Source organism: Toxorhynchites rutilus, chromosome 2 (assembly GCF_029784135.1).
Source record: "Toxorhynchites rutilus septentrionalis strain SRP chromosome 2, ASM2978413v1, whole genome shotgun sequence".
In the NCBI taxonomy this organism is placed as follows: Eukaryota; Metazoa; Arthropoda; class Insecta; order Diptera; family Culicidae; genus Toxorhynchites; species Toxorhynchites rutilus.
Genome location: NC_073745.1, coordinates 143,083,563 through 143,155,651, shown reverse-complemented (window position 1 = coordinate 143,155,651; position 72,089 = coordinate 143,083,563). Strand labels below are relative to the sequence as shown.

General features: G+C 38.1%; 2 protein-coding genes and 1 pseudogene across 2 annotated transcripts; 2 read left to right on the top strand and 1 right to left on the bottom strand.

Moving 5' to 3' along the window:
- Nucleotides 1-6,940: 6,940 nt before the first annotated feature.
- On the top strand, nucleotides 6,941-7,063 carry LOC129772208 (U4 spliceosomal RNA; annotated as a pseudogene).
- Nucleotides 7,064-15,098: 8,035 nt separating this feature from the next.
- LOC129770322 (uncharacterized) lies at nucleotides 15,099-26,918 on the bottom strand. Its single transcript, XM_055773060.1, has 9 exons — nucleotides 26,448-26,918; nucleotides 26,217-26,388; nucleotides 26,060-26,158; nucleotides 25,807-26,000; nucleotides 25,325-25,752; nucleotides 15,955-16,068; nucleotides 15,748-15,898; nucleotides 15,501-15,687; nucleotides 15,099-15,451 (listed from the first exon to the last, which is right to left on the bottom strand). The coding sequence occupies exons 1-9, from the start codon at nucleotides 26,781-26,783 to the stop codon at nucleotides 15,117-15,119; spliced, it is 2,016 nt and encodes a 671-aa protein (XP_055629035.1). The 5' UTR covers nucleotides 26,784-26,918; the 3' UTR covers nucleotides 15,099-15,116.
- Nucleotides 26,919-28,649: 1,731 nt separating this feature from the next.
- Nucleotides 28,650-69,582, top strand: LOC129766194 (GATA zinc finger domain-containing protein 14-like). Its single transcript, XM_055766703.1, has 5 exons — nucleotides 28,650-28,658; nucleotides 31,035-32,124; nucleotides 55,539-55,766; nucleotides 62,819-62,992; nucleotides 69,368-69,582. Exons 1-5 carry the CDS (start codon nucleotides 28,650-28,652, stop codon nucleotides 69,580-69,582), a joined length of 1,716 nt encoding a protein of 571 aa, XP_055622678.1.
- Nucleotides 69,583-72,089: the final 2,507 nt, after the last annotated feature.

Here is a 72,089-nt window from a genome sequence, read left to right as displayed (position 1 = left end):
GATTAGTACAGTGTTAATCTAACACATCTACGCAGCATTAAGTCAACGTAAATGTACTCCACAACATGAACCGATTTGATCGCAAATGTAATTCAAAATCGGGAATGTTATCTCGGACCCCATTTCAAATATTTTTTTTTCACAGTGCATTCCCCGTTGTCGCCTGATGAGGGCGACATGTGTTAAGCTCAAATTACTGTGAAAAGAGTCCTAAAATGCCTGCGCATATGTCCACGTTTTTTCACCCCTCGTTCGATCCATCGCTTCTGCTTGGCTCGGTTTGATTATGGTGATAGATTCCATGAAAACCCACACAGCCCGTAACCTTCACACAAATTTTATTGATTTTTTTTTCGTTGTTGCTCTTCTTCGCCCGTTGCTATTACCTCTCGACTGCTGCTGTTTTGTTGTTTCTATTTCACGAGCTTATCGAAAATCCCCTCTGGTATTTACGATTGTTTTATGCATTTATGGTGGTCCCTTTTCCCTGCCTGCCGGGGGTGACTTTCAATGCCTCCTGCCGTAAAGTGCTTGTTCCGTTCCATACGCTGTGGAAGAGGGGAGGACTAATCCATGGTCATTCTTGTATAATTGCATATTTTTATGGACCCTCCCTGCATTTAGGGGTGAAGGTTTTTTTTCTCGAGGATGTTTATTCGGATTTTAACAAGAGCCAACATTAAGCACTTCAATATGACTTTCAGGTGAAAAGCCATTTCGGCGAGTTTATTATGGCAGTAACAAAAGTACGACGCAGGAGAATGGAAAAGTTCAGCTTTCAATTTGGGAGCGGGAATAAAAAGAAAGCAAGGAAGTCGACGACAACCGCTTCCGCAAATTGTATGCGCGACGAGGACACAAGTCGAGCTGTGCTTTGTACTTCAGTCCTCCAACTTTCATTTCATAACACTTGAGAACGGAGGAAAAAATCTTCCGAAGACCATCTACTCTGCATCACTTTGCTGGATGCGTGAAAGTACCCGAGAAATACAGAACTGAAAAGTCCTTGGCACCCTTCTCTCACCCTTCCCCTCTCTTACCATGAGGGCTTGGTGAAAGTGCATCGTGTTCCACGCTTTCGTGCTTTGCCGAGCATAGCTTGTAGAGATGCGGAGAACGGGACTTCGCAACGTTGCCTGGAGCTAAACAAAGTCTCCCCGAAAAGAGCCCCAGCCAGCTCTCGGGAGGCAAAAAGGCGTTTTTTCTGTCTTATCGCATTCGCTACTTCCTTCCTTCACTCACACTCCAGAACCCAAGTGGTTAGCCGCCTGCAAGATCCCACCTACTTTTGCGCTCCCCCAAAAGCAACACTTCCCTGACACTTGCTTATGTTTATTATAGTATCTCTGGAGGTGCGCGAGAAAACGGTAAGCAGTGCTGCCAGACAGTCGAATGTTTTGTTTTCTGCTCTCCAGCCGGCAACTCAGTTTCCGTTCCCCAACGAGGACGGAAGTGATAGATATTAAATTGTGTACTTTTCCGAAGCGAAAACGGGAGAGCGCAAAAAATAAGTAGAACTTATCTGGTTCGGTGGAAGTGGATCAGGGATCGGAGCGAAAGCGGCAGCAGCAGCAGCGGGGATTTTTTTTCCACATTTTTTTCCCCTATTTCCGATAGCATCCGAAAAAATAATTGAAATCCAACGGATGGGTGGCCAAGGATGGATGGAAGGGAGCGCAGCAAAAAAATCCATCAGCTTTGATCCCCTTTCTCCGCAAGCCACCTCAGATGCGCTATTTTTGCGGGATGCTGTGGAAAATGTGTCCTGGGAAATCGTACTGGACTGGTTCAAAAGGGATTGGGTTGTTTGAGCTTGGGTGGGTGGGTGAGAAATTGTGATGGCAAGCAGAAGTTCTTCGGGGATGCAGTCTCTTTCACGAGAGGAGAGTCGGCGGGGGTGGAGGAATAGATTAATGTGCGAGAAATTGGAGCGGAAAAAAATCAACACAGCTTCGAGTTTCGATCGGTAGGTTGGGTGGAATGTATTCGTGATGGAATAGTGGAAATGGCAATGGGGCAACCATCGGCAAATAGGTACAAACATAAATCAATAGGAATGATGAAGGAATTCGAGACTCGACTGAACCGGAAGGATGCTGGCAGCGAAAAAATGAAGCGTTGCTTCTGGGAAACGTTATCATTTCTTTCCACAAGGGATTCCTTTTTTTTATTATTCGATTGATCTACAAATATATTTCTAAGTGGTTTAATTTTCAAATTGGTTATGGTTTCGTTGGAAATGAGTAACTTTTTTCACTTGTTTGAAAGCACAATTAGAAATTAACTTCCAGTGAGAGAGTTCTGTAACACAGCATCAGCTTTAGGTGCAACTATTTATCGTATCAAATACGAACATTGAACAAACATGAAATCTCTCTGCTCACAATAAATTCGGGTATAGTACAGGTCGGACTCGATTATGTACAGACTCGATTATATACTGACTCCATTATGTATGATTCGATTATATATAATTTTGGACTCGATTATATGCAGTTTGGAATTTTTTTATATTTCAAATATGACTTATTTCAAGAAAAAATGTAACTTTTCAACATTAGGGTGAAATTTAAGTGGCTATTATAAGTTCAGTGGGGTAAAAATCGTGATTTTTGAAGATTCTGCTTAAATTTCCACCAGAGCAAATTGTAGAGCAATTAGAGAGCTTTGATTTGATTTATAGAAACAATAAAGTTTAACATGAATTTTTGGAATAAAATTAATGATAACACTTTAAAAATTACTAACTTTTAAGATGTTTCACTACTATATCCCAGAGCTGCGATTTGTCGTGAGAATCAAGTGATGGTACTCACACAAAGATAATCAACCAATTTTGTACTGCGGTTATCTTTGGTGACCATCCCAAAGTCAGTCCAATAGTGTGAGATGAGTATTATCACAACACTAACGCATGGTGAACTTCTACTTGACGGTAGAAATCCGAGCTCCTTGGTGAGTGTCCTGTCGCTGAAATGTCAGAATAGTGCGACACTCAAAAGTCTAGCTGATGGTTTGGTGTTTGGCGATATTCACAACATTCGCCTCTTTGTGTTCGTTCTTCGTGACTAGGGATGCCAGATGTGAATATACAGTTTCATTTTAAATACAATTTGAAGAATATTGTGTTTTCAGGCATGTATTTTCTTTTCAACTTTTCAGACGGCCTTAACGTTTTTAGCGGCACTTCGCCGACTCTACGTAGTAATACACGTGTCATTTGTATTAATACTTAGTTTGTGGAATAACACGCCTTGCGTATCCCCTCTATTCCGGCTCCCGATCGGGTTTGAAATTAGAAAAATGATGCATTTTGTAACCCGTTCGACTTCGATTTTTTTACCAAATTTGTTTCTCATCATTGCAAGGATACTAAATCTACAGACATGTTCGCAATTTTACTGATATTTAATGTCCTGTCTATCCTGTTGCAAACTTATATTTTCAGTTGCAGACTGTAGGGATATGGTATTTCTTCTCTTTATGACTTGATACCCTGCGCTTAAAACCCCTTTTTTCAAACATTACTTTGTTATTCTCGCGGTTACAAAAGTATCTGCATCTCAGATTTCATCAACATTTCAGATTTTTGTCGAAGATTTTCAAAAAAATCATCTGTCATCTCTGGAGGTGATGCATTTACTCTGACAAAGGCCAACACGAAAACAACAAGTCATCAAGTATTTTTGTATTATACATCAAATATTTTTGTGTACAATGGCTCTCTGAGTTGACCGCTACCGATCGCGCCAGCTGTCCAAACTGGACTACCACAAAACGCAAGTTGCGCATCTGATTATTCTTCGCTCCCAGGGAGACTTCCCGCATCTCATGTTATACGATCCTTCCGGGCCAGTAAGAAAACTCGCATCATGTATCTGCTGTGGAAACTTTACCAACCGGGCGTGGAACGGCTAGGCAATGAAATAATAAACTTCCGAACGAACCGGAAGGTGGAAATCAGTATCATCAGCAGTAATTACCACATCGAGTTGAATTCATCGGTTACCGGGATATATGACAGGGTGGTCCTGTCGGATTTGATCAATCAAATTTATCCCAGCGGGTAGAGTGAATATGACACTCGTCTTGTCCGTGGTGGATTAGCTGACCAAAGATACCCAGGATGCGCTGAGAAGAACCATTGAAAAGTATGTGTCTAGGTGCAGATTGATTTTGTGCGCCAATTCTACTTCGCGGGTTATTCCCGCGGAGAGAAGTCGTTGCTTGGGAATAAGGGGGCCGGCTCTATCTTAGGAGGATATTCTTAAAATTTTGAATGTAATATTGTGATTTGTTTGTTTGTTGAATGTAACAACACTATTTGCATTTCAGCACATTCCTCCGGAGGAAAGAATTACGCTATCCTCATGCTGGAAGCTTGCAAGGTACGACAGTAACCGTTCACGGTCAACTAAGCAGTACCGGAAATTGACTGGCAAATATTCCATCGAGAAACCACCAATCAGATTGTCCTCGAACAAAGTCCACAGAAGATGGAGGGGGTGAGCGAACGGCTATACGAGCTGCTATTTCAAGGCGTTCTATCGAATGTTATAATCTGTGGATTGGTACCGAATCTGGTTAAAAATTGCGATATGAGTCTGAAGACGCAAACATTGAATTTTGCCGGGCATTATGAACACTGGATGCAGCAGGGAAGCAAACATATATTCCATCTGGACGTGTTCGTGGCGCAGTTTGTAACACTGTATAAGAAGTTTCTCAATAAAGCCTAAATGGAAGTGGATGATTTTTGAGCGATTCTTTGAGCTTTCGTTTTATAAAAAAATGAAATTTTCGTGTTCATCTCACGTTTATTAACTAAACTTCAATAGTTCTGGTAAGGCTTAACTCTAAATAAAAAAAACGCCTTGTCGGTTTTCAATCGGATCATTTTCATGATCCGCAAATAATTATGAAATGGTATGACTGCACCATGTTTATTTGTAAATTATATTTAATTTAACTTTTAAAATTATGACACCATAATCTTTTTTATTATAAATGTTTGTTCATTTTAACTGCAAGAAATAAATACTCGAATACTGAAAGACAATTGTTCGAATGAATCGAATATTTACAAATGGCCCCACCATTAATCGATAACCGAATAAACGAAAAATTTAGACATCTCTAACAATAACAACAACTTCTACTTCAACAAACAAATCTAAACCAAGGAAAGTGAAGTGGAAGGTAAAACGTAATGTCAGAATTGCCGTTCGGACGTATCCCGTAAGTTTGAATTTATTTACATAGATGGTATCCAAACAACACTAAACATCGGCTACAGTTTCGTCGGCACAGTTGATTGCCGTTATGAACCAGCACAAAAAACAAAGCTACAAATTATGCACCATGTCGGTACCACGATCAAAGCATTCCCTGAATAAATCATATCACATTAGCCGAGCCAGCTGGCGGAAGCATATGCATAAAGGTTACTAGGTTACTATTTTCAACGACAACTGTTTATTTATTATACTGCTTCAAATACCTTCGACGAAATCAAATGTAACCATATCAACTTAAGTAATAACATAAACAAATCCAAACCTTTCGTCTTGCCATTCCTCATACGTCTTTTCTAAATAGTGTAAATTACGAGCCACCTGTTAACTCCACCTTCTTGATCTAAACAACCGTCGCGATTGTCAATAATGATTGGAACTGTCTGATCACTCACATTTCTACTACCATCATACGCCACAACCACCGCTCTCGTAACGTAAAGTTATAAACAGAGCGATCGGCAGTGAGAGGCATTGGAACCAACCGTCATTTGGTTAGGTGTCAGAAACAAAATAGTGAGTATCACTATTGAATATTTGGATCTCACGTGCCGTGAGAGGAATTGAGTGACTATGGTCAGCTTTTTTTGTGACATTGACGGTGATGGATTGCAGCTCTGCTATATCCTGTACTTAATTTTCTCATCTATCCAAATAGAAGCAACAGAATCGTCTTACTCAGCGTACTTTTTGATGTAGATCCAGATTGAGGCTACAAAGTCCGAAACAAAAAAGAAGTTCTGTAACTTTGTCATTGTTGAAATTCGAACATATGCGTAGAAGGATTTTTTTCATGAAATATGATCGTCTGAGAGATTGTGGATGAATTTTTGTTTTATGTTAGAAAGGTTTTTCTGACTTGAGAGCATGAATAATAAAATCAAATCCTTCTTTTACATTCAAAAAACTATAGATATATGCATACAAAACGAATTTTTTTTTTCTAGCGTTGACTTAATTCAAACTATTCCTAAAACTAAAACTAAAAAAAACTAAAAAACTAAAAAATTTACCACATTTTTAATAATACGGGATTGAACAGCAGAAAAATTGGATGAAAAGAGGTTTTTCAAAAAGGTGATACAAGTGGCGTAGAAGTTCATCGCTAGCGAGAGGAATGATTCAATGCTCTCAATGCCATATAAGCGAACAGAGAAGAACAAAGAGAGCGTGTGTTGGATGCTCTTTCCATCATTAACTTTTCTCTATCCATTTTACCAACACTAGCAGCCCCGTCTTGCCCCATTAGAACAATTATTTTAATCATTCACAGTTGGTCATAGGGGTAAGTTGGTCAGTGACGATATAGAAAATTAGCGATCTATGGATGAAAAATAGCGAATTGCTGATGCAATAAAATAAGCAAATTAGAAAAACTTTTCATTAAGTAGGTTAAAAAATACGAACCTAAAATCGGTTCTGAAAATGGTTAATAATTAGTGATGAAACGAATAGTGGTTTGGCCGGATACCGGATATCGGCTAGCGGCCGGATATTTGACCCTTCATTAGCAAATACAAAATTGAGAGAAACGGCATGTGACATGGTGCAAACAAAGTGTTAAATGTAAGAACGACATAAACACATTTTTGAATAAAAACTTTGAACGAATATTAAATTTTTCGCTTAGAATAAGTATCCAATTTAGCTTTGCGCGGTGGCGATATGGTATCCAATGAGGTTATACCGAGGTGCAATTATTGGTAATTGAAAAAAATCTATTTAATAGTGTATCATGTTTTCAACAAGGAATTTAGAATAGTTTTATTTTGATAATTTATATTATTATAAATAGTCTTTTGTGAGTGTATTGAGATAATTCGAATACTGGCCGAGTAAGAGGAAGAGTTACATGCAATCAGCAATCAATTATTTTCATTGAGATTGAGAACAAACTTAGAACTGTCTTCAGGGATAGTAGTTTGAGAGAGGGTACACTTACTTCACTACAAATATTATGATCGGCGGCAAATTCACTAATTTGAAGACTCAACTGTTGGGCTTGATAGAGAAGTGCGTTGGGTTTTTATAAATTCGAGTTTATTCCTCCTGTTCCTGCATCAAAAGTATTCGGATAAAGACGAGACTGCACAAAGAACACCGAACTTACTTCGTATGAGAAAATATAAAACCGCTGGAGAGATCGTTTCAACTACTTAGAAGAAGATCAAAATTATCTGATTGCAACCTTTCTAGACCCGAGGTTCAGGCCAGACCATTTAGGTGTTCTCGAAACGTAAACAAACACACAAAAAATCATTAAAATTAAAATCATCTATAAAATTTCAGTTCTTCTACCAAAACTCGACATTATAATATCAGATTATTTTCAGATACAATTCTTGTGCAAGATTTTTCATCCACTTGCAAATAACATGTTTCTCCGTTACATAGAATAAATGTTTGATACAGAAAATCGGACGATTTCTTGCTCTTATCTACACATTTTTGCTCTTATCTACACATTTGGCGATCCATTTTATTTGTATAGATAGAAGATTATATAGGAGTGCGTTTTATCACATTAAAATCCATTTCCACTTTCGAACGAAGGTCATTTTCGTTACCATAACCATCAAATGGACTAACAACGCTTGTCAATATGTAACTGTGAAACGAATTGAATTTTTCAAATTTTCCCATTTTCCTTCAGAGTTTTTCGAAAATTTTCAATTGTCATGTTTGGTTGGAATATGTTTGGTTTAAATATGTGCATTATTTTTATGGGACCCCCCCTCCTCTCCAGAGGAGGAAGGGGTGTCATACCATCATAGAATCATTTCTCGTACTCAAAAACCCTCACATCCAAATTTGGCTCTATTTGTTTGATTAGTTCTCGAATTATGCAGAAGTTTGTGTTTCATTTGTATGGCAGCCCCCCTTTAGAGAGGGGGGAAAGTGTCGAACTACCATAGAAACGTTTATCGATCCCTAAAACCGCTATATGCTAAGTTTGATTCCATTTGTTTGATTAATTCTCGAGTTGTTCAGCTACCTCGCCCTCCCCCCTTCTTTATAGAGGGGAAAGGAGTGTCAAACCACCATAGAAATATTTATTGCACCCTTAAACCTCCATATGCCTAATTTGGTTTCATTTGCTTGATTAATTCTCGAGTAATGTAGAGATTTGTGTTTCATTTGTATAGCAGCCCCCCTTAGAGAGGGGGAAGGGGTCTCGAACTACATTCCCCGACCCCCAAAACCCATGCATACCAATTTTCATGTCGATTGGTTCAGTAGTTTCCGAGTCCATAAGAATCAGACAGACAGACGGAAATCCATTTATATATACAGCCATTCCATGTCAAACCGATAGAGTAGTTTTCAGATTTTCGTAAAAAGTGGTAGTTTCGTTCTTTATCGCAAACTATTAGACTCGTATTTTTTTTTATTTTTTTGTGAGGATGCTCTTTTTTTTTTGGGTTGATTTGAAATATCGACTTTCTCCCCTTTTTTCCAAAAATTACATTTTTCAAAAAATCATGACTTGTGAACACCTGAATCGAATTAGACAGTCGATATATCCAATTAAATTGGATAAATATCTATATCCAATTAAATTCTCGGAAAAATACTACGCTTGCAAAAAAAATAACACATTTGCCTATTTATTGCATCATGATCACATACATCCAGTCTAGTCGCATAGAAATGTTGAACGAAAACTGAAAACATGTTATCTTTGAAAAATCATAACTCAAAAAGGAAAAATAACAACTCTCTGATATTCAGATATATTATGTGAAAAAAACCTCAGCTTTCAGGAAAAAATACAAAAAATAAGGCGCCCTTGGTCCCGACACGATGTAAGCTATAAAAAACAAATATAATCAATAATTACGAAAACAGAATCCATGTTTATTCAGAGTGTAAAATTTTTTCAAACAAGACTAGCTCATTGGATTTAATTTGAAATGTCGATCATCTGAATCGGTCCAGTAGATCAAAAATTATGATTTTTTGTAGTGGAAAAAATGGGAAAAAAATGATGTTTCGGACCATCGGTTAACTTTGAAAAATCATAACTCAAAAACGAAAAAAAAACGCCTCTCTGGTTTCGAGATATGCTATGTGAAAAATCCTCAGTTTTCCAGAAAAAATATAAAAAAATATAGCGCCTTTGGTCCCGAGACCATGAAAGCTATAAAAAACAAATACAATCAATAATAACGAAAACACAACTCAAATTTTCTGCAACTGTTGTATTAAGACCAGCTAATTGGCTTTAATTTAATATGTTGAATACCTGAATTGGTTCAATGGTTCGAATGTTATGAATTTTTGAAAAAAGTCATTTTTGGCAAAAATGCGAAAAAATGGATTTTTCGGACCACCCTAAAATGGAAATGGTCACCCTCACAAAAAAATTAAAAAAATACGGGTCTAATAATTTGCGATAAAGAACAAAACTACCACTTTTGAGCCGGATAGGCCGGATACTGGATAGTTACCAGATATCCGTTTCATCTCTATTAATAATCATGAAAAAAAATCAGTTCTAACGTAAAACAAAAGTTTATTGTTTATTGCATATGTTTTAATCCAGTGTATTTGAAATGAGAAAACCTGATACCAACCACCGCACCCAACCACCTGATACCAACTTGCAATAGAATTGCAATAGAATTCTTCCGTCTTGCAACAGATGGCGTAACTGGATTATTATTCCAGTGAATCAAATTTCCAGACATTCGTTGGAAAGCTAATGTCATTACGCGTCTTTTTCAGTACATGTCAAAAAGATGATGCGTAAACAACATAGTTTTTTGCCAATTCGAATATGTCGAATTTCGTACCAACGAAAGAGTTTTTTTCTGGGGAGTATTACTTCCTTACTTCAATATGAAGGAAAAGCTGCGGAAAGTCATCGCATTTTGGTGGAAGTTTATGGTGACCTTGCTCCAACTGAGCGAACGTGTCAGATGTAGTTTGTACGATTTAAAAGTGGTAATTTTGACACAGAAGACGAATAGCGTTCCGGACGCCTAAAAAGTTTGAAGATGAAGAATTGGAGGCTTCACTCGATCAAGATCTGTCACAAACACAACAAGAACGTGCAGATACACTTGGAGTAGCTCAGTAAATCATATCCGATCGTTTAAAAGCAATGGGAATGGTCCGAAAGATAGGACATTGGGTGCCGTATGAATTGAAGCCACGAGACATCGAACGCCGTTTTTTCACGTGCGAACAACTACTCCAACGACATAAAAGAAAGGCTTTTTTTGCATCGAATCGTTACTGGCGATGAAAAATACGATAGTTACGACAATATGACATTACGACAATCCTAAACGTTGGGCAACGTATGGATACCCCGGCCATGCATCAACATTGACGGCCGCGCGGAATATTCACGGCCAAAAGGTTATGATGTCTATTTGGTGTGACCAGCTGGGTGTGGTGTACTATGAGCTGCTAAAACCGAATGAAACCATTACGGGGGACCTCTATTGACTACAATTGATGCGTTTGAGCCGTGCACTGAAGGAAAAACGGCCACAATACGAGCAAAGACACGATAAAATTATTTTGCAGCACGACAATGCTCGGCCGCATGTCGTGAAACCGGTCAAAACATACTTGGAAACGCTGAAATGGGAGGTCCTATCCCACCCGCCGTATTCTCCAGACATCTATCCATTGGTTGATCAGCACTTCTCCAGTTTTGATGAAGTCAAAAATTGGATCGATTCGTGGTTAGCCGACAAACCGGTCGATTATTTCCGCAAAGGGATCCGTGAATTGCCAGAAAGATGGGAAAAAGTTGTGACTAGCGATGGGCAATACTTCGAATATTAAAGGGCCTGGCCGGGTAAGCGAGTAAAAAGTGCCCCCCAACCAAATCACCAGATGTATGGAAAATATTGTATAGGATACTAAATAAGAAATTTTGGCGGTTTATTTGAACCCCTATGTGGTTTAACATAGGATCTATAGTGAAAAACGTACTTTTTCGTTTATTTCACGCCATCCTGAAAAGCATCGAGATATTTTTTTTTTAAAATACTGAATGTGCATCTTACTACGGTGTATCAAGAAAAATTATCAAAAAAAAAAATCATAAAAAATTGAAGTACTAAAAAATATTGAGATTTTGATTTGTTTGTGATTAAGGGATTCAGTTCTACTCTAATTCATATTTAAATGTGTTTCCACGGCTTTTCTAGATATGTGTGATTTTTTTCAGTGTTACGCGGTTCAAAAAAAATTTTTTTTTATATATTTCCAAATGGTCTGGCTGGGTAAGGGAGTAAAAAGTCCCCCAAACCAAATCACCAGCCGTATGGAAAATATTGTATAGGGTACTAAATAAAACATTTTGGCAGTAGTACCATATATTTGAGTCCATACACCATAGGATCTATGGTGAAAAATGCACCTTTTCGTTTTTTTCACGCCATTCCCAATAGCTTTGAGACAAAAATATGAAAAAAATTCTCAAAATACATCTTGCTAAGGTGTATCGATAAATATCTTCAAACTATTTTTTCATCGAAAAATCTAATAATAAAAAAAAATTAAATACGCATTACAAAATAATTTTATATATTTTCTGGCATTTCGAAATTTTGAAAAAGAATAAAACTTTGAGACCCACTTCTGTTGTAATTTTTATTTAAATGCGTTCGTATGTGTGTTTCTACATGTGGCGTAAATTTTTCCTGAATTTTTAAGAGCATTTCAAAAATAATTTTCTTCATCGTCTGCATTATTATTTTTATTTTATTTAAATCGATAAACAATAAAAGTATTCATGGTTCTCAATTGTAAGATTAAAATTAAAAAAATTAAAACAATTCGGATATTTATAAGTGTTCTTCTCATTAATCCGAATGATCTTTCCGCAAGGACTTCATTCTTTTCTCACAGAGCTCTATCGTACTGCTGATTCCTATGAATTTGGTAATTCATCTAAATCCAATGTAAAAATAATCTCACATATTTTAAGATACGAAAAACAATTGCACAGCACAATACTCTAAATATACTGACAAAATTTAGACATATGAAAAACAAAATTTCAAAAATATTAGAGCAGTAATGGGTCTCTAAATTCAAAATAAATTAAAAATGTCCAAAGGCTAAAAATCCTCTTAAAAATTCAAGAAAAAATTACGCTACATGTAGAAAAAAACAACACATACGAACGCATTTAAATAAAAATTAGAGTAAAATTGGGTCTCAGAGTAATTTTTTTTTCAAAATTTCGAAATGCTCAAAAAAAATATATTGTTTTTGTACCGTGAAAAACACTCTAAAAATTCTGAAAAAAAAATCACATATACCTAAAATAGACGTAGGAAGAAATTTGAATACAAACTCGAGTAGTACTAAATCTCAAAATAAAAATAAATTAAAATCTAATTTAAAATAAAAATTAATTTAAATTTTTTTTTAGTGTTTGATTTTCTGATGAAAAAAATATTTGAAAGTATTGATCGATACACCTGAGTAAGATGTACTTTCAGTATTTTTTTTTCATATTTTTGTCTCAAAGTTATTGAGAATGGCGTGAAAAAAAACGAAAAGGTGCATTTTTCACCATAGATCCTATGGTGTACCATATAAGGACTCAAATATATGGTACTACTGCCAAAATATTTTATTTAGTACCCTTTACAATATTTTCCATACAGCCGGTGATTTGGTTTGGGGGACTTTCCACTCCCTTACCCAGCCAGACCCTTTGGAAATATAAAAAAATAATTTTTTTGTACCGCGCAACACTGAAAAAAATCTGAAAAAAATCTGTCTAAAAAAGCCGTAAAAACACATTTAAATATGAATTAGAGTAGTACTGAATCTGTAAATCCCAAAAACAATTTTTTCAAAATTTCAATATTTTTTTTAGTACTAAAATTTTTGATGAAAGTTTTTTTTGATAATTTTTTTTGATACACCGTAGTAAGATGCACATTCAGTATTTTTTTCAAATTTTTATCTCGGAGTTTTTGAGGATGGCGTGAAATAAACGAAAAAGTACGTTTTTCACTATGGATCCTATGTTAAACCACATAGGGGTTCAAATAAACCGTAAAAATGTCTTATTTGATATCCTATACAATATTTGCCATACAGCTAGCGATTTGGTTTGGGGACACTTTTTACTCCCTTACCCGGCCAGGCCCTTTCTAACCATTTTTGCAGAATAAAGGATTAATTTTTGAAAAAAACAAAGAAACTTACCGGTATTCCTATTACAAATATACATATCTGTTTAAAAAGAAAACATCTAACTGGACAACAGAACAATAACCTTCAAACTCTGATAATTTCGAGGAATCCATGAATGTATAAACGTCGGAAATATGAAAGAAAAAATGTTTTTTTCTACACTAGAATACCTTCTGAGTCCAATAGATTGAATACAAAGAAATTAAAGATAATGACATTTTAAAGAAACAGAAATTCACAAAAGTTAATGGCGTACGAAGCTTCACAATTTTAAAGTGTAAAAGAAGCGTTAAATCGTCAACCGGAAGCTTTAGGGCTGATAAAACATCAGCCTGGTGAAGCTTCCTCAAAGCATACACTCATTTGTTCAAAACAAACTATCCTCAACATAATCAACAATTGATCAGATCCTGACTGTATCTGACACAACTTGAAAGTATAAACGCAATCGTATCATCACTAGGAATCAGCCGTAAGCGGCAGACATCATGGTAAATTGTAAAACACCTCCCGTAACAGCAGCAGCAATCAAATACTCATGTGTACCCTTGTACCTGTTTGGGTAGGGATTGTAGTTCATTTGTGCTCCGTCGAACCTCCCCCTTTTGGCCCATCTGTCGGAATGTATCTTTCTATTCAGGCCATCCTTGCAACTTTCGAGATCCTTCACTTCTCTAGCCCTGGATATCTCTTTCGTTGATGAGAACACGTGATGCCCATTTACATACACACTTTGTGCAGAGATTCATATCATCAGCTCCATCATTCTCATCCACAGCATGCGGAATACGGTCGGGCAAAATGATGGAGTGACGACGATGGACGGTAGCGCAACCATAAACTAAATCCGATCTACCTCCAAAACAACTTATGCTCTACTTCCCCCGAGTCGAGTCTCGGCTGTGGTCATAACGTTCAGAAGCTGAAGATAACATCGGGTGGGGACGGGTGTTTTGTGTATGTTGTTTTTTTCGTCCTACCCTCCGCCGTCCAGCGTTTATTCAAATGATGCTTCCGATGACTCCGGTGAACTCCGACCACGGCCAGAGCTATTACCGCTCTCGCTGGTTTGGTGCATCTGCTATGGTCAGTCGTTCCAATGTTCAACATCACCATGATTTGTGGGGTGTGGGGAGCTGTTAAAACCCCACCCCACTTGGGAATGCAAAAACCGAACCCGAGATGAAGCGAGCTACACATTTATTATTAGGATAGCCCGAGAGAAAGATCCATCCGATAAACACAACCGCATCCTGACCGGCGGCAGCGTTGGCATCGGACAAAACGAACGAATTACCAACCAAAACTCTGGTATAACATGAAGAGCTGCTGAACCAGAACGAGATGAGAGTGGAATTGGTCCCCTCAGCCGGCGGTGATGATGCTGCTGATGCTGATGATAATGATGGAGCCTGATTCTGAGCGTGGTTTGTATTCTGCGGTTGCACTGTGCGGTTCACCGCAGACGAAAGTTGTTATGGAATATACATATTTTGATCAACGATTCACCTCTGTCGGAGTGAGATGAGGGTTTGACAGTAATTCGAGATAACTTTTTGGTGGAGCTGATGAAAATTGAAATGCGCAGCTAGCGTTTTTTTTACAAACAATTTTAATAAACAGCAACAATCAAATATACAATCATCATCTCAAACTTGATCCGAAACCAATTTCCAAATCGTACAACTCGAAACGCATCCCATCGGGCTTCCGATCACGAGGAAGATTGGGATATATTTTTTTGGAGAGAAAACGTCGTGTCGGTTGCTCCACCACAAGATACGTCCCAATCGATAACAGGAACGATAGCACCAAAATTCGACCGAATACTTTTGGAAATTTGTTTGCATCGAATTCCTGCCAGGGTTCTCTTAGCGACAGATAACTTCTCAACACGATGATGTGGGTGACAAATAACCCGTACCAGAGCCGGGATGGAATTACCAGATATTTCGTGTCGAAGATTCGGCGAACGATATCTGAAAAAATGCTCACAGTTATCGCAAATGAAAAACAAACCGATTCTACCTGGTAAATTCTGGAAGTTTTCAAAAATGCAAATCGCACAATAGACGGAACAGATATTCTGGAAGAGGATGGCATAACCCGAGGATAGAATTGTCGGTTCCACTAGATCTTGGGTATAAAACAGGTAAGGGATCAATCCCGTGGCCACGGTGATTGGAAATACAAATCGTTTTGTGTATTGATAAATCTAGACAAAAAATTTACGGTGTTTGATTGAAAGGCTGCTTATAACATGAGAAGAAATTACCTTAAATTTAGCGGGATTGACATCGTACACTCTGACCTGGTAGAAATAGTAACCAGCCATCATTCCAACGATGTAATTCCCGGCGTTCATGTGGGTCGGGATGTACATATGTCGGAACCATCTCTGATACATGAATTGGGAGGAAATGTCACTGGAATGGTATGTCGATTATCGAATTGACTTTAGGTCGATGCGTTTTTGTTTTACTTCAGTCTCAGGGGAGGCAAGGGTTCCGTTCCGAAAGCAAACACCCAAATTCCGGGCATGCATATCGCCAGTGCTGGAACAATCCATAGCAGGAAGATCTTCCATGTGCGATATCTGAAAGAAATGAAAAAAAATATCAAGCCAATTTGATTGACTTATATCAACCTCGCCTACAGTGTGATTGAGGTTGACATGGAGCAGAATCCCACCACGGGTATAGTAGACTTCGGATGATTTTGTGAAAACGTTAAATTTAATTTATTGGAAGAAACCCAGATTTTTTTCTATTGAAGAAACAAACAAGAAACGAGCAATATTACACACGAGCATGAAGGAAATGTACCAATTTTGATTTTAATTAACAACGAAAATAAAACGATCACAGCAAACTTTCGATTATTGAGCCTATAAAAATAAACGAATTATATAAAAAAAAGTTCGATCGAATAAGTCATTTGAGACTTCTTCGAATTAACTTAATTCCTTATAAACTAAATTGCTTCGTTAGTCCACTGCTTTCTGATTCTACAGATAATTTAACGGTTTCTGAATACAACTTTTTTTCCGTTTTTATTGATTTTATTTATCGTATTTGTTTTTCAATGTTTTCTCATTTTTGACGTAGGACTACGTCTTTCATTTCTATACCGGGGTGTAAAATCAATGTTTCGAAACCGAAAGCGTTACGCCGGAGACCGAGATTTTGAGCGTTAATAGCTCCTGAACAACTGAACGAAATGGTATGATAAACACTTCATTCGAAAGATAAAATGTCTACGCGTTATATACTTGTTACTTTTTGATCCAAAAACTTGTTTCAATAGCCTTAAAATTGTTCTCGAAACAGGCTATTGAAATCACCAATCGGTATATAAGCGAGGGCCGCTCGGAAATCCACTCAGTTCTAATTGAACAGCGATTGGAGCATGTTGTCGCTGTTGTGGTGAAGCTCTTCGTTTATCATGAAAGCGCGGATGAACGGTGTCACCAAGAGCCTGTTTGTGCACCTTAGGCCAGAAGGGAATCCATCAGGAGGAGAGTGATGCCACAAACGGTTCCCCGGGAAGACATCGCTACACACACACATACACGCGCAGAATTCTTTCCGTTTGGATGCCATTCACTATCGAGAAAGTTCCGGAAATATCTAATCATTTCTGGAAAATAATCTACCAGTTCCTCTGGGAATTTAAAAATACATTCATGTGAAAGAGTTTATTTTAATGTTTTCTAACCATATAACACAGCGATCAAATACATTTGATTTTGTAATTTTTCAACCAAGTGTAATTAGCAGGAAAGCTTCTGAAGATTATTCTTCCCCATCAGTAGGATATTTCCGTATCCAATATTGTGTGCGCACGCAATCGATTATTGCTCAGTCGCCGAAAGTTTCGAGCTCAGAGAGTTCATTCCCCTCTAGTTTGCCTTCCAAATTGCCATCGTAATCCACACCTTCTCTCGATTCAATCACACACAAAAGCATACTTAAGCGATATTCTGGTGATGAGACGCATTCATTTTTCGTGAGGACATCGACAAGACAACATCGTTGCCTAACGTGCTGGAGGAGGTGGACGGCGAAGGATCGACAAATACACGCGCAGAATTCTTTCCGTTTGGATGCCATTCAGCATCGAGAAAGTTCCGGTAAGATCTAATCATTTCTGGAAAATAATCTGCAAGTTCCTCTGGGAATTTAAAAATACATTCATGTGAAAGAGTTTATTTTAATGTTTTCTATCCATGTAACACTGTGACCAAATATTTTTCAATCAAGTGCTATTAACAGGTGGTTATCGAGTTAGTATTAACCACTGGTGGGCTTCCAGTATCGAGGAAAATGTGGAAATATCTGATCGTTGCTGGAAAATAATCTGCCAGTTCCCCTTGGAATTGAAAATTACATTCAAGCGAAAGAGTTTATTTTAATGTTTTCTATCCATAAAATATCCATATAATACATTTGGTTTTGTGATTTGTCAAGCAAGTGCAGTTAGCAGGAAAGCTTTTGAAGATTATTATTCAGAACAAGGTTTTTCGTATCCTATATTGGATGCATAAAACTTTGTGCCTCCAACGTAACGCTCTCGTTTTCGAAGTCCCCCAAATATTCATTTATTCATTCAATCAGAATGGATTTTGATTCAACTTCAAACAAATGATCTCTAAATCAACGATAGTCCTACGTTACCCTTGCGGTTATACCATAGATATAACCCACTTACTGTTTTTTTTCATAAATTCATAGGTTTTAGATAGTCTTCTTTTAAAAAAAATATCGTACTTGCAAAAAAATGTATTTTGTTTTTTAAATTATTGATTGCATTTGTATTTTATAGTTTACAAGGTTTCGGTACCAAGAGCACTGTATTTTGTATATTTTTTCTTAAAGGCTGAGCTTTTTTTACATAATAAATCTACAAATCATAGATGGGTTATTTTGTGTTCAAAGTAAATAAAAAATATTAAAAAATATAGTTAGCGCCCTTGGCCCCAAGACCATGCAAACTACAAAAAACTGATGCAATCAATAATAACGGAGAAATTTGAAAAAAAATCATTTTTTTCCTTCATATTTCTGTAGTTTAGGCATTCAAGAATATACCCTAGAAAGGACATATCGAAAATCCTATTATTTACCGAGTGAGAGCCATTTTAGTGATGCGATATCTAACCTGGTACGGCCATAACAATGAACTTCAAACGCGTTTTTCTCAAAACTAGTTTTTTTCAAACTGGTACACGATACCTCAAGTTCTACTGAACCGATTCGTGTCGAATTTATATGGATACAATCTGCAGGAATTTCTCTATCGCATAAACCTCTGAAAAATGATATTTTTCGAATTTTACTATTTTAAAAAAATCGGCCGCAATTTTGTAAAAAAAGATGTTATTGACTTGTCCGAGGTTCATGCGATAGCGGCATCTTGACTTATTTAGAATCTGCTCGATTTTTTTTGGGTTCTGATAACCAGAAGGGCTGGACGTGTACGCCATGGCACAACTTTTTTTTGAACCCTCTCACTTCATCAGCTCGTAACTATTCTAGTTATGAATATTTTTTCTTCGTTCAATTTTTGTTTTATTGTTAAAAGATACATGAACAAATGATGATATAAGGGATAGTGGAAATATTCCTTGTTTTATTTTTACGGAACTCGAAAAAACGTCCGAAATTCGTGTCTCTACACTAGAATACCTCCTTAATTTGATATGTCGATCATCTGAATCGGTCCACGCCTTGAATGCATTCTAAGTGACAAGCTCTAGAATCTGGAATCGTCTCGGAATCGGAATCGTCTGGAATCGTGTACGCCACAACTTTTTTTGAACCCTCTCACTTCATCAGCTCTTAACTATTCTGGTAATGGATGCTTTTTCTCCGTTCAATTTTTGTTTTATTGTTAAAAGATAGATGAACAAATAATGATATAATAGATAGTAAAGATATTCTTTGTTTTATTTTTACGGAGCTCGAAAAAACGTGCGAAATTCGTGTCTCTACACTAGAATACCCCCTTAACCAATATTTCTAGATTTTTGTTCAGTAAGTAACAAACATCGTTCATACACCTTTTATCTTTCGAAAGTGATTGTTATACCACTTCGTTCAGGCAGCAAATATGTATCAACACTGAAATCTTACACCTCAAACGTAACGTTCTCGTTTTCGAAATTTTAAACTTACACTCCAGTACAACAAAATGCAAAAATAAAGAAACACTCTCCGCCAGATGAAATGAAATCGACGCGGTGCCTCCACCGAACAAAGTTGCACCACTGTGTGCGATATCTATCTTCCATTCTTTCTTTGTATCGAGCAAATCAGCTGTGTCTGACATCGGTATTTAGAAAGACTGCTGTCTGCTAACTGGAGCGAAACTGTAAGTTGAATAATGATGATCATGGCTTAAATTAAAGAGACGTTAAAGCTTTAAAAAAGAAAACATTCGTATCTATACTTGAAAAAGGCCAATTCGGAAAACTAAACTAAACTCTCGGCGTTGAGAAAGGCCATTTGGAAAACCTCTCTGCTGCCTGGTCGCTAGCTGGATGACTGATTAATCGTGAGTGCTGTGAATGCCTAGTCCCCTTCTTTTCATTCTGTAGAGGAAAGTAGGTAAAGACGGACACTGCGGGTAAGATGGACACTTTTAATATTTCATTAACTAAAATTTGTTGAAATATTTTAGTTATGCAAATACTTTCAATAAAGTGTATCAATACTTTCGAGACACACTGTTGATTTCCAGCGAGCGAACTGCCAAGCTTGTAAACAAAACAAAAATTATCTTCGCGGGTGCACCACTCGATGTAATTTTTACTCCGTAGAAAATAGCAAAAAGTTCGTGATTTTTTGTTTTTTACGTGTTTCTCCAACGGATAAGTGTTTATTTAGTCCATCATTAACTATCCTGTGATTATTCAGAGGTTTTTCAACGCTTATAGGAAGAGCTACGGTCATTCGAAAAAAAAGCTGCCAGTTCGGGCAAGACGGACACATTAACGTAAGGAAAGACGGACACTAGTATTTTCCTAGGGTATTTAACAAACCTTTTTGGTTTTACTATAAAGATGCCTACAAATTACAAGCGCAAGAGTAACCGGCAGTCATGGACCGCTCAGCATTTGGATCAAGCCATTAAGGCTGTAAAAAGTGGATCGCCGGTGAAGACAGCTGCAAGAAGTTACGCAATTCCAAGATCCACACTGATACGCCACCTCACAAGTCCAACTGTATCAACTCGGCTAGGACCTCTTGATTCCGTATTCAATTCTCAACAAGAAGAGGAGCTGGTACAACATCTGTTGGATTTGGAAAAGAGGTTCTATGGAATAAGGATGACTAATGTTCGAAAGCTTGCTTTTGATCTGGCCGAAAAAAATGGATTGCCACACCCGTTCAACAAGTCTACCAAGATGGCTGGAAAAGCTTGGCTAAGCAATTTTCTGAAACGAAATCCCAAATTGTCGTTCCGTAAACCTGAAGCTACCTCTGCCGCCCGAGCCAGAGGCTTCAATAAGCCAGCAGTATCTGCGTTTTACGATTTGCTGGAAGAAGCGCTGAAAGATCCCAAATTGACGCCAGATCGTGTTTTGAACGCCGATGAGACTAGTGTTTGTACCGTTAGTATTTGTTTTGGCATTGTAGTTAGTTTGAAAATCAGTTTAATTTTTTATTCATACTTTCTTACAGGTTCCTCCGAAGAAGTCTAAGGTAGCGGCATTGAAAGGCAAAAAACAGGTTGGTGGTATTATATCTGCGGAACGCGGAGAAACAGCTACGACAGTAATGTGCATGTTCGCAACCGGACAGCACCTTCCGCCGTTCTTCATTTTTCTTCGCATACGGATGCACGAAGCTTTGAAGAAAGGGGCATCACGTGGAAGCAAATTTGCCTGTAATGCATCGGGTTACATGACGGTCGAAATATTCAATGAGTTCACTTTTTGGAGCATGTAAAACCTTCTGAAGACAGTCCTGCCTTGCTCATAATTGATGGCCACTCGTCGCACACGAAGAACCTAGCTTTTACCGAGAAAGCTAGAGCTAACTTTGTTAAGGTTCTAGTTTTACCACCTCACACTAGCAACAAACTTGAACCGCTTGATGTATCCTTTATGGCACCTTTCAAGACGTACTACGCACAGGAAGTAGAGCGTTTCCTACAACAGAATCCAGGTAAAGTCGTCAGCCAATATGACGTTGCCGAGCTCATGAAACCTGCATTCATCAAGACGGCTACTACGGAAATTACTGAGAATGGATTCGAAAAAACAGGAATTTGGCCATTTGATCGCAATATTTTTTCCGTTGATGACTTTGCCTCGGCCACGGTGACTGATCAACCCGATCCTGAGATTCTTCGTGAAGAAGAGACGTTTCGATTGCATCTTGAAGGTGCGCCTAGTTAATCGACCGTAAATCGCATTTCCTGTGAGGATAAAGAAGTTCAAGTGCTTCCCGAAGACATCATGGCTGATTTCGCAGAACCGGACAGCATCTCAACGGCCAATAATCCGGTGTTTGAAATATCTCCGTCGATCATACTTCCGTTACCGAAAATGGTCACCCCGAAGGTCACGAAGAGAAAACGCCAAGCAGAAAAGGCAGCTGACATAACGTCTGCTCAATACGCTGACACTTTGAAGAAGGCGAAAGCATCGAAAGACATTAAATCCATCAAAAAAGAACATAAACAACGCTCTTCGAAGAAGCCTAAGCAAAATAAGGGCAAAGGGGACACCTCATCTAATAATCTATGCGAGAAATGCGGAAGCCAGTTTTCTGATTCAGATTTCGGGACAGGTTGGACAATATGCTTACAATGCCTTTCATGGTTCCACGCTGAATGCTTTACTTCTGCTGCAACTATTTGTCAGAACTGCTCTTGATTCTTCTTTTTTTCTTGTTTTTTTTATTCCCACTGAAAATTGAATTAATTTAAATACTCAAATGAACTTAAACCATCGATGAATTGTTTTTAATGCTTTATAAATAAACTTTCGTTTTGAAATATTTTTAAGTGTATCATTAAACTTTACAAATGAATTATCGTCTTCCTAGGAGGTCAATTAAAATATGCGTGGACAGGTTGTTGGTTATTTCAGATCCTTTTCCTTCCTTTGCGAGGACAATGGCCCGCAAAAATCCAGAAATTTTTGCATGGAGTGTATGTATTTGACCTCTTCTGTCGTTCCCTTCCAAGGATGAAACTGTCCACGAACAACATGAGTAGCCTTTCGAATCGTAACGTAATTCAAGAACACTCCCCAATGCTGAAAACACTAAAATACGTACAAAAATTGTACAAACTTTTCCATAAGTGTCCATCTTTCCCACCTTAGTTTCCGTCTTACCCATTCCAGATGTCCGTCTTTCCCGACCATGTGAAGAAATAGTATTACGATGCATTTTTTTCAATGACCCAGAATACATCAATGTTGGAATAAATTTACTAGTATCAACGGTAATTATGATAGAAAAGGACCTGAAGTTTCAATTTGTACAACAACTGCGATCATGAAAGCTATATATGTGTAAAAATTGAGATTACACCTTAGGATGTCCGTCTTTACCTACTTTCCCCTACATTTAGCACCGACCGAATAAAGGAACCGATAATGAACATTTCATCTGGTCCATGTCACACAGTGATCCCTCAGTAACTCTAGGTGGCATTAAATAGAAAAATAAACAACAATGCCTAACCGAATGAATGGTCTAGTTTTGTTCTATAACCTTCAGGGCATCTAGTATCACATATGGGAACAGTGTCCGTGGCGAATTTCGTTGCGATAACGACGTGGCAACGTAGTGTTTGATGCAATGAACCAGTGTAGCGATAAACATGCATGTTTTTCAAAATAATTTTATGCTGATTTCGAATTTGTATTCCGTTTTTAGTTTAAAAAATTCTGAAGCTATGAAATGAGTGTTTGAAAGTAAGTACATTTTCTACATTGAATTTATACAAAAGTAGACCTACAAAAATGCCATAAATATGCTAATACCCCACACGTGTTTTTTGATTTTTTTAAAATTTTATCCCCTTCCTCTGCACCCCCTTTTAGGTTTTGGGTATAAAGAGCATTGAAAACGTTTTCAGGAAGTTTGAAACATATATTTAGACACCCCACACGTGTTTTTCCAAAAATTTAAAATGTTACCACCTCCCACAGCCCTTGCTTTGGAGTTCATAACCAAAATGACTCAAAAATAGATTCAGCACCTTCGAAAACCCCCGTACACCAAATTTCAAGACATTTCCATTCATTTTTCTATTCAATGCCACCTAGAATCTCTGAGGGATCACTGTGCGTCGGCCCCTGAGGATAGATAGTGAACATTTCTAAAATTCATTTTGTAACTCTGTTGCTGTCGTTCCCAGTGCTGATACCCATCAAACGAAAAGCCCATAGGCATTCCGATGGAGCCTGCGTTAAAAAGAAGGAAATTTAGTGTCAGTTCCAAGGGACAGACGCAGGGCTGAACATGTGAACAACATCTCCTTCGTTCTCAAACGTATCAATGTACTTGTGTATGCCGACGATTTGAAGCTTTTCGCGGAAATTGAAAATAAAATCGACATAGAAGCATTCCATAACATACATGTACTCCATGTTTGACGTAATAAAAATTTTATCAAACTGAATGCAAAAATGCAGTTCTATATCATTTAGCAAAAAAATCATGTACCAAATATTGTAATACGAAATGGGAATCGAAATGAAGAAAAATGTAAAATAGAAAACATTCATAACATTAAATCTGTAATAAATAATGTAAATAGTGTGTTAAGTTTTGTCAAACACTTTTTGCAATATTTTTTCTATCCACATTATCCGTAGAACGTATATGTGATATTTCCACATGGTCTTTCAGATTCAACGCTCACGCAACAAATTTTAATAACTTATACAAAAGTGAATCGATTTCATTAAAAAAAACGAAAATAAAACTTATTTTAGGACATTTTCGATTTGACCACCCCTTTTTTTCGATAACGCGTTTTAAACGTGAACAAAATTCTTCATGCTCAACTCTAACATAATGACTTCAATGCTGTTGCAAATCCGAGTTATTTCTGCTTTAAGTTACTCCAAATTTTGTGGCTTATTCACTTTGCAACGGTCCTTCACATAACCCCAGTGGAAGTAATCGATGACGAGAAATGTTGAAATTCTTACCATAAGAGGACAAAGTTTCATTAAGGGTTCGGTTGCTCGAGTAATACGATTTCTCGTATTAAAAACCATCCGATCAGACTCGACACTAAAAACCATCCGATCAGACTGAACGAGTAGCCGAATATTATCGTCCTGAAGTGGGGAATGCAGTGTTACAATCGATGGAGCGAAAAAAAATTATAAGAAGCTATTCGATTTTTTGCGTGAGCGTTTAATCTGAAAGACCCTGTATTTCATAAAAAACGTGACAGGTTTTCTGATTTCTAACTTCCGATGTGTGTTATATCAACAATTAAGGCTTTTCCAGGTTGGCAATCACGAAATTTTATCATCCATCGATTCACATCAACTGTATCGTCACAATAAACAGCTTGTAAACGATTATGAATCTGACTAGGATTCATTTTCTTAGCAGTTAAAAATTCCATAATAGCGCGTTGTCTAATTCTCGTTTGCATGGCGCCAGAAAACGACACCATATTTACGCTGACTGAATGATAGCAACGCCTACACAATGCGCAGGCGTGTAGATAAAAAATAGTGCTTCCACATGCCATCAGGCGTTCTTCTGAAGTTTATTTAGTTCGTCTTTCACAAACATGTATGCACGACTTATCAGTCTACTCTCGTATTTTTTTATTTATCATCTACCAAAACCAATCACAAAACTCACCTGGACGTAATCCACAGCACGGCTACAGCTCCCAGAAACAGTTGAATGGTAGCCGCAAGATACCATCCATGTACATAACACATCTCCTGGGTGACCGGATAGTTGTTCATAAACAGAAGATTCGCCCACAAGTTCTCTCGGCAACAGAGCGACTCTCTGGTTATCATAAAAAACCGTCCAACGTTTGGCTCCGTTCCCCAGATAGTATCCGTTACCGTGGAATACAGCATGGCCACAAAATACAGTGGAAATATCTCAATCATCCACAAAACGAACGCCTGTCGGAAATACCCGATGTCGACAGTCTGCTTCCTGGTCCGACTGTCCAGATAATGGACCATCATTGTGAACCCATCCATGGTGAGAAACACCGGTATGATCCAGAATAAACAGCAGAGCGTGTTGATTACTGCTGGCGATCTCATGTACTAAGAGCGCGAGAATGTTGAACCAGATCAAGGGTATCGAAGAAAAACACTCACTTCTTCCACACTTTCCGGATTGGGCACAGGGAAGGATATCACCAACAAAAAACAATTGAGGCCAACAAGCAGCACCGTTAAAATAAATCGAAGAGTATTCATACAACGAAAATCGGCATCGTATTCATCTCTTGACCAATTCAGCAAACGAACGCAGTTAGTTCGAAAAGAGCATGCTCGAATGATGAGAAAACCTGAAATAATTATGAACAGTGTAACAGCTTCGAATGACATGTGATGTGCAGAAGATTGCCTTTGAAAAAATTGGGTCCGCACAGATCCAAAACATTACTTATGGTAAAAGCGACAAAGTATGAGAAGACGACTATGAAAAAGATACATTCGTACCAATCTGAAATAAAAACAGTATAAAGAAACTGTAATAATGCAACGTTTCGGGCATTACTCACCAAATTCTGATTTCCACGGGTTAAATCTGGTTGTAATGCATGTTTCGATTATTGGGTAACCCGAGACGTTGTATATTTGCCGCAGGCGATTATTAACACAAACATGTATCTTTTCGCCAAATAGACTTTCCATCCAATCCATGTCGGGGTAGTATCGTCGTGGGATTTTGTACTAAAAACGAAAAAAAAACCATTGTAGACAAACATTCCCAATTCAGCGTGTATCCCTACAATATTCCCCAGTGGAAATCTGGCATCCCGTAGCACATCGCGCTCGTTCTTTGTAAGAAGTTCGGTTTCCTCGTCACATTCCTTCGCGCAGATACCCCATTCTAGTAAACTCTTGCGAAAATCTACTCTTATATGCTTCGAAGGCAAGTTGTCTTCCTCCCGAGGTCTCAGAACCGTTTTGGTGAAACAATACGTGCTCTTGCGCACGATACACAAGCCATAATCATCGTATTGGTACACCGGAATATCTGTCAGGTACTCATATTCTCTTTCAGCTGCGACCTTCAAACCGATCGCAGCTATTACGAGAATTAACCGACACGCATAGGGTGACATACTTGCAGTAAGCAGATGTTTTATGACCGTGACACGGGAACCAACAAAATGATAAAAACAACAACAAAAGTTCAGGAAATGTAGCCATAAAATCAAGCGATGTAGCAATCTCAAGAAAAACGAAATGACTGTCTTCCATGGGATCAATTTTGTCTACAGTTCCATCCATGTGAGGAACAATGTGATATTGTTTATTGTTTTCATTGCAAGCGTCAAACCTATTGATTTACTTGTTTGTTGAAAAACATAAAGATTGCGATCCAGTGCTGAAATCCTAACTCATTTGTTTGATTATTTAGATTTGGCAGTGCTGCAAGCATAACAGAATTTATTTCAATTTGATTTTTTCCAATCACTTTGATGATATTTTCAATTACCGATGCTACACAGGGGATTCAATTTAAGAATTATTTCGTTCGAGAACAAGTGATGAACATACTCAAGTAAAATTACTTTGCTGAGATTTTAAAAATCGTCCGTTGTATGTTTCAAGCAAAGTTGGTGATTGACGAGAGAATCGACGAAAGCATCCAACTTTTTTCAGCTTGTGAAAACAGCTTCTTCAATCAATGTGTTGGTCTCGCATCATACGATATCACTCAGAGAGTGAACGAATCCGAACATGTGGTAGACAAGTTCATTCTGTCTCGTAAGTAGAAAGAACAGCAGCTCTGTCGACCAATGATTCACTCTCCCTCGAGCGGATTTGTGTGCGGATGAGCAAGAGAAGGATCGCCAAGCGATAATTGTCCCGTGATTGCACTCATTTGAACAATTATCATACGGACAGCAAGCGTTTTAGGGGCCAATGCAGAAAATGTCTGTATATTGTGATGTATATCGTACAAATATTTATAAGCTGGGAACAAAGCGGCGATTTTTATTCGACCAGTTGTTTTGAATGTCCCCTACTTATTCTTAAAATTTATCAGGTGTAATATATATTTTAGACTAATGTGGGCTAATTGTAAATGCGATAAAAAATGTTATGTTTTGTAAATGCTTGTGGTACATTAGTTTGTTTTCGAAGAATCTAGGAATCTAGCAGGTATCTTTTAACGACAAAAAATCAGGACCACACGGCTAACGTAAAGAAGGAAACAAATAATTTGTTAATATACTTTATAAATATGATTGTTTGAACAAATTTGTACGAAGCTAGATAGAGGAGAGGGCTGGAAAAGGGGTTGGTCAATGCAACTAGTTTAGATTATCCGCAGTAGATTTATATACGTTGGAAGTTCCAAATTTAAATGAATACATCGATTAAATATTTAAACATACCTAATATGATAATTTTATGAAACATGGATGTAATTAGGATGAGCAGGGTCTATGGGGTATGTTTTAAATCGGTTATCCACAGTGCATCATATATAATATGATCTTTGGAATAATCATGTATGTAGTAAGGAAAAGGAAAAGTTGCGGTAGGAGTGTTGAGATTGTTGCAAATAATACAAAATAAGTGATAAACCTTTGAATCCGCTTGGATAGTCCTTTGATTTATTTGATTCTCAAAAGATGTCTATTTAGCATCTTCATATGTTACGATATTTTCGCAGAATAGATATTTTTTTCTTGCAAATTATTTTTTATTTCGGTTTAAAAAAAATTCATGAGTAACGAAGTGCATTAGAGTGCCAGTGAGAATGGTCATCCCAAATTTATGGATGGGACTCCCTGAAAAATATTGTTTACCTCCAAAAAATACACTACAACATTTTAGCTCATTCGGACTTTACTCACTATTGTCGTAAAGACGTCAAAGTTTGAGTCTTCTGAAAACCATAAAATAACCGTTCATGCGTTCATGCGTTCTTTTACAGCCGGCAACGGGGTATCAACATTTTCCATGACTTCACAATGGAATCAGTAGGTACCTCGTCCCAAGCCTCGGCCACCCAAAACGTAGCATCGTTATTATTATAGTTATATATAGTTACTATTTGGTAAGCAAACTGAACCCCATTGGCTTTTCTTCTAAAAGTTATTAGATGACAACTGTTAGATGCGCACATCGAAAAGTTATATTTTCATCGCATCGCATTTTTGCCTTGCGATTAAATTCTTTTTTGAGAGCGACACCACTTTATCACAAAGCGATTCGAACCAAAGCTCCGAGGCTAAGCACCCAATCGGATCAGGAAACGAAAGTAAAGCGACGGCAGAAACTAACGAACAAATCATAAAATGATACAAGCGAGCATCGATGAACATGCGCACAGATACCAAGCGATGACTCTCACGCTGTGTTCATTCAGTGTTTTCGTTGGCACGTTAGTTTTCTGTTTCATGAGTGATTCAAAACATATTATTGTGTGCGTTGAATGAATCAAATAAGAGAATGTAACGAGCGTTCGTTGATACGATTGGAACCATCCTTGGTTTCAAGTACAATACTATTTATTCAATGAAATATTATAAAACAGGAGTGCATCGATAAGCATAAGCTGAATTAGAAAGTTATAAGGCCCAGATTGTGCCAGACCGGAATGCTAAGCAGAAATTTGAAGACAAAGAAGTGCTCCATGAAACTTCTAATGGAAATTTGTTAACAAAATATAATTGCATGTTAACGGACGACGAAATGAACTGCCTGGCTATTTTAGATCAATTTCCTGGACAGGAATTGTATGCCTCGGTTGACCGGAAGAGTACCCCAGATTCCCCACACATCTTAATCGCATTCTTAATCAAGGAGAAGTGAAAATTCCCAAAAAGTTTCTCGCCTGGTAGCAATCTGCAGTTGTGGACTAAAAAGTAAAACTGTCGTTATTTCGGGGACCATTAATCAACAAATTTACCAAAAGCATTGTCCTTATTCTGGAGCAGCACGAGGTGGATTGCCTTCTCTGGTCGGACTTGGTAAGCCACCGTTGCTCAAACTCCACCAGTGATACAGCGAAAATGGCGATACAGTAGTTCCTAAAGAAATGAATCTAGCGAAAATTTCGAAACTAAGGCCAATTATGGAATACTGGTCAATTTTGAAACACAGACCGACGGGTTTGCCACATTTAATTCTGTGAAATTTTCTGGAAAAAAACTCTACAACTGTATTTTTAGCCGAAAAATCTGTATCGGAAAATCAAGGGGGAAAAATTAAAAAAAAGGTTAATTTTCACTTTGAACTTATTTTTCTTATTTATGGGTTGTTAAAGTCGTGTCAATACAACAAAATAAATCATAGAAAAGTTCTTCGCCTCTGCAGTGTATGATGTTTTACATGGTTTTGTTGAACTTTGCGTTCAAATTTTTCTTCAACTTCAACCTTGACGCTTCTCCTTCAGCCGATACATAGTTCTTCGCTCTCAAAATAAAGCCCATAATTGTGGGAGCCAACCGATTTCCGGACTTTGTTTTGTTGGCACTGTAAAGCAAACATATTCGCTCAACGCATACTGATGAATGTCATGAAAAATTTCATACGACCTTAGAATAATACCAAAATTTTCCATCACGCCTTTTGACAACAGCTGGGACCAAGTTATGTCCGAGTCACTCAGTTTTTGCCCCATATTATTCGACTTCCAAGATTTTTCTATTGCCTGTTTCAACGAATTGAGGAAATTGTTGTATCAGATCACTAAGGTTTGGTGGCTTGATGTAATTTTGAGGGTTTATCAAGGCTGCAGCTATGTTTCACCAATTCAATATAGAAGTCACGACAAATCGATTTGAAGATCAACTTCCTACCTGCATCCAATCCTTTATCAGCTTCTTCTGCATCGATACCAACGCAAACATACTCAGGCTTCTTCAGAAAGTCTTCAAAATCTTTCACATCAAGGTCAGCATCAACGAATCTTTGCACGTAGTTCTCCAAACATAGGATACCCAACTTGATCAATAGTTACCCAACAGAGATAACAGTCTTCTCTCATTATAAAGTTCGCAAAATTGTGAACTTTCTGATTGAAAGATGCGATTGACGTTATTGATGAGCGGTAGAAAAAAGTTTACGATCAGATTGGCGGATTGATTATGGTCATACATAACTTGGAACGAAAAATATAGTTTAAGCTCTTCACATCGCTCATGATTTCGCTTAATAATTGCCTCCAACGAAAGCCATCTCCTTGCGTTGCGTTCAAGTTTTTCATAAATCTATGTATGCACTGTGATAAAATCATAATTTTAAATTGAATTTAAAAAAAAACTTTAAATTCTGTATTTTTGCTGAAAATCTGTAATTCTGTATGTACAGATTCTGTATCTGAAATTTAGCGAAAAATCTGCAAAATACAGAATAATCAGAATAATCAGAATAATCAGAATAATCAGAATAATCAGAATAATCAGAATAATCAGAATAATCAGAATAATCAGAATAATCAGAATAATCAGAATAATCAGAATAATCAGAATAATCAGAATAATCAGAATAATCAGAATAATCAGAATAATCAGAATAATCGGAATAATCAGAATAATCAGAATAATCAGAATAATCAGAATATTCAGAATAATCAGAATAATCAGAATAATCGGAATAATCAGAATAATCAGAATAATCAGAATAATCAAAATAATCAGAATAATCAGAATAATCAGAATAATCAGAATAATCAAAATAATCAGAATAATCAGAATAATCAGAATAATCAGAATAATCAGAATAATCAGAATAATCGGAATAATCAGAATAATCAGAATAATCAGAATAATCAGAATATTCAGAATAATCAGAATAATCAGAATAATCGGAATAATCAGAATAATCAGAATAATCAGAATAATCAAAATAATCAGAATAATCAGAATAATCAGAATAATCAGAATAATCCGAATAATCAGAATAATCAGAATAATCCGAATAATCAGAATAATCAGAATAATCCGAATAATCCGAATAATCCGAATAATCCGAATAATCCGAATAATCCGAATAATCCGAATAATCCGAATAATCCGAATAATCCGAATAATCCGAATAATCCGAATAATCCGAATAATCCGAATAATCCGAATAATCCGAATAATCCGAATAATCCGAATAATCCGAATAATCCGATTAATCCACATAATTTGAATAATGCAAATAATCCGAATAATCCGAATAATCCGAATAATCCGAATAATCCGAATAATCCGAATAATCCGAATAATCCGAATAATCCGAATAATCCGAATAATCCGAATAATCCGAATAATCCGAATAATCCGATTAATCCACATAATTTGAATAATGCAAATAATCCGAATAATCCGAATAATCCGAATAATCCGAATAATCCGAATAATCCGAATAATCCGAATAATCCGAATAATCCGAATAATCCGAATAATCCGAATAATCCGAATAATCCGAATAATCCGAATAATCCGAATAATCCGAGTAAAATCAGAATAAGTGGAATAAGCAGCAGAAGAAAAAGAAACAGAATAGGAGAGAAGGAGAAGGAGAAGGAGAAGGAGAAGGAGAAGGAGAAGGAGAAGGAGAAGGAGAAGGAGAAGGAGAAGGAGAAGGAGAAGGAGAAGGAGAAGGAGAAGGAGAAGGAGAAGGAGAAGGAGAAGGAGAAGGAGAAGGAGAAGGAGAAGGAGAAGGAGAAGGAGAAGGAGAAGGAGAAGGAGAAGGAGAAGGAGAAGGAGAAGGAGAAGGAGAAGGAGAAGGAGAAGGAGAAGGAGAAGGAGAAGGAGAAGGAGAAGGAGAAGGAGAAGGAGAAGGAGAAGCGTTCATGTTTTGAAGCCAAGTATGAATCCAGCCAATTAATAATAACCAGTTCTGAAGTAAAGGAAAGCGTTCTGCATCGATCGAATCAAATGGTAGTCAGAAGGGGCAAGGTTTGGGCTATAAGGTGGTGTATAAAATTCCCATACATTATTTTTCAAACAGTTTTCAACTCGAACAACAACATGAGGCCGAGCGTTATCATGATGGAATATTATGCGCTAGTGTCTGGTCGCATAATCGGTCGGATCAATCGTTGCCTATAGAAGTTTTCATTGATCGTTTGACCGTGGATATTCGGCTTCGGCGTTGATGTTCCTAGCTGGCAGGGCTTTACATACGATCTTTTGGGTTTTGGATCGTCATAGGGAATCCATTTTTCGTCCCTGGTAACCATTCTCGATATCTCTCGTACTCAGTTCATATGGAACATAATTTCCTTGCTTTTGGATGTAACCTGTGGCTTTGAGCTGCTTAGAAATAGCATATCGAGCTACTCCTAACGATTCTGCAAGCTATGTTTGCGTTCGACAAGAATCTTGATCAAGTAATGTCTTCAATCCTTCGTCTTCAAACTGTTGAACGGACGCTTTTTGTCCTCTAAACTAAAATCACCACTTTTAAATCATCCGAACCATTCTCTTCAAAATCTATGCGATGATGCAAAGTTACAATAAACTTCCGCAAGCATTCGATGCGCTTCAGCTGTATTGTTTTTCTTATTTCTCTTCCAATATTTGTAATAAAAATCGACATTTCAACGCAATAAAAATCGAAATTGGTAAACTCTTGTAAACTGGTAAACAATATTTGGTTGACAGATTTTGACACTTCACGATTTAGCAACAATCAACTGTCACCGTCGAGCAGTCAAAATTAACCAGGTAAAAAAAACCAAAGAAGTTTATTTTTGCGACCGAATCTGTGCATCTGTGGAACCTCCTCACTGTGCCATGATCTCACGCATTGCACAACTTGTAGCACAGTTATAACAAACAGCAGCCCATATATATGATAGCGTACTTGTCTGCCGACTTGTGCTGTGGCTGTCTTCTATCCGACTTGGCTCGAGTCTCGTCGAGTGCACTTTGCGGATCTATCCGGCAGTAAATCTCAATTGCTACATGCTCCATACGTGTGCATCATCGTGTGCCACTTCTAAGTACTCACTTTGTAGTGTGGGAGCACAAGTGGACCGTGTTTCTGTTTCTTGAGCCGCTCCAAAGATATCCCCATCTCGAGTTCGAGTAAATAACGACTCAGCTAAGAGTGTGTCTGCTGTAGCGATGCTCAGCCAGCATATCTCTTTGTACGGTGTTATTTATTTTATCGTAAAAATCATAAAACTGTGATGAAGTACAACTGACCTTTCGCAAAACGAATCAAACAAACAACCACTCACTTGTTAATGCCATCCGATTGTCGTCGCTTCGAGCCCAACGAATGTCGACACGGCATCGCTACCGTGCGCGCCTAGACGAGCCGAAAGAGATATGAAGATAAGGAAGTCCCACTGAGACAGGTTTGCAGGGTGGTGGGGACGGGACGACGTTAGCAGCCTACCATTTGGAGACCCATTTGGAGACCTCACAGCAGGGGGCGGTGGACTGCCTTCAGCCTACAATCACACGCCATTTATTACCACGCCACCCGAGAGAGCGTGACGGAAATCGAGCCGAAGCTCAATTGAAAATGGAATATTGTAAATGAAATTACTGCTAGTTAAATATAGCAAACACGTTCCACCGTTTGCATCGTCTTTGGTCGTGGGTTTGTTAAGCCGGGTTTGGTTTTCTGTTGACTCATACCAGTGCGGGGGGTTGAGGAAAAGAGCGAGTGATGCTGGTGGGGAAGGTGGGTTAAATACAAATAATCACCGGCGGCAACCGAGGCGACGAATGCCGATAAACCAATACGGCTTGAGGTTGACTTTAATGGAAAGCGCGACCCCAACGGTAGTAGCGATGCCCCTCCCTCCACGGTTTACCACTTGGCACGTTGCTACCACTTATAATTATTACTGCTTTAGGGTACGACGGGAATGTTAATTGAGGTGAGCCACGTCTCTGGTAGTATCGGAACTGAGTAACATGTTCTCGAGAATTGAACCACATTGTCACTGTTCAAACAGGCCTTATCAATGCAGCGTGACCATTTCTAGACATTTTTAAGCCCCAACGACAATATTCACTCACGGGGGAATTAATCCATATTGGAATTACAGGTCAATTATAGGCGATTGCAAGAAAGCATAAATCAGATTCACTGAAAGTCTCGAAGCCATTCCCATCGCCAATGGCAACGATGTGAGCCACTGAGGCAGAAAGGAATGCAAGTGAAATGGAGCTGGTGGCAGTCGTGTGTGTGGTTCTTGCGGTTTTGTTGGTTGCTATGGTTGACGTAATTTCGAGAACGGTACGACGCTTTCAAGGGCTTCCAGCACTTGATGCAGCGCAACGGATCATTGTTTGGCCGTGGCCGTGTAATGCTGCATAAAACGTACTTCCCGAAGCACTCGACGAACCACTCATTATCGTGTTTTTAGTATTATACTGTTTGTCAGGGAGGTAAACCGACCGCTTGGTCTCCGGTACTCCCCGGCGGTGGTTTTTGTGGTCAGTATCACAAGTGAAACCACAACTGCCTGTGATGATAGACACGAGTATTAGTTTTGCGGTGATTGTTCACTCGTACTGAGACATGAGGGATAATATCACTAAGGTGAGGGGAAAGCGATAAAATATGGACTGCAGTTTGGTCTTAGATTTATCGAGGCCATCGTTTTTATTGTGTTTTGATCCGGCAGGAGAAAAATTTTCCTGTTTAGATTTGTTGAGATAAAGATAAACCAAGATAATCAGAGAGTAGAGGAAGCTCTTGTAATTAATCTGATTAAATTTTCAGAGTTGTGGTTGCAAAAAAATCGCTTAATCGCACCACAAGTCATATAAATAAACGTATTTTTTCAAAACGTTTATGAGTGTTGAATGTATAGTTTAGCCATACCAACTTTTACACGGTTGATTCAGTATCATCAAATCAAAATCCAACTATTTTTATTTATTGCTGCTCACAACTTAGGTATTATTTTTTCCGTATTCGGAACAATCATCAGAACAAAATGTTCGAAAAAACCGATGCGTTCGTCTGGCCCCAACTCAAAACAAACCCGTAGAAGTGTCCTGATGCTTTAGGTAGTACTATCCGTGGGCATCAGGAGATTATCGATAGTATTGATAGATATTTATTTAATTCTTATTTGAATCCTTGTTCGTGTTTGATATGACACGTGGATCGAAGCTATATTTTATTAAATAACAAGTGCTTCATCTGAATGATCTTTCAAGTTAGGGATCGACATGTCTTTCAGAAGCTCACAATAGTTGTGAATGGTCCTTTATGTGTACGTGATCATTAAATGCTAAAAAAATATTAAAAAATAGTCGAGTTATGCTTTCGAACCCGTTGCGAATGTGTCTGATCGCAGCAACTCTGTCCATGGTCAGATAAATGTGGAGCTTCATCCATCTCTTCTAGTACACACCTGAAATGTGCAAAACGAAAATGTATATGCTAAATGGCGAAGTATTCGTTCATGTAGGGATGTTTCAGAATTTTTTGAATGATTTTTTTTCCGAATCATTCTGCAAGCAATGATGTGATGCGGCTCATGTGCACAGCTTCTGGTCATGTCGAATAGGAGCCCAAGGCGACAAATAGTAGTCCCTATTGATGGGACCTGCGAAGTCCACGTTGACGTGTTGCCATGACATTGGCCAGGCGCAGGCGTAGACCAACCTGCGGTCCGCGTGCCACATGCGGCCCTCTAGCTCTGTTCATGCAGCCTGATCTGAAAACTGACTGAATTTCATTCAGTTCCCATGAATATTATTAAATTTTTTTCAGAAAACTGAGTAAAGATAATTAAAAAGAATTACTTGTTAACCATGTGTATCCAAGCTGATCTTTGTCTGTTTTCTACTCCATTTTTTTTCTATGCTGATTCAAACTTGTTCAAACACTTGTTCTTGTTAGTAGTTGTTTGGCTCCTAAACCGAGGAATCACCCAACACGCTCCGTGACACTATGTCGCTCTGACTTAAGCTGCCGCCTGTAAGAGGACGGCACAACCGAGTGCCGATCCCGAAGATAGTAACGTACCAAGTGTGTGTATACAAGGTGGGATATTTCAATATAGGATAACGTTATCGACAAGGTTATCATTATAAACTAGTAGCATCACACATCCTCCTCCTTTCCCCCATCCCCACCCAAAAAAAAGAAGGAGTCAAACGATAACCACAATAATACGTTTGACGACCTGTGTGCCCATGAGCGTCCGCGGGATAATCAGAGTACCCGACACACTTGATCGCTAAACTGACGGTGCCCGTGTTGCCAGAACTATGCATGACATACATCTTCTTTCTTATCTGAAAAAAAGGATTGATTAAAAAAAAGGTGAAAAGAGCAAATACATGTGGATTTTGTTGCAGTACTTTTTTCATTTTTGTTTCGAGCCTTAATTTTTTTGCTCTTTCTATTTATGTTTACTGTCCGGTCGTCCTGATCAGCACTTTCCCTAGAAAAAAATAAAAAAATAAATTGTGAGGTCGTTCCGGTACACATGCCCATTATTATCTTTCTGTCCTCCATGCGGTCGTTCCGAGCCGTAATTGTTTGTACGGTCGTCTCGATCCGCATTTTTTTTATTTCCTTTTTTTTAACCCATACGGTCGTCCTGAGCCGTACCCACTTATGCGGTCGTCCCGATCCGCGCTTCTTTGACCAAATCGTCATTATAATTGTTTGTGTGGTCGTCCCGATCCACGTTTTTATCGCTTTTTTCACCCATACAGTTGTCCCGAGCGGTATCCGTTTGTGCGGTCGTCCCGATCCGCATTTTTCCATCCATTCAACCTCTGCACGGTCGTCCCGATCCGCGCTTTTTTGTGTAGTCGTCCCAATCCACGTTTTATATCATTTGTTTCACCCATACGGTCGTCCCAATCCGTATCCGTTGGTGCGGTCGTCCCGATCTGTATTTTTCTTTACATTTAACCTCTGAACGGTTGTCCCGATCCGCGCTTCCATGACCAAATCATCATTATCATTTTTTGTGTGGTCGTCCCGACCCGTATCCGTTTGTGCGGTTGTCCCGATTCGCATTTTTTATCCATTCAACCTTTTCACGGTCGTCCCGATCCGCGCATATCCACTTTAATTCTACCGTTTCATCGCACGGTCTTCCCGATCAGCACTTCTTTTAAAATATTTATCATTTTTAACCATGCTTCCATTTCTATACTGGGGTGTAAGTTCAAAGTTTCGATAACGAAAGCGTTACGCCGGAAAACGAGATTTTGAGCGTTAATAGCTCCCAAACAACTGAACGAAATGGTATGATAAACACTTCTTTCGAAAGATGAAATGTCAACGCTTGTTACTTTTGACGTAGCATTACGTCTTTCGGGAACATATTGGGGTACAAATTGAAAATCGAAAATCGAGCACATCGTGAAAATAGTCCAATTTCAAACGCTTATTACTCAGTCATTTTTTTATATTGAAGAAAATAATATATGTCATGAAACTAACTATCAAACAATTGAAAGATCGCAACCCCTATTCTAACGGTAATACCCACTTCTGATTGGTCGAAATTGACGACACATGCGGCGGGTCCCTAACAGAGACATCCAAACCAAGCTACCTAGGCGAAATCGGCATTGCAAATACATGAAAGTAGGGGCAGCTTTTGTTCATACTGAAATGTGTTCCCTAACAGAGACATCAAACCAAGGTGCCCGGGGGAAATCGGCATTGCAAATATATGCAAGTCGGGGGCATTTTTATATTGCAAATAAGGTGAGTGATACGATTAATTCTAGCAAATAAAATTTTAATTTAGAACGTTAATGTTGGTTGCTTCGTGAAATTTCATATCAATGACCGATCGTGTATTGTGAAAAATTTAGCACAAGTGTAAGTGTAAAATTGTATAAGGTAGTAGTTCTGTTAAAAATGACTTGATATATGAAACGATTTATTTCAGTTTTCATAAATAAAAACCAAGGTGTTCCCCGTTCCCGAAAAGTGAAGAAATATTAGAAAAAGTGATATCCCATATGCTCTACATATAGTATTAGGTGCTGTTAGTCCAATTAAAATTCGCATTTGTGTTGAATAAACACTCAGAAAGTAAAAGTTATAAAAGAAAATTACCTTTTCCATTTCAATTATGTTTTCTCTATATTGAAGTAACATGTTTTTACTGATGAGAAAAACTGATAATTGTGTTCGGTATTAGTAATTATCTTATATTACATTGGTGAGTTTTTTTTCTTTATTTCATCCATACATAACATAGGAGACATCTCGGCTAGGACCACAGAGGGCGGTTTTCACCATATCTCGTTCCAATTCGGTATCTTTTATTTGATACGCACCATCCAACGACTGTTTACTATCCTTCTGTCATCATCACTCGGTAAACACTGGTAGAGTGAACGAACAATACCCAACAACCAAACAAAATGGCCCTTTTCAGGACCACCAAATCATTATCAAAGAGTTTAACGATGTAATTCTTTAAACATATCCAAAATCAACAGATAGCCTAACGGAATCCTTCGTCAACTATGCGGTCGAGTCTCGGACACAACCGTTTTTTGATCCAAAAACTTGTTTCAATAGCCTTAGAATTGATTTCAAAACAGGCTATTGAAATCACACCAATCGGTATAAAAGCGAGTGTCGCTCGGAAGTCCACTCAGTAATGATTATGCAACGATTGTGGTACCATCGCTGGAATGATTGGATGTTTCCCTGACACAGATTTCAAAACCATGTAGCCAAGGGAAATCGGCATTGCAAATTATATTCAAGCAGCGGGAACTTTTGTTTTCGCTTGCTTTTCTGGAAATCAGAATGTTTCACATACTTCAAAACTATGGTGCCAGGGGGAATTGGCATAGCAAATTAAATACAAGCCGCGGGTACTTTTTTATTCGCTTGCGTTTCTGCATATCGGAATGTTTCCCTAATACAGACTTCAAAACCATGGAGCCAGGGGAAATCGGCATTGCAAATTAGATGCAAGCAGCGGGTACTTTTGCACTCGTTTGCGTTTTTGCAAATCGGAATGTTTCCCTAATACAGACTTCTAAACAATGGAGCCTGAGGAAATCGGCATTGCAAAATAGATGCGAGCTGCGGGTTCTTTTGTACTCGCTTGCATTTTTGTGTTTTCCCAATACAGATTCCGAAACCAAGAAGTTGGGAAAATCGGCATTGCATACCCCTATTCATTTTTACACTCCGGAATTCGTTTTGCTAACATGGTCTACAAACGTGGGTACAAATACAACGCTTTGGCTCGATTATTCAAGACTGCATTGGAAGATATCTCTTCATGCGGCAAGTTCACTGAAATTCTACGCATACCTTTTGATGATTAGGCAAAATGTTGATAACTATTTCCTGCAATAACTACCACCATAATGCATGAATGGACTTAAATTGGGGTTTGTTTGCAATTGAATTCGTCAATAGTTTCATTCATTCACTAGTTTTATCAATAATTTAATCAATACACACAAAAGATAGCTCTGCGCAGCGGTGATATCGTACCCGATGAGGAACATCTGAGGTGGGATTATTGCTAATTGAAGAAATACAATTGATTACTAAGCCAACGGCAATCCTACGTCAACCTTGTGGTTATATCATAGGTATAACCCATCCATAGTTTTTGAAAGAAAAGTGAAACAAATTGGTGTTAACAAATTTGTTTGTTTTTCTTATGCATCTTTAGAGTAACGCTCATTAATAACAAGAATCGCAACCGAAAAATTCTTGCACGGTCAGCTGAGCCGATATAAAATACTGCACGACCGATTTAGTCTGTTGTTAACATAATTCTGCGCGATCAATGCGACCAGCTATCGATTTAGAAAAACCCGGTCACTTTAGAATAAGAAATATTAGGCTGTCAAAAAAGTCCTGCGGTATTTTTTTTGAATTTTCATTTGTTCATAAAATTAGTTACAATCATCTGTTTTAAGTCAAATATGCGCCGTTTTGTTCGATGACTTGTTCCCAACGAGATGCCAACTTCATAATACCCCTGTTATAGAAGCTCGCTTCCTTATTGGCAAAAAACTCGGATAGCCAATTTTCACAGGCCTCTTTTGTGGCTAACTTCTGACTACCTAGCTCGTTCGCCATGGACAAAAACAGGTGGTAGTCACTTGGTGCAAGGTCCGGACTATACGGCGGATGCAAAAGAACCTCCCATCCGAGCTCCCGGAGCTTCTGGCGCGTCACCAAAGAAGTGTGTGGCCTGGCGTTGTCCTGATGGAAGACAATGCGGCCTCTGTTTATCAAAGATGGCCTCTTCTTCATGAGTGCTACCTTCAAGCGGTCCAGTTGTTGGCAATACAGGTCCGAATTGAGCGTTTGGACATAGAGAAGCAGCTCATAATAGATTTTTCCTTGACAATCCCACCAAACACACAGCAGAACCTTCCTGGCCGTTAATGAGGGCTTGGCCACCGTCTGAGCCGCTTCAGCGGGCTTCGATCACGACCGTTTGCGCTTCACGTTGTCGTAGGTGACCCACTTTTCATCGCCAGTCACCATCCGCTTCAGAAACGGGTCGATTTTGTTGCGATTCAGCAGCGATTCACATGCGTCGATACGGTCAAAGATGTTTTTTTGCGTCAACGTGTGTGGCACCCATACATCGAGCTTCTTTGTGAATTCAAGCTTCTTCAAATGGTTAATAACGGTTTGATGACTTATCCCCAGCTCTTGGCCGATGCTACGGCTGCTACTATGCTACTAGCGATTTTGTCGCAATTTTCGACGATAGGCCTTCCGGAGCGTGGCGCATCTTCGACGACCTCTACACCAGAACGAAAACGTTGAAACCATCGTTGTGCGGTGGAAATAGAAACTGTATCGGGTCCATAAACTGCACAAATTTTATTGGCAGCTTGAGATGCATTTTTGCCTTTGTCATAGTAGTACTGTAAAATATGTCGAATTTTCTCTTTATTTTGCTCCATATTTGCGACACTATAACTCACGAACGACTTAACCAAACAAAACACTGTCAAGGACTATATTATAGCGCGCAAAAATACCTTTCCAACAAGCTATAGTATGACTCGATACAATGAATACAACTAGAACTACGCGCTTACAACGACACCTCGCGGAAATACCGCAGGACTTTTTCGACAGCCTAATATTTCAGGATTTTCCATATTGAAATAAAATAATAAATACTGTAATGAGTTGTTTAATAGATGATAAAACATCCAATCCGCGATACCGTCTTCATATTATGAAACAGAATGATTTCTAATTTAAATGCTGTATTGAGGCATAGAAAGAATCGGTTGAATCCGCATATTCCAAATTATTTTAATTAACAGCAGTGGTATAAATCATTGCGGCCCGCGGCTATGATGAAAATTCTGATTCGGCCAGCATTATGCCTATACCTGGCCACCACTGGCCTTGACATTGTCCAGGGTACTTACTAGTGAAGAGCTGGAAAGTGCTTTCATTCGTTGGATTGAACTCGTTGAAGCATCGTTTACGCAGATGAGATGGAGCCTATCGCCGGAAAAAAAATGCAGCCTTGTACCATGGTCAAGGACTCGTGTCGGTTGTGGGAGCCTTGGAGCATACGATCTGCAATGCTAGGGAAAACTTTTGGCCAACCAAGTTAGACGTATCGGTAGATCTTCTTGAGCACCGGTTTCAAACTTATGATTGATCTGGAGCGCTGGATTTAGTTGGGAGTGTACACTGGTACTCTCTTCTTCCATCGGAAGCATGTGCTGCAATAGCGTGTGGTCCGTTCGGACAAGAAATTTCGGTGGAATTTGTCTACGGCGAAGATTTCAGCAAAACTATCTCTACGAATTTGGCTGTAACTCGCTCAGCGGGTTCTCAGGCTCTGGACATGGACGATTTTATCGAGTAATCAGGAAAACGGTGATTGATAGCTGCCCCAAGGTCTATCGACAGTACCGTTTTGTCTCATATTTCGAACAGTCTCAAATTCCAAACACTTCATTTTCAAATGTAAATTATTTTATTAAAAGATACATTCATCTGACATAAGTCTCAATGAACTAAAGAGTTTAATATTATATGAGCCTAGATCCAGTAATACGTCGCTGGAAACGGGTTGCAGGTTCTCCAAATTCGAAAATCTCCTCAACTGAAGAAAATGTGTGGATCATGCTAGTAACAGGCTCGTGTTGTCCATAAGAAGTGCGGTGTGGGTCATGCCACAACAGGTACGGTGACCGGAGAGATCTGCTCGGTGCACGCGAGAGTAGGTAAAAGGAGCCGATTTCATTGGCCAAAATCTTTGCGACCTGAGTTTCTTGTTGAATTTTCCGTCGGCGTTCTAATGTATCCATACTCAGCAAACGACATCTTTCAGCATACCGAGGCAAATTTAAAGGATCTCTCCAAGTAAGTTACCTTAGTGCTCGACGAATGAAAGTTCTTTGGTTCTTTGGTAGTTTTTTCAACTATTTTGTTAGTTATTTTCATGTTAAGTGCTAGAAAGGGTATGAATCTACAATAAATGGATGGAAAAAAATGATATTTTATGCAGAAATCTTCATTAAAATTAGTGTGCGGAATATGAATCCAGATTCTACGCATGATTCAAATTACAAAAACTGCATTTTTAAATGTGAATTTACCTTAACTTTAATGTTATAAATAATTTAATAATCAAAACCCTGACATTCTTTGGGTTATAGACTTCATTTTAACATCATTTACAGGTATCGATCGTCCATAAGCGTCCTTGGTCCCGAAACCATGTGAACCATAAGAAATAAATACAATCAAAAAACATCCAATTTTTTTGCAAGTATAAAATTTTCCCAAAAAGCTAGTCTAGTCTAATTGACTTCAATTTAATATATCGATCATATGAATCGGTGCAGTAGTTTCAAAGTTATGATTTTTTGAAAAAATGCATTTTTGCTGTTCGGAATTTGAGACAGAAGTGTTCGGTATATGAGTCAGTGACTAAAATGGTGTTCGGAATTTGAGACAAAAGTGATTAAACATATTTTTAGTTTAAATAAATTTTATTGTAGTCAAATGAAAAAAGAAGGCTCTATTGTATCCAAAAATCAAATTAATTCCGCAAAAGAGTACCATTCTGAGTAATGATACACTGTTTCATGGCCATCAAAACTAAAGTGATTGGAACATGAGACAAAACGGTACATTAGACACATTTCAGCGTGAGATGACAACGTTTTGTCTCACTAAAAATAGTTTTTTCTCATTTTCATGCATAAATCACATAATTTCCAAATAGTAAACGATGTCAAAGTAAAATAGAGACAATTTCGCTTTTTCGCTTGTTGCCAGCCCAATACTTTTGTGACCTGACAACACCCGTCTTTTTGTGGTTTCCGACCTTCGGAATTAATATGAAAGTAATATTTTGCTCGGTACATTGCCCAGCTAGCTCACATCCTCAGGGGCGGCTTCCGATCTCGGGAGGACTCGCACTAAGACGCCTGTAATCAAGACGGACAATTGACCGTCACCGAAGTAGAAAGGGCGTGTCTTGAAAATTAATATAAATTTACTGAATTTACTGAATCGATTTTATTTTTCGAGTTAGTAATGACCATGTACTCCGTCGTGGATGGTCCTCGGGGGCTGGAAAAGAGAGAGATATCGTATCTTCTTTTTATTCTCGTGAAACATGGATGCAAGGTTGACTCGAACTTCAGCTGCGTCTTACGGCCACCACAGTCGCGTTTCCGCTAGGTCTCAGCGATAGTTGATTCCTCCAGAAAGCGGGATGACGCTGCCTCGTTTCGTGGACGAATTGTGTTTCCGAATGGCGGAAACTACTTCCCTCCAGGAAGGTTGACCAATGGTGTTCCTCTCACAATTCTGCACCGTTAATCGTGGACAGAACTCGTGCCGTCAGAGGATACCGCTGACACCCTCAAAGGTCTGTTCTAGCGCTCCTCACGTACTTTCGTTCTACAGCTGCTCGCTGTCTCATAACTTTCCTTTTCTCAACTCACGTCTATATCACTTTCTATCTTGGACCTTAATTTCCGAGCCAATCCTCATTTTCCTTCAAACTTCCTCTTCCTTCTTCGTCCTCCGTTCTTCTCCTCCTCTCCCTCTATTCCTACCATCGTTTCTGTTTCCGGTTACTGTCAGAAGCAGTGACAGTGACAGTTTAGCGGGATTGAGATTTCGCCCAAGCATTACACCGTTTTTCGGTATAGTGGGCTTGAGTTAGTGGGTACAATTTTCGTTGGCAAACAAAATTAAATCTAACTACAATCATCACAAAAAAACCAGTCAAAAAAAAAACAATTTTCTACCAAAAATAAGAACAAAGTCTACAACGGTAACATTGAATTGTTCGAAATTTCAACGGTAACAAATGATGTAGTTTCAGTTCAGTTCAAAACATACAGACAAACTTTGTTCTATAATTTGTCAACAAAATATGAATGGGATTCCTATATATCAATTTTTTTAAAAAAAACTTGCAAGAACTTTACAAAGTTGACACGTCACACATTCAATAAAGTGTATTAAATATGAATTTCACCGTATTGTACCAAACTATATATATTATTTTTCTTTATTTTCAGTTGAGTCAAATGAAAGGTGACACAACGCTGACAATTTGATAATATGATGACTTTTTTCTGGCTCTCTTCATTCTAGCGTTTCATCGCCATTTTGCGTTTTCATTTCTTCAAAAAAAGAGTGAAAATATTTTAACCTGTATGCAAAATGAATTCAATGTTTTTTTAGATTGCGAAACATTACATAACAAAGCAATCTTAATTGCTTATGGTATGTTCATCAAAATAAGCTATATAAACCTGCAATACACGGCATGTCTTTATATGGAAAAATTCGTAGATTAATTTTTTTTTCATTCTTCTTCACTCACCCGTGAATATATGCGAACACTATCAATCCCGATCATATTTTGGGATTTCATACCATTTCCGGTCTTTGAGATCCGATTTTGACGAATCGGAAGTCACCATGCACGATTCCGAAATGGCATCGCAATACGATATTTGACTTCCGCTGGCAAAAGACCTATACCCAGAGATGCCAACTTTTCTGATTTTTCCGGATTTCCCAGACTTTTTGTCACGTTCCTTGTCATCCTAAAAAAACACCTGATTTTTAAAATCGCCTGATTTTTATAAAATGATCCTGATTTTTCCTGATTTTTGCACTTTTTATTTTATCAGAAAAAAATTGTCCATAATAAATACACTAGAATTTCTATCAAAATTTTTCTGGTACAAATCTGTAACTAGCTTTTTTATATTGCCAGTTGTAAATCAACTGGATAAGCTTTTCCAGAATTCAAATCCCGAATCGTATTCACTACACTCAAAATGTTCTAAGATTTTCAAAACAGGGCAGGATAATTTCATGAAACCAGGATATTTGACGAATCTAGGGGATTATAACGAGATTATGTTTATGGCACAACATTACTTAACACATTAAGGACCGCACGTTTTGGGGCAAACTTGAACGCTTCATTTGTTCGGATTCCATAAATGAGATCGTTTCCTTCGGTGTGGATGAGACGAAGACGAGCCATCGCTAGGTCATGTTAGATGTTTGGCAAACCAAGGATTTAACCATCAAGTGTGGAAAACACGGGATATTTCGTGATCCATCCGTAACAGACGGAACCCGAAACACGAGAAAACTCGTGAGCGGTCCACAATATGTTAAGTGAGAATATTGTGTATGTAGGAGTAGCCGCAAAGTTATTGGTAGAGGAATTCGTTTCAGTGTGTGAACTAGATGAATAAACTAGGAACGGAAACATTGAAAGGAATGTCAGCCACTTACAAATATGTAGGTCCAAATAAAAAACATACAGGTTTCATCAAATTTCGCAGCAAATATCATCTAAATACATCACATACATCATTTAGAAGTAAAAATGATTAATAATATATATTAAGTTGTTTGGAAAGCTCGTGCCGCCTCAGATGATGACCAATTCGAAACGTTGATTAAGATTAATCCTCAGGAAATGACAAATGAATAAAAAGATTCTCCACTGATACCTAAAATCACCGTTCATGTGGATCTCGCGAAATATGGTCACGTTTGCGACTCGTTTCAGAAACGCTACGAAAATGCCATTTTGAAGCAAATTGTGACGGGGGATGAAAATGGATCATTCACAACAGTGTTGAGCGGCTGAAATAATTGGCTAACCCCAAAGCTGATCTTCACCCGAAGAAAGTCATACCCTGTGTCTGATGGGATTGGGAAGGAAATCTGTATTATGAGCTTCTACCAAATAACCTGTCGATACCTTCCCATAAATAATGCTTGCAATTGGACAACTTAAAGGCAGCGATCCAGAACTAAAATACATAATTAGACAATGGGATAGACGTTGTGTTCCATAAGGGAAACGGTAAACTTCATGTCTTTTTGACCACTCTACAAATTATTTTGGAGTCTGGCCAGGAAGTGCTATCCCTCCAGCTACCTACAGATTATCATAGGTTCAGGTCCATGCAAAATTCGACGACGATTCGAGGACGAAAACTTCGACTCTATGGACAGCATATAAAATTCCGTGAACAATTTTCGATGTAAAAGCAAACATATTCTGGGAGGATAGTTTTCTTATGTTATATGAAAGATGGCAAATGATTGTGGAAAAAAATTGTGCTTCTATCTGTCTATAAAAATGATTTATTTTCCCAAAAATCGTCACAAACTTTTCGAACAACCCAATATGACCTATCCTGATTTCTCCCTAATTTTTAATTTCACTTACACTCTGTCCAACTTCTATAAGACCATGATCCTGCTGCTTTGTGTCATTGTAAACAAACAATGCTTCAATCTTTAATCTAGCGTGTAGTTTTAGTTGTTTTCATCAATAAATCTGAAAAATGCCGAAGGGAAAAGTGCTCACGGAGAGTGAAGAAAGACAAATCGATGCATTTTACCAAGAAAATATTGGTACCAGAGAACGGATTCGGATTGTACGATTCCATCAAGTAGTGCTCAATTATTTGGCGAACCCTCAACTCATCAATCTTTTCCCAACGTTTTGGTAAAAAATCCTCACATAAAGAGAGCCTAAAAGGTTAAAGCAGACGTCTGAGTTTTGCCAAAGCTCACATGAACCGACAGTGGAACATGGTATGTTGTGACAAAAAATGTTTCCAAAAAATACATTTTGCTATCTACCATAACGAAAAGTTCTTCAATGTATATGTTATATTCACTGACGAAAAATAGTTCAATTTGGATGGTCCTGATGGTTTAAACGGGTATTGGCGTGATTTACGGAATTCCAGGAGGAGCAGTATTTTTCAACCAGGAATTTTGGTTGAGGCCCGTGCATGGCTTGGGCGGGATTCTGTGCAACCGGAAGATAGTTTTCACATCATTCATGGATTACATACATATTCTGAAATCCTCTCTCCTACCGTTTTTGCATGGATATAGTCACAAAAAAAAATCCTATTCCAGCAAAATAATGCTACTATTCATACCAGCAAGGAAAGTAAGCGATGGATCAAGGACCAAAACCATAATTTTTTGGAATTTGTTGGCCGGCTCGCTCTTCAGACTTGAATGCTTCTGAAAATCTTAGGGGGACTCTTGTACGCAGAATTTACACTGAGGGAAAACGGTACATCACGATTGAAGAGCTCAAGGTCATAATTTCGGAAACATGGAAAAATATCTATTTTTCTATAGAATTTGGTAAACAGTATTCCAACACGTATTTTGCAGATTATTAGCCGAAATGGCACCAGTCGATCGGTTTAAATTTTCCATTGATAATACTTATGAATTTTGAAACGGTCTTATATAAACTGGACAGCGGAAATTATCATATTTATTTTGTATTTTGATATGGGCCCTTGCCCTCTAGTCTGGTTCCTCCTGGGTTGCGATATATCCCCGATAATCGCACTTGGAATTAAATTTCGGTTTGGTGTTTCCTCCTTTGCAATCAATATAATAATTTGCGAATTCATACCACTTTATTCCTCTTAAAAGTCCCTTTTCTACAGTTCACTTTATTTTACTACTATATACAATATTTTTCTTTACAAATTCCTGGTAAATTTATCCTTTTAATCCTTTTTCCTTCTATTTCCTTTGAATTCCTTGGCTATAATAGTAATTTCAATACTTTCCTATATACATTGTTCTCCTCTTGCTTTATCTTCCTTTCTTTGTTTAATATTTTGTTTACAGTTTTATCCTCTTGGTGTTAGTGAGAAAAATCCCTATTAGAAATTATTCGGACCCATGCCGCAAAATCTACCACGTTGAGGGGCTGGCCGAAGTAATGCTTCATGTTGTATCGAACCATATTTAAGCACAATAAATAAACAAACAACACTTTTCAACGAAATTGACGTTTAATATACTTTATTCTAAGCATTTAACAATGTATGAATGTATCTTGTTAGAATTCCAACTGTTTGTGTTGCAACGAAGTAGAATCAGGATGGTCTTATAGATGTTGGACAGAGTGTATCCAGATTTTTTAAAATTATAGTTGGCAACTCTGCCTGTACCCAATACCCATATCGTATGGGGTTTTCATATTTTTTACCATTCAATACTATTATCAGCAAACCGAAAGCCGAAACAAGATTATATTCTATACTAGCTGAACCGGAAAACTACGTCCCGCCCAACATTTGTTTTTTGCTATCAATATCTTCAAACATTCACGTTTTCTTACTATGAGCAAGATCATGGGTCCAATCGTAGAAATGTTCAACTGTTCACTTCTAATCAACCCCGTTGAATTTACCTTTTACTATAAAATTCCTAGTATTTCTAACAAAACTCATCATATAATATCAGATTATTTTCAGACACAATTCTCGTTCAAGATTTTTCAACCTCTTGCAAATAACATGTTTCTCCGTTACATGGAATAAATGTTTTATACAGAAAATATGATAGAATAAAGACATGCCTAAATCGGACAATTCCTTCCTCGAGTTCTGTTCTTATCAACACATTCGACGATACTTTTTTATTGGTATAGATAGAAGAAGATATAGGAGTGCGTTTCATCACATTAAAATCCATTTCCAGTTTCGAACAAAGATCAATTTCGCTAGCGCAAACATCAAATGGACTAACAGCACTTGTCACTATGTAACTGTAGAACATATGGGAGTTTATTTTTCCGAATTTTCCCATTTTCCTTCAGACTTCTCCGAAAATGTTCAATTGTCATGTTTGGTTGAAATATGTGTAATATTTTTATGGGACCCCCTCTCCATTCCAGAGGAGGAAGGGGTGTCATACCATCATAGAAACCTTTCTCGTACCCTAAAACCCTCACATCCCAAATTGTGCTTAATTAGTTCTCGAGTTATGCAGAAGTTTGTGTTTGTGTGCCCCCTGTTATTTATGTTTCATTTGTATGGCAGCCCCCCACCCTCTCAGAGAGGTGGGAGGAGTGTTGAACCTCTTTAGAAATGTTTCTTGCCCCTCCACCTCCACATGCCAAATTTGGTTTCATTTGCTTGATCAATTCTCGAGGTATGCAGAAATTTGTGTTTCATTTTTATGACAGCCCCACCTAAGAGCGGGGGGAGGAGTATCTAACCACCATAGAAACATTTATTGCATCATAAATCCTTCACATGCCAAATTTGGTTTCATTGATTAATTCTCGAGTAATGAAGAAATTTGTGTTTCATTTGTATGCGTGACGTGACAACAATTTCTTAGGATAGTGGATACTCTCATTGTTTGCTCAGAGAAACCTAAGTATAAACATCTTTAAACTAAGGTTCATCTGATAAATTAAACAAATGCTCTATTTTTGTGACGTGACAACTCTTGAAAATACCTGTTTATCAAATGATTGTTCCTCATAAGTTACAAAATGAAGCCTAGGTCTACCCACGGCTTTTCAAACAATTTTCAATTAGCCGTTCAATGGTATATATACATTGAAATTTGATAAAGCAAGTGCAGAGATATCTCAAGAAACATAAAATACTGTAAACCTTCAATGTTTTAAATTTAATTATGTAGTTTTTTAAATTCGTTTCAAAGAATTTATGATATAACTAGTGATTATTCAAATATTTTTTTCAATTTTCTCCTAAAACTAGATTCGAAATTTGGTACGCTTCATGGTTTGTGAGCACTGGGGCTCCACTTCGTTACGAAATAACTGAAACTCGTCAAGTATTTATGGTCCGCCAGATACGTCCATATCCTTACACTCCTGAAAAAGAATGAGAGCATTGAACGAAAGCGGTCGTCTGACAATGCTACGCAATCGTAAACTGCAGCTGAAGCTAAAGCAAAAGACGAATGGAAAGGTGGCTAGTGAAAAATTTGGGCCGGGAGGTCGGAGCAACGGGCCATACATACCCAGCGAGAACGGACATCATCAACACCGGCCGCTTTGGCCGGAAATGGCCTCCGTCTATTCCGTGAAGAAATTGCTGGAGGAGATAAACCGCTTGAGGGTAAATGTTGTTCCAAGTCCGTCAACCTTCCGAACACCCCACAGTGGGGCCGTTCTGAAGAAAGACGATCAAAAATCTTTTCTCGCCTTACCTTACCTTACCTTAGAGCATGGGTGTCTTCAGAAAAGTTGTTCAGTATGTTGATTCGAATAATTTGGCGGTTTCATTTAAACTCTTGCTAAGTTACAGTAAAAATTGAAAAAAACTTACTTTTCATACTTACGAGATAGTTGAGTTATGTCTTCAGCAACATTGTAGAACTATAAATTTTATGAAACTTTTCTCAAGATATGTAATATCTATCTAACAGTCGTTCAGAGATATTACTGTTTTTCTGGGGAGACTCTCAAAACTAGTTTTTCAACTTAAGTTATGCCTAAATCACATTATATCAACTCAAAATGTTCCAAAAAGTTTTAGATAACATGAAAATACATAACCTTGCTGAAGACACTATTAGTGTTAAATGACACCATTGCGATGTTTATAGTTCTACAATGTTGCTGAAGACATAACTCAACTATCTCGTAAGTATGAAAAGTAAGTTTTTTCAATTTTTACTGTAACTTAGTAAGAGTTTAAATGAAACCGCCAAATTATTCGAATCAACATACTGAACAACTTTTCTGACGACACCCATGCTCTAAAATGTAAGCTAAGACGAGAAAAGATTTTTGACCGTCTTTTTTCAGAACGGCCCCACTGTGCGCCCCCTGGCTGCGTCCCATCGAGAATTTCTGGGCAAACCTGAAGCGGAGGGTCTACTACAACAATTTCGTGGTAAAAACGGAGAAGGAACTAATAAATAAAGCTTAACAAGAACTAAAATTGATTTCGATTTTTAACGATCCTTGAATGTCGCTTAAAATATATTTTGGGAATCATGTATCTAGCGATACCAAAATAGTTTTTCGAATGGAGAAATTGAAGGAAATTTAAGTCATTAACTACAATATCTGGAACATGTCAATGTGCACCGTCCGAGTTTTTCGCCAGAGTTGAATCTCGACCATCACCAAAGCATGTATGCTACTGGTGAACACTCCTAAGAAGCATTGGGAAAGTGCATGATTATGTTAAGTTCCTTCGCATAGTTGGATCCGTTTTCCACGAATAGTTAAACACAAACCCTTTGCTAGAAACTATACACACCCATACCTCGCTATACGGCCGCTCTTTATACGGCTTTTTGTTGAACAAGCTTGGAACCGATCCGATAGAGTTTGTATCAATGAGATACATATAGAGGTGGAGCAGTAGGCGAAGTGTATCTGTATTGACAAGCAAAATATCGTGTCGTAATTATTTGCATTCAACATGGAATGTATATGGAAGAAACAAAACAATGTTGAAAGTACTCACGGTTGCATGATAATTTGAGCCAAAATTATCATGAAATCATTCAACTGGTTGTTTTCTAACAGATGACAATTATATCGTGGCTTATTTCGATTATTCATGTGGTTCAAAAGTCCAAAGAGCAGTCGTATGTTTAGTTCTCGAAAGCAGTAACATTTTCGGTGAAATTTTGATTAATTGGCGATTATTATCTCACAACATACACACCGACATTGAGAGCCTTTGAAATATCAACTTCGTAACGATAAAATAATGAAACTTCGTTTGTTTCTATGAACGTGGGGGAGTGAAAAATGGCACATGGAAATATCACTTTTATCCGTCTTTTTCGACGTGATTTCACAAATATTCACTCCATGCTATCACATTAGCCTCATATTCAGCGGGAGCTCTACGAAAATGTACGTTTTTAATTGATAAATTACTTCCTGTAAATAGCATTTTTACGTGGATGCGATGGGTAATCAAAGATAAACACAACGACTGACATCACTATTTGCGAAATAGTTATGGCAGCGCATGCTATGTCGCTCGAAACTCGACCATCTTCATTACCTTTTTTCCAGGACATTGAGTTTGTATGAATTTGCATTGGAATAATTGATTCGTTATACGGCTTTTTTCTTAGCGGCCCAGGAACGTATCTAAGCCGTAAAGCGAGGTATGGGTGTATTCTATTTTTCAAACGGTCAAAAATAGAGATCACGCACAGAGGTAGATGTGCTGTATTTGGTGGAAATCTAAAAGAGAGGTGTTACAACCTGAAAGAAAGTACAAACTACAAATGAATGACTGAGAGCGCCACACAGTGGCATTTTAAACTGTTACACAGTGACTATATTAAATTAACAATAGTATTTTTCAAAATTTGAATGCCCCCCAAAAGGGACACTCACCCGATACCCGCTTGTGGCCCAGGTATGATGCAAACGCGCGAGAGAAAAAAACCCATGTGGAGTGTGCACCCCGTGACATTTCAACCCGATAATCAGCATCGTCATCTCTCGCGTTCAACTGCTAATTAAACTTTTCTACCAACACCTGACTCTCTATGATGCTATCTATCATTTGTCGTGAGCTCCCTCCCGGCTTGCATCGCCCCATGCCTACGCTCTTCAGCCACTTTATCAAGAAGTGGCGTTGTTCGCTGTTTGAACACTCAACAAGCACACACAAGCACCAAATCACTGTTTCGCATCTGAACACTTGTTTGATAATTGCCGTGTTTAATTAATTACCTGTACACGAAACGCGAGCACCCCGCGGCCCCGTGCCTCCCCGGGTTCCCCCGCCACCCACCGTCAGCCATTGAGGATGTACCACATGTAATTTGGTGGCCACGGTGTTAGGCGTTCGCTTGTTGGGTTCGGTTGCACGGCTGGTTTTATTACGAGTATGTCCGGAGGGGAAACGTAATCAGCGAATGACCGCAAACGGTCCCACCGAGTAACTGATTGCTCGTAAACGAAAGCGCGCGCGGCATGGCGGAGCGGAAGGACAATTTACATGCGAGGAGTAATTGATTTTTTATTTATATTTTTTTGTTGCTGCGATTCAGTCAATTTATGCATGAACGATAATCTAACTTCGGTGCGGGATGTCGATTTAACACTTTGTCAATTGAAAGCAAAAAGTTCAAAGTCAACCGACTTGTTTACCATGATGCTTGCAAATCCCTGATGATGCCCGAAACCGACGCCTGATGGTGTTAACTAGGTATGAAAAGTTTGTCCTTCTTCCACGATAAGGTTCGTGTGGGCGGTTGATATACTTTTTTCTGCTTCTTCTTCTTCTTCTACTACACTCTGGCATCTCCTGGAGGTACGCTATCATGATCGGAACACGCTACGAGGGTGCAAATTGAATTGACTGAACTGGGATGAACCGAGGCGTTGGAGAGAGGGGGATTCGGGTACCAGATAACGAACAGCTGATCAAATTCCGTCGATAAACTGATAAAAAAAATAGACTCTTGTCGAGGGGATTTGTTGTTGGAACTGGAAGCTGTCGTGGGCTTGTGCTGCCGGTATTCGTTGCAGTTCCGTTGTTCATCGTGTCGTGATAAGCCTTGATGAATAATTGTGTTTTCGTGGAAGGGCAACTCGGCATAGAACAAGATTGATTTTCAATTTGAGTGAAGTATGAATTGAATTTCCATCATTTTGATCCAGGTGAATTTCTTATAAGTAAAACTTCGCTTGATTTGACAATACTTTTTTAACACACATTAGCACCAGTAAATTACCACAGCGGCCTGATAAACTTGAATATCTCAATATTTTTGCACTTCTCAACCAGCGGTCGAAACTAAATAATTATGAGGGGAATCGCACTTAACGTTAAAACTTAATTAACCACATTGCATTCGTACGCCCCTCTCGGTGTCTACAAAGCACAATTGTAATTGCTTCTTCTACGGGGCTGGCCATCCTGTGGGAACCCAACGGATTGCGTCTGTACTTCTGTCTTGTTGTCGCGTGGCCAAGCCCGTTTGCTTGTGGTGTGTCAGCGAAACAAATGGATGGTAATCCCTCCCATAATTATGGCAGCTTCCGCCTAGCGCAATTTAAATTGTATCGTTTCGTTGCATGCATAATTATTTATTTCAGTATCTGAGTGTTGTGGTCGCACTTGTACTGTGGCTATTGGTTTTCAAAAAAAAATAGAAATGCTGTTATAAAGATTAAATCTTGTTACCGTTTAGGAATATAGTAGTTTTAAGAACATAAATAAATTAGTTTATATAAATAAATAAATATATGCAGGTTGAAATAAGAATGTAGAACATTAGAATTACTCTAGGACATAAGTTAGCTATAATCACACGCACACACATATACACACCAAATACACAAACCTGGAGTCGAGCGATATACCATAAAACCACAATAGCTGAAATACACATGTATAAGTTTCGAGAAGAGACATACGACATTAAAACTTGGGGAAAAGGAAAGCACTACTGGGTCTATAATAAAAGCTCTTTATCCAAGGCACAATGGTCATAGAAAAGTGTCCATACTTTTATAATTCAAATTAAATTGAAAGCACTTGGAAACTACAGTTCATACAGAGCGGATCGAAAAATTAGGTAAAGAGCATTTGATAAAAGAAGAATTAGACCTAGTGGTAATAGTGCTTTCCTATCCCAAACAGGACCCAATAATATCAGCACCAATTCAAGTCGATTGGCAACAATTGGTGTCATCGCTAAGCCAGCGGTCAACGAGAGACTTGGAGCTGAGTCGCCAACTCGTTGGAAACTCTACGCGCGACACAGCTCTGGTACCCAGCTTGCGACGACGGTCGCCAACAACGTCACAAGTGTCCTTCGCTCGACTCTTGCCGGCCGGCCTCCACACACTTCACACGAACACGAACACTGTAAGTTAATAAAAATTGGAAAAAAAGGAAAATCTAGTGTGTATTCAATTGCCAACTGATCCCTTGATTTGTGCACGGATGTGAAATAAGCCGATCTTGAGCCTCCGCGTTTCAAGCTCGAGCTAGCCATCGAAAAGAGGTCTTGAGAGCCCACCCTCAAAGGTCCCCGCGGCTTAGACCAGGGATCGAGGGCATTTGGGATTAGCCCTTCTGGCTGATCTATTGAGAGAGAGGTAACAATCTATATATATATAAATGGATTTCTGTCTGTCTGTCTGATTCTTATGGACTCGGAAACTACTGAACTGATCGACATAAAAATTGGTATGTAGGGGTTTTTAGAGTCGGGGAAGGTTCTTATGATAGTTATGATAGGGCGGGGAAGGTTCCCCTCTCTAAGGGAGGGGCTGCCATACAATTGAAACACAAATTTCTGCATAACTCGAATATTAATCAAGCAGTCGAAACAAAATTCCTATGGTGGTTTAACACTCCTCCCTCTCTCTATGGGGGGGAGGTTGGCTAAGTAACTCGAGAACTAATCAAGCAAATGGAATTAAACTTGACACTCTATATGTTTCAGGGATCGATAAACGTTTCTAGGGTGGTTCGACACTCCTCCTCCCCTCCTCAAGGGGGGACTGCCATACAAATGAAGCATAAATTTCTGCATAACTCAGGAATTAATCAATCAATCAGAACCAAATTAGGCATGTGGAGGTTTTAGGAGGCAAGAAATGTTTCTAAGCTGGTTTGACACTCCTCCTCCTCTCTACAGGAGGGGGGGGGGGCGGTTGGCCGGATAGCTCGAGAACTAATCAAGCAAACGGAATCAAACTTGGCATATAGAGGTTTCAGAGATCGATAAATATTTCTTTGATGGTATAACACCTCTCCCTCCTCTGGAATGGAGAGGGGATCCCATAAAAATAAAACACATATTTCAACCAAACATATTCTAACCAAACATGACAATTTTAAATTTTCGGAAAACTCTGAAAATTCGAAAAATTCAATTCGTGTTCTACAATTACATATTGCCAAGCGTTGTTAGTTCATTTGATGTTTGCGCTAATGAAATTGATCTTCGTTCGAAAGTGGATTTTATTGTGGTAAAACGCACTCCTATATCGTCTTCTATCTATATAAATAAAAATGGATCGCCGAATGTGTTGATGAGAGCAAAACTCGAGAAAGGAATTGTCCGATTTAGCTGTCTTTATTGTATCATATTTTCTGTATCAAACATTTATTCCATGTAACAGAGAAACATGTTATTTGCAAGTGGTTGACAAATCTTGAACGAAAATTTTGTCTGAAAATGATCTGATAGTACTAGAAATTTTATAATAAAATGTAATTTTAAAGAGTACATTAGAGGATCAATCAATGAACATTTCTTCGATAGGACCCATGAACTTGCGCTTAGTTAGAAAACGTGGATGTGATAACAAAAAATAAATTTTGGGCGGGACGAAGTTTGCCGGGTCAGCTATTTTTCAAAATAAATTTTGAAACACAGCATTGGAATGTGCTCATTATGTGTTTTTTTTTCTATTTATGATTTTTTTATAATGTTTCGAGGATAGAACGTACTATTTTGTTCTAGTTTTTTCCGTCCACATTTTTTTTTATTTTCATGAAATCGATGATTTTATTGTTCTTGTGGATTTCAATCTAAAACTAAACATATCAACATCTAATCTCTTTGTAGAATTATCCAATTTCGTAGAGAAAAAAATTAAACAACACCTTCAAATTGTGTGATTTTCTACAAAACCATGTTCAGTTCGAGAAACTCATTGCGCTCTCTAATCATTTCACGGTCGACCAAATCCGCCATCAGAACAAATAATTCGAGCATCCACGAATCGAATTGAACTACGTTTTCCTTTATAGGATAACCCTGACTATTTATTGTTGGGCTAAGTAAAGTCTCTGGTCTACGCTAATAAGCCGCGGAAATTATCACATTAACACCATTGATTTGTATTTTACCTCAATTTTAAATTCTATTCCTTAGAGAAAAACTATGCATCTTTCTGTAGTTATAGGTTAGTTACACTTGAGTTTATATTCACCTAGTTATTGAACTATTTAGATTAAAAGGGGCCGACAAATAACTTTTCGTCTGGTCCCCATCGGTCCCTGCGGACCAGTAGTAGACTTTTGAAAAAATCATTTTCTTGCTTCATTATTGTCGCTCCCAGTCCCTACGCTCTACAAACGAAAATTCCACTATCGGTCCGATGAAACCGGCGTGAATTATATGGAAAATTCATTCTCGAGGACCGACGCCGCGGGGTGAAACGTGTTGACAATGTGATGTAGGTAATGGCTCCTTACCATCTTGAGCCAAATTAAATTAAAGATGTTATAAAAAAATGTTATAACAAGTTCTTATTTGAAACTTTCAAGATACTGTCTAAATTGTATTACGCGTATCAACTTGTTATAAGAATGACTAATATTTTAGTAGAATATATTAGGTTGGGGCGAAAGTAATCCATTATTTTTGCGTAAAATTCAAAACTTCACTATCCTTCGATTTCATTCTGTTTAGTCATGGCTTCGCAGATGTAAATTCGATCCATCGCATTTTTGTGCTAATTGGTGTGGCATCCAAACACCGAACATCTTTGTGAATCCAGCTCTACACAAATTATTTAAGGGGATATTCTAGTGCAGAGACACGAATTTCGGACGTTTTTTCGAGTTCCATATTAATAAAACAAAGAATATTCTTACTATCCATTATATCATTCGTTCATCTATCTTTTAACAATAAAACAAAAATTGAACGGAGAAAATATATTCATAACTAAAATAGTTAAGAGCTGATGAAGTGAGAGGATTAAAAAAAATCATGCCATGGCGTACACGACTCTGGTTATCTGAAACAGAAAAATCGGACAGATTCTGAATCAGTAAAAACGCCGCTATCGCATGAACCTCGGACAAGTCAAAAACAGGTTTTTTGACAAAATGGCGGCCGTTTCAAAAACAATGCGGTTTAAAACGTTTTTTCTAACGTTTTCCGATTTTTTAAAAATAGTGAAATTTATTAAAAAATATCATTTTTTAGAGATTTATTCGATAGAGAGATGCATACAGATTGTATTCATACAATTTGGACATGAATCAGTTCAATAGAACTTGAGATATCGTGTACGCCATTTTGAAAAATCTAGGCAAGGTGCATCTTTAACATCAAAAATGCCTGAATGTCATCGACAAAATCGAAATTGCAGGTAATTAGCTGTTACAATATCGACACCATAAACACCATTTACAATTGTATCTAGGCTTGGCTTGCATTTTCACCTTTATCAAAGAAGAACTATAAAAAAGTACCGAATTTTCTCTTTGTTGACTTCCATTGCTAACACCCTGCAACTCACAACTAAAACAAACGAAAAACAGCAAAAGGTTGTTTTAGTGTGAAATGCCACCATGACAACGAGCATAATCTTGAAATTGTTTGATCGATACTATACGAGATATCGAACACTACAACCATCTACCGAGAAAATAAAGGATTTCTTGTTCCCCAACCTAATATTATTGTCATACTTTTCAAAAACTTAACAAGCCTCATCAACATATGTTCATAAATTCAAAGTCAAAACATGCTCCTTATATTTTACTATATAACATGGTCCCAAATTCTGAAAATATTATCTTTCGAATGAGATGATTATCATACAACTTCGTTCAGCCGGCAAAAAGTTATTAATGATCCAAACCTTGCACCTCCGACGTAACCTTTTGTTTCTGAAGCTTTTAACTTACACACCGCTACAGAAATGAGAGACGTAATCCCAAATCAAAATCCATGCGAAAGCAAGCTTTGTACTGTACACTTTTCTTTGTGCATATTATGAGAACACTTTGTGAAGCTTCATCGGAGCATGAATTTCAATACACTCATCTATTCCTTTAATTCAAGTGATCAAGTGAAAATGATTACATAGTTAAATAAAGTAAACTAAAGTAAAGGGATTGAATCAGAGTTTACAAAATTCTTAGTTCACATACGCACGTAGCGTAACCATACATTTTTGCTGTTTATGAAAAAGTAACAGAGTAAATACCAAAACATGTTTCAATATTTTTCAATTATTTTTTTCAAATAACTCCAGGAAACTCGTTACCGAAAAGTTATAAACGTTCGAATTTCCTTTTTTCGCGACGTATTACACAAATATTTCACTAAGAGGATGGAGGATATCCTAAATTTACAAATTCCTCAATGAATAATAATAATAAGCTACAATATCACAGCCACAGAAGAAGCCAATGTCGACGATGCAAGAACAGTTCATTACCTTCTACATAGATGAGGAGCTTAAGCAGAAGCTCAACCAATGCTATCAGGAGTTCTGGTTGCAATGCAACTATGGAATACAGTATTGTGGAACATTCTTGAAAAATATATTATCTCTTTTCCATCTTCATACCTTGTCGAAAAAGGCTTCAGTGTAGTTACAAACATTTTGACAAAACAAAAAACCGTTTGAAAATCAACGAACGTGTAGATTTAGGGGTTCAACTTACCAATATTGAACCAGATTTAGACAGATTGGTAGAAAATCACCAGGTTCATCCATCACACTTTTTTTTATGTTTTTTATCTTTACTTTGCGATTTCCTAAAAATTAATTACCTACTTAAGTATTTGTTTTTGTGAATATTTTGTATTAATAATTGTTAATTACACTTTTTTTTATCCCATTTATTTATTTTAGGCTCATTAGCATTTTAGCTGTAACATTTTAATCGTGTACATGTCACATGGTTATCATATCTATAATTAGTACATTACACAGTTGCCATTCGCCAGTATTCCTTCTATACCGTTACATGTGGTACATTTACACAGTAGCCATTTAGGCGTAAGAGTTTTCTATCTGTTCTTCCATTATCCAGTTAGACCGGACAGCGGAGACAGTTGATTGATCATTGTTGAGTTGTTTATAGAACAGCAGCCCGATGTGTCTTGCAGAGCAGAGCAGTTGTATGGATGAATCGATTTTATTTCGACCGTGGATCGATCTCCATCGCTGATGATTGTTGCGTGGACGTAGCCTTTCTGTAACAACACAAAGATGGTCAATGAGGGTCCTGAGTTTTGAACTTACGATCGATCGCTTACTAAGCGAACGCGCAACCAATGTGGCTACGGAGACCCCCGTTAATTACACTTGATATTCACCGAATTTAATGTCTATTTACTTTGTTGAATTTCGTTGAGAAAATGAGGTCAAGTTACTCAACCCATGATAAGGCCGTGACAACTATATTGTCACGTACAAAAATATTTTTTTTTTATTTCAATATTTTGCTTACCCAAAGACTTTTAAAGGTATTTGGCAAAACTCCAATTTTTTGAGGTAGCTAGAAATGAAGGATATTAATTTGCGAGTCATATTCATGGAGAAAAACCGCGATTTTAGAGCACCGACAGCAAATTCTGTTTAAATTAGTTGAAAATGCAACAAGTTGATAAGTTTTTCAGTGTATTCATTTTTTCAATTTCATGCAGTTTTTTCAATAAAATAAATGGTGTATTTGATGAAAAATTTAAATTTTCAACTTTTTCTATACTATAAGTCTGTAAAAAAGTTTTTTCGCTGCACTAGAAATATTGTTTTAATTTTTGCATAACCAAAGGCGCAATGAGGCGAGCTTACAAGATAGCGACTGTATTATTGGGGTTAACGGACCGTGGCAGCGATTCTGCCACCAATTTTTTCAACTGTTTCAATAGTTTATTTTTTTATCAAAGGCAAATATGTGTTCTTCCTCATGTAAGGATTATATTCTCTGAAGTTTGAATCGATTCTTTGTCTAGTTTCCTCGACCTTATAAAGGGTTAATGAACAGCAAAGTTTTTCAATTGTTAAATATTTCGTATGATTGAAGAAGTTTGGCTATATGGGTCTAAGGTATTACTTCATTCTGGAGTAGGGGTCTCTTGCACAAAATAGTTTGAGAAACTCTGATCTAGATGCTGAAATCCCGGAGGTATCAGGAGATCGAATATTCTTATCCAAATCGCAAAAGTTTTGACATTATCTACTCAATTCAGTTAGTTTTCAAACCTATCTAGATCATCGCAAAATTGCTCGAATCGCCCAATCTCCCACATTGTCCATGACTAAATTTCTCGCTGACCCAGCTGGTACAATCTCGAGCAACATGTTAGCAGCCCCTCGTCGTGGACGAACATCTGTCAAAAATGTTAACGATATCAATCATCCGATGTTGGCTACCGTTGTTTATCCCGTTATTATTATTTTACCGCACAATTTCATTGTCATCGCAGGAAAACCGAACAAGACAAGACAATAATTAAGTGAATGTCATATCTACCCGGTTGAACCGCGGGGACACGCCACTCTTGTATATGTTATCATGTCGCCCAGGGAAGGCCCATTATTCTTCCACCGGTCAGTCCGTCGGCCGGGCTTTATTGAATGGGTTGGGTTGAGTTATGAGCACTGGGTTGCGAAAGTTCTTTGATTGGTTGTTATTGTACAACCTAAACCCTTCGTTCCGCAACGGGTCGCGAAGGTTGTTGATAAAACGCCATTCCTCCCGTGTAATGCGCTGTGGTGGTTCCGATAATTGCTGCACACGGATGATTGCCTTTATGTTTTTGTATTCTTCATTTGCTCGCGTATCGGTTTTTTTTCCTGCCAGCAAATGAATGACTTTGTCGTAAAACATTGACTGACATTAATAATGGACCAGCGAAGCACAGGGTAGAAGCACTTGGCGGGGACACTGAATACACGACTAATGGGGTGCAAAACTTGTTTAAACTTGTAGGTCTGTTCTAACCGAAGCTGTAATTTCCATAATTGTAAAATAGCACGGAATGTGTCATTTAGACACACACATTGAGCCGTGAGAAATATGTTTGCGGTACCGAACTTTTCGCAAAGGCCGCAGAAATGGTTGGTAGGAAGCAAGAAATGGTGCATATTTACCACTTGTTTTGTTTGCACAATGTGTTCCAACTCTCACGGCGGATACCGTAATTGCAGCCCATCAACAAACACTAGCGAACGACAACAATGACAAACTCGAGGAAACGATTCGCACCGGTGAAAGAACCCGGAAGGGCGCGAAAGTGGCAGCGGTGGAAGTGGTCCTCACAGCAGTAATAACAGCACCGTCACAGCCAGCAGCGCGTGGGATTCGATGGCGCAGAAACGAAAGTAGACGCTGCTGAAGAATTCAATTAGCACATCATGATCGTACACTCGAGAGCACAAGAGTGGCATAAAACGCTTCGCTGGGTACCGCTGCCGCATGTCTGCGCATCACCCGCGGGGTTTGCCCCCACTGTGGGACAATGTCTCGGAGTCACATTGGCAACCTGAAGAAAGGAGATTATTGTGTCGGGCAATAAAACCGTAATTGCAGATAAAGTAAATATTTATTGTGTGCGACAAAACGTATTACGGAATGTGTGTGCGGCTGTCGTGGCACAACTCTGTCTCCCTCTCGTTTACTCGGAATTGGCGGCGAAGGTTCAAATCACTCCATTGAGGTGCGCTTGAGCAAATAGACCCGAGTGTGAGGAAACTTTACACCACATCCATATGGTATAAAGTGGCTGTAATGCAACATAGCGAACCACTTCAACAGGAGACTTGACGCCTGGTGACGCTGACGGGCTTCCGAACACGGAGCACGGAGATACAGCCATGAACCAGGTACCAGGTACTAATGATTCCCGGGTCCGTAATGATGATGATGGTGATGTGATGTGGGATAGGAGAATTTCACACACTCAACAGATTTTGCTGATTGCTGTGATAATGATAATCACTGTGTTGTGTGTGGTGAACGAGTGCCGAAACGGCGGTTGGCGCGGCTATGCTAATGACGTATGCTATCAACTTTCTGAGGTGAGAAGTGCTACTGAAAATTGTTGGATGCTACTTTTGCGGTTTGTCTTTCGGCAGTTTTCGGGCAGGACCAGGAGCAGCATTAATTGCTCCCATTAAATTAAGGTTAGAGCAGTATTTCCATATAATGGACCTGTATTTTGCTAACGAGGAGCCACATGGAGTAGAATTTACATTTACCGCAGGATAATCTCTCCCAGGTTTTCGACTATTAAAACGAATTTCACTACAAACATTCGGCGAAATGTGCTTCGGAACAGAGCCGTTTTATTTAATCTATGTTTCGCCGATTGATAGCGATTTCATAGCGCTGAACATTTGGATGGTTACGAAAATAACTGAAAACTTGTTCCATATCTAAAACCGTTTCATTTGGTGTTTTAGAGCCTTAATTTTTTCTCTTAATTATAAAATAGAATATTATTCACAAATTCTTGACAGAATTCCTTTCCCTTTTTTTTGCCCTCTTTCGAAAATTTATTTATTTATTTTTTTAATACATCAATAGGTTGACATAGAACCCCAATGATACAATCTACTCTAATTTAACTTGATCGAATTGGAATTGACGTTGCTTGAGACGATTTTTTATTGTATTTCTGAATAAATGGAAGTCTATGTGTTCAAACTGACGGTTAAAAATTCGAGCCATGCAACGGACTTATGATAGGCGCAATAAGTGCGCGCAGCTGGTAGTCGGAGAAAGGCGTGATTTCTCAAATTCCACCTTCTAACGTTGAAGCTAACATGACTTAGCAATTCAGAACAGTCGATGTTGGCTTGGATGAGATCGTATATGAACATAGCTCTAGCTGTATCACGTCGTTCACATAGTCGATCCAACCTCAGAAGCTTACATCGATCTTCATACCTTGGGAGGTCGTGAGGGTCATTCCAAGGAAGACGACGTAATGCATAGCGGACAAATTTACGTTGGACGGATTCATCTCTCAATATGCTGTTTTGGTAATATGGAGCCGACACAACCGAAGAATACTCCAGAACCGAGCGAACAAGGGCACAGTATAGCACTTTGATGCAATGTATGTCGGTGAAGTACAGTAATCGCTCACTAACTGATCCTGGTTTAACTGACCTGCTTTTTAACAGGGCGAACGTTAACCGGTCTTTGGACCAGTTAAAAAGCAGAATTTCGTAAACAATCGATGCCATATTCAAATGGATGATTTGCTGTGATGGTCATTTGTATGTAATTTGGAATGTTATGAAAATTGACATTATTTTCGCATCACAAAAACATTGATTAAATTACAGAAAAATTTTCATACCATTTCATACCTGTTCATACCTGTTATCACACTCAATGCGAAACTTTCATTGGAATCCTTTTGTTCATCCAATTTCATGATCAACGCGAATCAAACAATTCATTGAAGTTCTCCTCGATTTCATTTGACGTTTTACATGTCGGACCAGTTAGAACGCGAGTGTCGATAACTGGTCTTCCCGACATGGAAATTGGTATGTAGGTGTACTTTGGGTCGGGGAAGGTTCTTATGATAGTTAGAGACATCTCCCCCTTGGGGGGGGAGGTGTGTTGGTCTGCCATACAAATGAAACACAAATTTCTGCATAACTCGAATACTAATCAATCAAATGGAGCCAAATTTGGCATATGAGGGTTTTTGAATATGAGAAATGTTTCAATGATGGTATGACACCCCTCTCTCCTCTGAAATGGAGAGGGGGTCCCGTAAAAATATTGATAAGAGCAGAACTCGAGAAAGGAATTGTCCAATTTAGGGCTGTCTTTATTCTATCATATTTTCTGTATCAATCATATGTTCCATGGACGGGGGAACATGTTATTTGCAAGTGGATGAAAAATCTTGAACGAGAATTGTGTCTGAAAATAATCTGATATTATAATGACAAGTTTTAGTAGAAGTACTTGGAATTTAAAGTCAAAGGTAATTTTAAAGGGTAGAATAGAAAATCAATCAATGAATAGTTCTGCGATTGGACCTATGAACGTGCGCTTAGTAAAAAACGTGAATGTGATAACGAAAAATAAATATTGGACGAGACGATGTTTTCCGGGTCAGCTAGTAGCATATAAAAGTACATGAGAAAGATTTGCAGCAGTTGCATCAACATCCTGTTGAATCAAAAGTTCGTCCCAATTTAAAGCGTCAAAGAAATGGTTCATTTTGGGTAAAAATTCATTGCTCACGAAGCACAGATCAAGAATGCGATAATTATCGTTGGATATATCATTCATTTATGTTTCCTTCGTTGTGTCCCCGTTTCATATCCCTCCTATCCAAACGATAAACTTTTACTTAGTCGCGGCAATACATACACACACGGGCCAAAGGTTGTGCAGTCCACTGATCATTCAACAAGAGCCAAAGGTTGTACCGCTTATGACAACTCTACACGAGCTGATGATTGCGCCGGCTAGTGACCATTCTATCCTGGATTCCTCGAGTCGAGAAAGACGCACCACGCTAGATATGGGGTACAGACTAGGGGGGCGTTGCTGATTAATGGTCAGCTGCATCCCAATAGGAGGTATCCCGTGTCGGGCACACGTACAGAGCATCGAAGACTGCAACATACCAATTATGAGAACACTTGTAATACTAACCTCGAGCCAACCGCGCTAATGAAAACTTCATTAGTATGTTTGGGAACTCATGTTTTCCAATACTTGAAAGCAGTTTCTTACAGTTCAATATACTAATTTTCGAAATAATTGACCAAATGTTTAAATAAAATCCGTTTTTTCATGTTTTTTACTGAAGTTAAAACAAGCCGAAAAGTAGAACATTTTTATCGTTGCGGGTATAATGGACATGTAGTGGTGGGAATATGGACAAGTCAATAATATACGAAGCGTAGAACTTTATCGCTCGCGAGAGGAATAATTTCGCTCTCTCTCAGTGTTTGTGCGTCCAGTAACTAAAACAGAACAAAAAGAGAAAGCATACGTACATACCTAATATCGCTTCTCTGTCAACTCACAAACCGAAATATAACCATCAGCGAATTCAATTTTGCAATTAAATCACTCATATTAAGCATTATCGAAGCCGCAAAAATTACATACACACGCGGAATCATGTTTGATTTTTGGTTTTTGTTTCCCTATTTCACTTTTGATTAGTATTCATTGTCCTAGGATGGTTTAAATATTCTAGAATAACATGTAGAAGGGGTTCCCATCAACAGAAATTTGAAATTCATAATGCAACTATACAAATCAACCACCTGTCCATCATACCCCCACTGTCCGTCTTACCCACGGCTCCCCTATATAGTAGTTTATAAGGAAGAATAATTTTAAAAATGGAAGCGTAAAACATGAAGGGTAATTTGAGAAACAATAAACCATTCTTGTTGTTGAAGCTTATTTGTAAAATATCCATCTATCCAATAAATGCTTACCAGTCCTACAATATGTGAATATGTCAAAATGATGATTTATCGAAGACATCAGGTCGAATAAAGTAAATCTCACGGAAAATCCCTTAAATACGATGCGCGCAAAGTTGTATCCAAATGGCTACTGAGAGAGCAATTTCTGTTTCTTTATATTTTTAACATTTGACAGATTCATCAGATTCATGCATAACAGGGTGTCTCGAAAAGCTCCGTATGTTCGAAGAATAGGGTGTTCAAGAAATATCAATTGGGTTTTAGTTAATTTATTGAAATAACTCATTTTACCTGCATTTCCTCTATAAATACAACCACCTATGCCAGATTTACAATCATCCACAATGAGCGCGATTTTTTTCTTCAATAACGATTTTTATTCGTCAACCAATCAGAGCAAAGCGCGAAATCACCCATGACAGTGCGAAAGAAGATAGAACTCTCCAAGCTTTGGCTGCGAAAATCGCGTTGCTTTGATAGGAGACACTACATACATCAGACAGGTGGAACAAAATATGCTTGATGGATGGAACGATATATCGAAATAAATGTTCAGCTCTATACATATGAAATGCTTCATAAAGTGAGAGCTGAATCGATCACCTATTGCAAGCGGAATGCTGCATAATCATAATTATTTTTACACATTTTTGTTAATATTTGATTGAATTCGTTAGTTTTTCAATTATTAACTATCTGGGGTTTTGGACTTGCATTCACATTTCTAGCGATATGATTTTGTTCCACCAATCTAGTACGTCCTTGTCCATAACAAATAATGACAGTATGATAAAGGAATGCAGGTTTGACATACAGATTATGACAGATCATCGCGCGATATCGCTAACCATTGTAAAGAGCTGCACTGAAAAATATCGCGAGTGAGTATATCGCATGCGATTAAAGGCCAGCATTGTAAAGGAAGCATTAGAGTCACTCATAGCGTGGCGTGAAAGAAACTTATGGGCAGAGATGCCAACCTTCCTGATTTTTCAGGATTTCCCAGACTTTTTGGCTCGTATCCTGACATCCTGACAAACACTCGATTTTGCCTGATTTTTCTAAAGTGATCATGATTTTCCCTGATTTTTTAGTTTAGTTTGAGTTGCTTTTATTTTTTCACAATAAAAAGGATCCTGGTTGGAAATGAGAACTGTCAGAATAGCCTACATAAAAAGCTCTCCGATTCTGCCATGCATAGTGATTGCTCTTTCTTTCGTTTATTATTTATTATTACGTATTAATATTTATTTGAATATTTAAAACAGGTAGTGCGTTTATTCCACCTGAAAATACATTATGTTTTTCGCTTCACAATAACAGAAAATGAAACCGTCAACGCCAAATGAATGAATAAACATTGAGGGTAATTTTGCGAGATCATTTTCTCTCTCTCTCTCTCTCTCTCCAGAATATTATGTCAATGATTACAGAGTTATAGATTTTCAGTAGATTTTTTTTGTAAAGTATATAATTGTAAATTATTAAAAAAAACCATAAAAAATGTATGACATTTATCGTCGAAGTCGTAGTATAACGAAACACAATATTAATAATGCATAGTTGTGGAAATGCCTAAAAAAGGACAAGTGGAAGTTTGCTCAAGTAAAGTTCAGGTCTCTACAAAATTAATTCAAGGGCAAGAGCTTCGATTCTATGGACAGCATGAAAAATACCTTGAACAGTTTCGACGAGAAAGCGAACAAGATTTGGTAGCTGTTACCGATAATTTTTTTATTGTCGGTCACGAATATGTTGTCTGTGTCAAATAATATCTGTTTAGTGTGTAAGTTAATTTTTGTTTTGTTCTGACTGGTATAATTGTCATTAAATGTAAATACCCAGATTAAATGTTTGTAAAAGTACTAACCCTACATCGCTCCGACGTGGCTTACCTTCAATCGAAAATTACAGATGTTTGACAGATGCCCTTCCGATAGTAATGGGAGGAATGGGAGGAAATGGGAGAAAATGGGAGGCAGAAAGGAACTGGAATAGAGGAGGAAAAGGTGACTTGGAAGGAGACGTGGAATAGACACGGTCACTTAGTCCGGAGCCAGGAAACGACAAGGAAGTTGAAAAGTTGGAAGAGAAATCTGTTGAGAAAGATAAGTTGTGGAAAGATAGTGAGTTGAAAAAAAACGACATAGTAGAAAGTCGTACAAGTAGAAGGAAGGTGACTGGTAGAGTGTAGTGAAAAAGTTGAGAGGAAAGACCATCTTCTGACCAATTCAACAGGACCCAGAGCCAAACTATTCGCTCGTGGGTTCGGTATAGGGACTCCGGCTACCTACCACCACCAAAGCAATATTCTTGCGAGAGCGACCTCATTGCAAACGGATCACGACGAGCTCATCCGTCAGGAGCATCCAGCATCCCTTCTCCCAGCAGCAACGACGAACAGCAGCGCGATAACAACTACCACGAAGGACCAAGCGAAGGGCCCCAACGATCACGGTACCATACTAACCCCAAACATCGAAAAAATATAAATTTGAAAAGAACAACTAACTTTTCCTTCTACATCTATCACCAAAGCCAGTCCATTTTTCATAGAGAACATATTGTGTCCGCTTTCTGCTATCCGCTTAAAACCAAGTCGAAACAGTCTTCTCGAGGGCCAAAGCCGACCGCGAGAGATCTATATACTGAGGTGAGCTAAAGCCGTAGTTAACATAGCATAGAATTTTAAGGCTGTATGAAACATGACGAAAGATTGTGGAACAAAACTGTGCATATAAAATTGAATAAAAGTATGTCTGCCAATAAGAATGATGGTTTTGGTCTCCTAAAAATCGGCATAAACTTTCCGGACATCCCAAAATGAGCTATCCTGATTTATCCTGATTTTTATTTTCATTTTCCCTGATTTTTGAAAACTATAGTTGGCAACACTGCTTATGGGACAACCTAATAGGGAAAATGCGGGTAAAATGAATCAGTACTCAAACCTCAATAATTTAACTAGAAACCAATCCATACTTCTTCATTATCCTATTCTTAGGACATTTGAAACTACCTAAGACACCCTGTTATGCATGAAACTGTCAAATGTAAAAAATAATAAATAAAACAGAAATTTCTCTCACGGTAGCCATTCGGATGTAATTTTGCGCGCATCGTATTTAGCGAAAATCCCGTGAAATTTAAATTATTCGACCTGATATCTTCGACAAATCATCCGTTTGGACAGCTGTCCACATATTCAATGAGAGGTAAACAGATATTCTGTTTGGTTTCAGTGCTTAATTCGCATTCGAAATTAATTTGTTGTTTAGGGAAAAATGAGCCACCACTGGATAACGACTAACAATGTTGTTTCCCAAAGCTGATCTACCTCATCACATGTTGCTTTTCAAGGGATTCCTTTTGTGGGATTGACCCTGAAAAAAAATGCCATCTCAACCGAAACCAAACCTCATTATGTGAAGCGCTATGTGTTGCTTACTACGTTTTTGTACGCATGAGAAAATTCTCATTATTACTCTAGCTGAATAAGCTCAGCTTGATTCATACATGTACCTACTATTTCAATGATGATTTAAACAAATTTAGATAAGGAACAACACATGAATCTATCCCATTTAGCATGATATGTGTAATTGTTCATTTTATCACCCCCATGTGACCATTTTATTAGCACGATAAAAAATGTTCGATTATACATCTTTTATTCTTTTAATGAAAAATGTACTATTTTTATTTTTCATTATAAAATCCGTTTGATTTTTTTTTATCAACAATTAGTTAAGCTACAGGGTCTTCCAGATTAAACGCTCATGCAAAAAAAAATCGAAAAGCTCCTTATTAAAAATTTGTTTCGCTCCGTCGATTACAACACTGCATTCCCCACTTCGGGACGATAATATTCGGCTACTCGTTTAGTCTTTCTCGTCGTCGATTACTTCCTCTGGGGGTACGTGAAGGACCGTTGCTATGTTAATAAGCCACAAAACATGGAGGAACTTAAACAAGAAATAACTCGGATTTTCAACAGCATCGAAGTCGTAATGTTAGAGTTGTGCATGAAGAATTTTGTTCACCGTTTAAAACGCGTTATCGAAAAAAGAGGTGGTCACATCGAAAATGTCCTAAAATAAGCTTTATTTTCGTTTTTTAAAATAGAAATCGGTTCACTTTTGTAGAAGTTATAAAAATTTGTTGCGTGAGCGTTTAACCTGAAAGACCCTGTATAATATTCTTCGGAGAACGGAAATTGATTCATCAACTATTTTTATAATGTATTTGTTTGTACATGAGTACTGCAACAATAGTATGTAATTAAAGTTGGTTGGGTATGAGATTCGGAATTTTGCAAATTAAATCAATCAGTTTACCAGCTGCTGCATCAAGCATGTAATTAATATGGATATACCAAGTATAGCCGTAAGTTCTGTGCTGTCCATTCCGTTCATAACGGAATCCTCTTCGCAAACAAAAGCATCCAGCAGTCGAAATGAACGTTCAGAAGCGCAGCAAAAGTCGTATTTTGTGTAAAGATTCTCAGTTTGGTGCGTACAGGCGATGTATGAACCATTTATGGACGCTAGAGTGCCAATGAAAATGGCCATCTCGAATTTTCAAAAGGAACTTGATTAAAAATGTTAATTCCCACGAATTCTCCTTTACTCCCCCTATTGGGCGATTTTTCGATTTTCAGAAAAGACACTTAGCATCAAAATTTTTTTCGAAAACCCAGATTTCCGTTACTCCCCTTTTGGGTGATTTTTCGGTTTTCAAAAAACTCAAACTTTGACGGCTGTGCGACACTAGTAAATGAAGTCCGATTGAGTTGATATTTTGCATAGGGTAGTTTTTCGTAGGAATCAACATTTTTAATCAAGTTCGCTTTGAAAATTCGAAGGTCACTTTTTTCCCATATATCCATTGGCACTCTATGGCCACGACATTTTAATTCACTCACATTGCACCGTGCCAGCGGCGTGTCTTCGGCGTGTTTTATACAAATTGTCAATGTGTGTTTTTGAATGAAAGAATA

Excerpts from the sequence above, each read along its gene's own strand:
- LOC129770322 (XM_055773060.1), bottom strand. The coding sequence starts at position 26,783 with ATGTCACCCTATGCGTGTCGGTTAATTCTCGTAATAGCTGCGATCGGT. Across the intron at positions 26,001-26,059 it reads CGGACCCAATTTTTTCAAAG|GTTTTCTCATCATTCGAGCA; the intron begins GCAATCTTCTGC and ends TAATTATTTCAG. Across the intron at positions 25,753-25,806 it reads ATCCGGAAAGTGTGGAAGAA|TACATGAGATCGCCAGCAGT; the intron begins GTGAGTGTTTTT and ends TCGCGCTCTTAG.
- LOC129766194 (XM_055766703.1), top strand. Across the intron at positions 55,767-62,818 it reads TTCACACGAACACGAACACT|CCCATCAACAAACACTAGCG; the intron begins GTAAGTTAATAA and ends CCGTAATTGCAG. Across the intron at positions 62,993-69,367 it reads TCGATGGCGCAGAAACGAAA|GGACTCCGGCTACCTACCAC; the intron begins GTAGACGCTGCT and ends GGTTCGGTATAG.